The 69,555-nt window shown below is 50.5% G+C and overlaps 4 protein-coding genes and 1 long non-coding RNA gene across 5 annotated transcripts; 4 read left to right on the top strand and 1 right to left on the bottom strand.

Annotated features, from left to right (window-relative positions):
* Nucleotides 1-13,272: 13,272 nt before the first annotated feature.
* CXCL17 (C-X-C motif chemokine ligand 17) lies at nt 13,273-25,210 on the top strand. Its single transcript, XM_059381992.1, has 4 exons — nt 13,273-13,533; nt 22,648-22,728; nt 23,380-23,481; nt 24,808-25,210. Exons 1-4 carry the CDS (start codon nt 13,455-13,457, stop codon nt 24,903-24,905), a joined length of 360 nt encoding a protein of 119 aa, XP_059237975.1. The 5' UTR covers nt 13,273-13,454; the 3' UTR covers nt 24,906-25,210.
* Nucleotides 25,211-25,299: 89 nt separating this feature from the next.
* On the top strand, nt 25,300-28,124 carry LOC132005141 (hormone-sensitive lipase-like). The gene has a single exon (XM_059381973.1). It carries the CDS (start codon nt 26,899-26,901, stop codon nt 27,913-27,915), a length of 1,017 nt encoding a protein of 338 aa, XP_059237956.1. The 5' UTR covers nt 25,300-26,898; the 3' UTR covers nt 27,916-28,124.
* A 1,420-nt stretch (nt 28,125-29,544) lies between these two features.
* LIPE (lipase E, hormone sensitive type) lies at nt 29,545-45,371 on the top strand. Its single transcript, XM_059381875.1, has 10 exons — nt 29,545-29,837; nt 36,774-37,309; nt 39,384-39,474; nt 39,580-39,725; nt 39,935-40,120; nt 40,303-40,597; nt 41,324-41,551; nt 41,774-41,950; nt 44,084-44,487; nt 44,761-45,371. Exons 1-10 carry the CDS (start codon nt 29,621-29,623, stop codon nt 44,971-44,973), a joined length of 2,493 nt encoding a protein of 830 aa, XP_059237858.1. The 5' UTR covers nt 29,545-29,620; the 3' UTR covers nt 44,974-45,371.
* Nucleotides 39,212-48,863, bottom strand: LOC132005163 (uncharacterized). The gene is made up of 2 exons (XR_009400746.1): nt 48,558-48,863; nt 39,212-39,448 (listed from the first exon to the last, which is right to left on the bottom strand). It is a non-coding gene; the product is annotated as an uncharacterized LOC132005163 (long non-coding RNA).
* Nucleotides 48,864-56,187: 7,324 nt separating this feature from the next.
* Nucleotides 56,188-57,141, top strand: CNFN (cornifelin). The gene is made up of 3 exons (XM_059381996.1): nt 56,188-56,385; nt 56,741-56,877; nt 56,966-57,141. The coding sequence occupies exons 1-3, from the start codon at nt 56,277-56,279 to the stop codon at nt 57,053-57,055; spliced, it is 336 nt and encodes a 111-aa protein (XP_059237979.1). The 5' UTR covers nt 56,188-56,276; the 3' UTR covers nt 57,056-57,141.
* The last annotated feature ends 12,414 nt before the right edge of the window (nt 57,142-69,555 follow it).

Here is a 69,555-nt window from a genome sequence, read left to right as displayed (position 1 = left end):
TACCTGGACAGTCCACAAGCATCTCATCCAAACATACCCAAAACTGTGTTTAGCATCTCAGTCCCAGGCCAGCCTATCCCTCATTCTTATCTCAGGGCTAATGGCACCCCATCCACCCAAAAGCTCAAACCAGACTCAGCTCCAAGTCATCCTCAGCTTTCCCCACCCACCATCACCGCTTTGGTCACTCACCAAGCCCTGCCCGTTCTTCAAATGGCTCTCCTGCCCCTGCACTCCCAGCTCAGATCTCAGACTCCCTGGCATACTCCCCACAGCTGCAACAAACCAGCTGCCAGAGCATGTGTCCTGAAACACAATCTGACCAGGTCACTTCCCACTGAAAGCCTCTGGTAGTTCCCCACTCACAAGACTCCAAACTTTTTGGGCTGTTTGTCAAGACTTGCACAATTTGGGAGAGCCTTACCCCTCCTGCTGCCAAAAAGAGCCCCAAAATAAGGCCAGGCCAAAAATACCCACCACTCCACTGTAATCTAACAGGCCAGCCACCCAGGGAACATGTCGCCTCTCAACCAGACATCAGTCAAATTTAGTTTATCTGATGGTGGATCCTTGGGCCCTGAAGGGATGATATGGACTTCAAGGGAAGAAAAGAAAGGCATGGCCGGGCATTCAAGCCACGGGGCCTGTACTCTAGTGGCCAAAGCTCCTCATCATGCATGGCAAAACTAAGGACTAGAGAAACAAATCTACTGGTTGGAGGTCACAGCTTTAATCACCAGCACCATGGCCCAGGGCCCAGGCCCATAATTCAGCTTCTTCTGCTAAGAGCCCTAGAAGAGTCTCCCAAGCACAACCGTGTGGGATTCCCTTTTTTCTGGACATAACTCAGGACTTTCTACCACACCCACAGGCATGTAGATTCCCAGATGACCTGGGAGGAACAGAACAGGAAGCTTGAGCCTTGGCACCAGTTCAGAGTGGAACTCCTAGGGCCAAACACTAGGGCCTTTGACTCTAGGGGGAGAAAAGGCCCATTGTCTGGGTGGGTGGAACCAAACCATAAGAGCAGCAAGGAAACCAGTTTTGTGCCCAGAGATGGGGACTTGGCCCTCAGATATCAGGGTGGAGAGGGGGAAGGGAGAAAGGAACACATACCTTAAGTAAACAGAGGCAACTGCAAGAGTTCTTACTCACTCTTGGGTTTTGTTTTCTGTTGTGTGTTTGTTTTCCCTCACATAGGGCTTTGCATGGCCTCTGAGGCCCCCAGAATCTAGGAGGACCAGGAAAAGGTGTGGCTCCCTGGAGGGTGGAGGAATCAAGATGAGATTTAGGTGACTCCATTATGAGACTGTTAGTGGAGAAAGGAGTCACTCTATCATTTCCTTAATTGCTAGTGAAACAAAACAAAACAAACAAACAAACAAAAAAGCCTCAGAGCTAGCTACACATCAACAAAAGGAACAAACCCATCCTGCAAGATACTGGGCACATATACGGGACAGGGGGACGATGCCCACCCCAGTACTGCAAGAAGCAGGAAGGAAAGAGCAGAAAAACCTGAACCTTAAACAAATACTTCTATTTACCTATTTATTTGAGCAGAGGGAGAGGGACAAGCAGACTCTGTGCTGAGCACTGAGCCTAACTCGGGGCTTGATCCCACAGCCCTGATATCACTATTTGAGTCAAAATCAAGCATCAGTTGCTCAACCAACAGAGCCACCAAGATGCCCCTAAACAACAAATGTTTCATGAGCACATTCTCTCCGGGCACTGAGTCCAAAGCTATTTGATACAATTCCAAGTTGCCCAAGTGTCTTGGCTTGCCCCATAACAGGTCTCTGACCTAACTCCTTGATGCCTAGAAATTTATTCATTTGGGTTTGATCCACTGAGGTGATGGACCATTTAGATTGAAGAACAAAGTCTTATGCTAATCCTTAGGACAGAGTCTAGTGTTTCTAGGCTGAGGGGGTAAGAAGGGGGGGACCTACTGTTTCTTCCTTCCTCCCCTTGCACAAGCTGTTCCTTCGCCTCTCACACCCTTTCTTCTCTTGCCCTTGCCCTCAGCAAACTCAAATGGCACACCCTCTCAGACACCTTGAAGGGCTCCTGCAGGCAGATGAAAGCTTCCCGCTCCATGCTCCCACAGCACATGGATTTTTTAGGGTTTCAGCCAGATGGATATTCTTGTCTAGGGGGTCACATATTAACTGCCTCTAAGTCTTCTGGAAAATGGGGGCTATGGGTCAATGTGGGGAGAGGTGGGAAGGAGAGAAGGCAAGGAATGGCTTTGGAGAAAGTTAACAGAGAAGAGCAGGCAATCAGAACGCACCCTATAAACCAAGCCGCCCTCACTAATCCATTCTGTGCCCATGTGCTATGTAGAGAGGTGAGTCAAGTCCCCTGAGCACTGACAGCTTTCCTCCCTTTTCTACACTTTCCACCTGCACAGCTCAGTGCTGCGTGCTCCGGTTTGGCCTCAAGCCCGGGAGGGGATATTTATAAGATCCTGGAGTAATGATATTTAATGTTTTTATTTTGAAAATCAAGGTGAAGTGCTAAAAAGAAAATAACTAGGGGCACCTGGGTGGTTCAGTGAGTTAAGCCTCTGCCTTCGGCTCAAGTCATGATCTCAGGGTCCTGGGATCGAGCCCTGCGTTGGGCTCTCTTGCTGGGCAGGGAGCCTGCTTCCCCCTCTCTATCTTCTGATCTGCCTACTTGTGATCCCAGGCCCCCAGAATCAATAATTGTGACAGAAGCCACAGACCCTCTGGGGATCCCATCATTGAATTATGACACTTTCCAGAATGTTGTTCATGAGTTACTGTGACCCAATCCTTCTACTCTTGGAAATTAACTTCCCCTATCATTTTCATCTCCGGCCCTGCCAGGACCCTGGCTAAAAAGCGCATCCCTACCCAGGTGACAAGGATGGCGTCTTTGCCTATTGCCATAACTGTAAGAGCTCACACCCACTCAGCACTCATTCTGTGCCTGGCACCATCCTGTGGGCTGTTATGAAGCTACAGTCTTGACCAAAAAATCCCATGAATGTTATCATCCCTGTTTTAACAGATTAAAAAAACTGACAGAGAAGTAATTTACCCTACATCCCACAACTCATAATTTAACCTCATCTCCCACCCAAATAAATAATTTAATCTGGGGGGAGAATATCTTAAGATTTCAGAGGTCTCCTGAATGAAATCTACCTTCCAGAATGATTTTTGCTCCCTGAACCCATTTGCCGGATTCAATGGTCAGCATTTTGTTTCCTGTCTTCCCTTTCACGGTTGCACCTGTTCCCTCATACCACACTCACAATTGCACATCCCTTATAAAAGCTTGCTTTTATGAACCTCAATCTCTTTTGGGAAGAAACAGGGTCAGGTTCCCAGTCCCCATGAAAAGTCATTCTTACTGAACTGTCAACTATTTGCACAGCCATTCTCTAGCCACAAAAGACGTGCACTAAGGAGAGACGATGTAATAAGAAGCAGGAGGTTGGGAGAGTTTTTGAAATGGTCATAAAGGGGAGGAGATTCTAAATGTAGAAACAGTCATAAAACACACCCAGGGTTTGTGGCCTTTGTACAGTGGCAGCTCCACCTGTCTATTTCCATGCCTGTTGGCATCTGACTTCCTTCTCAGTCTGCCCCTCAGGACTTGTCTTCTCAGACTAATACTAGAGACCTGGGACTATGGCCAACCAGAGCATGCAGCACTGAGCTGTGCGGGTAGAGAGAGCAGAAAAGGGGGGAAAGTGTTCACCACACAGGGGACCTGACTCACCTCTGTACATTGTACTTGGACACAGAATGGATTAGTAAGGGCTGTTTGGCAGGACTCATGGCTTAAGAAGTTTAGTAAGGAGTTGTACTTCCTCAATGCTGTCTGACCAAGAGCAAAAGGAAGGGTGTGGGAGGCATCACAGGCTTAGAAACCCATTGTCCCTCCCTTCTCCCTCTGTTGGGTTACATTCTTCTATCCATAGGTCACTTATTCACTGAGTTTGGTTCCAGGAAAACATAATCTCAGTTGAATTCCTTAAAGCCCCAAGCACTCAATTCAGCTCAGGAGTTTCTGTCATCTCAGTGATGACTAGAGGCAAATATGTTTTTAAAGACCAGCAGAAAATTTTGACAAGAGCTTTTGCAACCACAATCCCTTTGAAGACTGCTGAGCTACAAACCAAGTGAGGAGGAAACCACCTAGGTGCTGGAAAACTTTATGTTGAGACTTCATCTAATGCTCAGAATTGCCCTTTGACGTAAATGCTATTATCCCTATTTCACAAATGAGAAACCAAAACTTCAAGAAGTCCCTTGTCTCCTCTCCAAGAACTGGTTAAAAATGGAACCAGGACTCAGACTCACATATTTCTTAATCTAAAGCTCATGTATTCACTCCACACCTTCTTACCTACTATAATTCAAAGAAGGGAAGGATGACTTCTTCCAACAGAGATATTCACAAAGGGCTTCAGTGAAGAGACAGAGTCTGAGATGGGCTTTAAGGTGAACAATAATTCAGGAGGCTGAGCAGGAAGGCAAGGGCATTATAGAAATAAGGGAAAGAATTAGAATAAACTCAGATACACAAAAGTAAACTGTTGAGGTGCCTGGGTAGCGCAGTTAGTTAAGTGTCCAGCTCTTGGTTTCAGCTCAGGTCATGATCTCAGGATCATGAGATCGAGCCCCATGGTGGGGTCTGAGCTCAGCATGGTGTCTGGGTTTCTCTTTCCCTCTGTCACTCCCCGCCATGCATGCATGCGTGCTCTCTCTCTAAAATGGATAAATAAATATTAAAAAGAAAAAGAAAAGAAAGAAAGTAAACTGCAGGCTGAGCAAGGCAGCAGATTGGGGAATGATACAGGGGCTCTGAATGGCAGCCTAAGGAATCTGAACTTATCCCACAAATAATAGGAATAACTGGGAAGCTTTAAGAAAGTCAGAAACAGGGGTGCCTGGGTGGCTCAGTAGGTTAAAGCCTCTGTACCAGCTCAGGTCATGATCTCAGGGTACTGGGATTGAGCTCCGCATTGGGCTCTCTGCTCAGCGGGGAGCCTGCTTCCTCTCCTCTCTCTGCCTGCCTCTCTGTCTACTTGTGATCTCTGTCTGCCAAATAAATAAATAAAATCGTTCAAAAAAAAAAAAGGAAAAAAAATCAGAAACATGACAAAATACCACTGTCAGGAAGCTAATTCTGACAGTATTAGGCAAGAAGACCTAAGGAAATTGTTTTCAACTCTGGAAATTCATTAATTCCCTAGAAAATGTTTTTCTTTGTTTTTTTCTTTAACTTGTCATTTTGACATACTTTCAGACCTTCAAAAATGTTCCCAAAATAGTCCAAGTTCCCATATATGCTTCATTCAACTTCCCCAAATATTAATGTTGTAGATAAGCAAGGACCAAAATCAATAAATTATCATTGATAATATGATGAACTAATCTACAGATCTTGTTCAAATTCCATCAGCCTTTCCACTAAGGTCCTTTTTCTGGACTAGGAACCAGTCTAGGATCAAACATTGTATTTGGCAGTTTTATCTCCTTAGTCTCCTTTAATTTAGGCCAGTTTCTGAGAAATTCTTTTACCTTCATTAACTTAACATTTTTTTAAGAGTATTGGCCAATTATTCTGTGAAATGACCCTCAGTTTGGGCTTATCTAATATACCCTCATGATTAAACTTAGGCTATGCACTTTCGGCAACAATAACACGGACATGATGCCGTGCCTCTTCAGTTTATCATATCAGGCTGGCTACCCTGATATCTCCCACTACTGGTGATGTTAACTTTGAACACGTGCCTAAGGTTTCTCCATAAAATTACTTGGAGGCTCTTAAAAACTACAAATGCCAGGGCCACACCATAGACCAATCAAGTCAGACTCTCTGGAGATAAGGCACTGGCTTTGGTAGGTTTTTAAATGCCCTGCAGGTGATTCTAACCAGACTCTAGGGCTGGAAACCACCAGCTTAGACAATGAACATTAGAATACTGGAAATCAATAAGGAAGCCATTCCTCAGACCTCTCTTTTTAAAATAACAGCCATTTCCAGGCACAAGATAAATATAATTGGACTTTGGCATGGACCCATGGTAGGGGAAAGGAAAGACCAAAAATCCCCTGATTGAGAAAGTGATGGGTGAGTAGATTGCTGTCCAATAAAAAAAGAGGGTAGGATGCTAAGTGAAGTGTCCAGCCCTGCTGGCCTATTTTCTCTCCAGACTTCAGGGAAACCTTTGCTGCACAGAAGGCACACACCATATAATTTTACAATCATGAGCCTAATGCAAGCTCCTCAGTACCACTGAGGGAGTGAGTTATAAATCATGTGATATAAATACACAAACACACACAAATGAGCACTTCCAGCTACAGCTGAGCAGACTGTTCACAGAATCGAAGTCGGAACTGCACGGCCTCCCTTAAACAACCGGCCTTTCCCACTTGGTCTTTGTCCTTAATCTCTTCTGAAGTAAGTGAGTAAGGATACTGATGTAAATTTCACGAAATAGGAAAGTGTACACAATCTCCTGTCACCAGGTTGTTGAAGCAATGATACTATGCTCAACTTCCTTACCGCTATTATCTTGAGGTTTCCATGAAGAGATTTCATCATCCCCTCCCTTGGAGGGGCCATCAATAACATGCAAACAGGAACACCAGTTTAACCCAAATCCCAAGGCAGGAAGGACCCCGATGAGAACTATCCCTAAAGTATCCACAAACTACCAGGATCTGGTGCCACTGGCGCAGGGGGGCTACTGCTAGGCAGGACTGTGACAAAGGAGAAGCAAGCTGTGATACAGTCAGCTGGCCCTATGGAAAGATGCAACTCAATTGTCCCTCAACTATTACAAATCCAAATATCCATCAGGCCTCTCCCTGAGGGGCTGGTACATAACTCAATGCTAATGTTTAGGTGAAATAATTTATAGAAAGTTGGGGTCAACGAGGTCAGGAATGGCCAGGAAAGGTTTCGTGAGAGAGGTGAGGCCTTTGAATGGTTGAGTCTTAGGAAACAGTGATGATAAGAAACGAGCACAGGGAAGCAGGAGTCAGGCACCACTGGAGATGCTAATTTGGAGGGGGATTTCAGGAATGAGGGGGCGTTTGCATGTTATTTTACTTATTCCTCTCAACCACCACTTGAGGTTATTTCAGTGGTTGCCAATCCTCAGAAAGGTAGCATAACTTATCAAGGTCGTTGGTGGATCTGGGATTAACAGCAGGTGTGTTGAACTCCAAAGCCCATGCCAATAGCACTGCCACTGAGAGAAGACTGGACGCGGTATGTTTAGGGAATAAGAAGGAGCAGAGAATACTATGACAGAAAAATAAGATTAAGAAACAGGGAAGTTAGGTAAGCTTGCCAAATTAGGACCATATGTTGTACAGACACAAAAACTAGACAGAGACGTTTGAATTTGATCTTGTATTTACACAAGAGCCTTTGTGAAGATTTTGAGTAAGAGAGTAACCAAAGTGATCCCTTGAGCCAAGACCAAAGGGGACAGTGGCAAAAATCAGGGTTCTGGGTTCCTCTGCCAAAAAGATGCCACTGACAACAGTAAAGGGAGCCACATAATACAGTGGAGTGAGAACTGGACTAAGAGGCAGAAGCTTGAGTTTAAATGCAAGAAGTTATGCACTGACATCATGACTTTATTTGGCCATTTACATATTCTCTCTGGACTTCAGTTTCTCCTCATCCATAGGTCAGGTGAAGTGAGACCTAATCCCTAAATGACCTCTAAAAGTTTTGCTACACAAAGTGTGGCCCACCAACCAGCAGCAACCGGCATCACCCAAAAGCTTACTTGAAATGGAGCATCTCAGGCCCCACCAGAGGAATCAGTCCTGTATTTAAACAATCTATAAAGCAATCTATAAATGATCTATAAACACATGAAAATTTGAGATACTTCTCTAAAGTATGTTCCAGGGGCACCTGGGTGGATCAGTCAGTTAAGCATCTGCCTTGGGCTCAAGTCAAGATCTCAGGGTCCTGGAATCAAGCCCTACCTGAAGACCTGTGCTCAGCAGCAACTCTGCTTCTCCCTCTCCCTATGCTCCTCTCCCCACTTATATGCGCCGATGTGCTCTCTAAAGAAGACGTGGTCCGTATACACAATGGAATATTACCCAGCCAGCAGAAAGGATGAATACCCAATTTTTGCATCAGTTTGGATGGGACTGGAGATTATGCTCAGTGAAATAAGTCAAACAGAGAAAGTCAATTATCATAAGGTTTCACTTACTTGTGGAACATAAGGAATAGCATGCAGGACATTAGGAGAAGGGAAAATGAAGGGGGAGAAATCAGAATGGGAAATGAACCATGAGAGTCTATGGACTCTGGGAAACAAAGGGAGAGCTTTAAAAGGGAGGGGAGTGGGAGGTTGGGTGAGCCCGGTGATGGGTATTAAGGAAGGCATGGATTGCATAGAGCACTGGGTGTTATACGCAAACAATGAATCATGGAACACTACATCAAAAACTAATGGTGACTAACATAACACAATTCAAAAAAAAACCCCAAACAACAAAACAAAAAAAGTATGTCCCATTTCTAAAATGCAATAGTTTCCAACTCACCTCAACTCTGTCGCTTGAGAGGGAAAATAATTACCTATTCATTTCATTTGTGTTTAATTCATTTTTCATTCATTTTTCTCTCACCCTAACACCGCAGCCTCCTCCCCCATATACTTGCCCGAGCCCTAGTAGTGCTCAGGAAACACCAGTGGGGCGGCGCTGCCATCTTGTGGCCACAACCAGCAAATGCACTTAACCACACAGTTCTTGCCAGTGAGAGGGATGGGGTTTGGCAGAAGGGGTGAAGTCCAAGTCACAGATTAGATAAGAGAATCACAACCACCCAGAGTGACGGGAAGCAGACAGACGTCAGCCTGCATCATATGGTAAAGTCACATTTCAAAGGGTAGGTTTTTTGTTTGTTTTTTAAGATTTTATTTATTTATTTGACAGAGATCACAAGTAGGCAGAGAGGCAGGCAGAGAGAGAGAGAGGAGGAAGCAGGCTCCCTGCTGAGCAGAGGGCACGATGTGGGGCTTGATCCCAGGACCTTGGGATCATGATCTGAGCGGAAAGTAGAGACTTTAACCCAATGAGCCACCCAGGCACCCTGGGTAGTTTTTATAATACATAATAAAATGTGATATTAACAGGGAAGCTGGGCTCCAAGCCAAGCCCTGCCCTAATAACCTTCAAAAACAACAACAAAAAATCACTGTGACACATTTGTAGACATCTAGCCCCTGCCTGAACTCTGTCAGTAAACTTGTAATTTTCCAAGAAAATTTCCTTTGCTGTGACAGTTCTTTCTCATCCTGAGCCGAGTGTGTCTGCTGCACTCACCAGTCCAAGTCCTACTCTCTGCCGGTCCTGAAATACATCTAATAACTTTTCACAAAACAGACCTCTCCCAAATGACAATCTTTAAGTCCCTACACTCTTCTGTCCCTTTCCAATGGGCCAGCAAAGTGTGTCCAGCACAGTGAAAGCTCAGTATTCTAGGAGTGTTCTGACCAGAGCAGCAGAACCACAGGACCACCCACTTCGCCATTCTGGGCACTAGATCTATATTAGAAAACCATATCAGCTGATGTGACAACACTGGTTTTTCCTACTTGTGCAGTGGCTTGGTCACCCCACACCTCTGTTGGCATATACATTTTATTCAATTTTTAAAAGATTTTATTTATTTATTTGACAGACAGAGATTATAAGTAGGCAGAGAAGCAGGCAGAAGTGGGTGGGGGGAAACAGGCTCCCCTGCTGAGCAGAGAGCCCAATGCGGGGCTCCATCCTAGGACCTTGGGATCATGACCTGAGCCTAAGGCAGAGGCTTTATTTTAACCCACTGAGCCACACAGGCACCCCTTTTTTATTTTTTATTTTTATTTTTTTAAAGATTTATTTATTTGACAGAGACAGCAAGGAAGAGAATAAAGGCAAGGGGAGTGGGAGAGGAAGAAGCAGGCTTCTTGCTGAGCAGGGAGCCCAATGCGGGGCTTAATCCCAGGACCCTAGGACCATGATCTGACCTGAAGGCAGACGCTTAATGACTGAGCCACCCAGGCGCCCTATTCAGTTGTTTTTTTTTTTTTTTTAAGATTTATTTTGAGAAAGAGAGAGGGAGTGTTGATGGGGAGCAGAGGGAGCGACTCTCAAATAGACTCCCTGCTGAGCACAGAGCCCTGACGCAGGGCTAGATCTCACGACCCTGAGATCATGGCCTGAGCCAAAATCAAGAGTTAGATGCTTAGCTGGCTGAGCCACCCAGGAGCCCCATATTCAGTTTTACTTTTTAAGAAATATTTATTAGAAAAAATATATATATTTATTAGAACCTATTATGCACTATGCACTGGAGACGCAAAGATGAACCAGACCTGGTCTCTGCTCTCACTGAGCTCTGGGCTATGGAGGGAACCTAATTCAAAGCCAGACAATCACAGTTCAGCAGGAAATATCTTGACAGAGATAGACACAGACTTTTGAAGGCCATCCCAGCAACCCCCTGTGAAAATCTTCCACTCTTGTTCTCTGGGCTCAGTTCTCTTCATTTCAAGTTCAAAGTGAAAAAAAAAAAAAAGTAGTAATGCAAATGTCCCAGACAGTCATAGTTGGGTCAGACATTTCCTTCTGGCTAATCCAAGGCATTTATGGGCTCATTCCGAACATCCACTCTCTCCTGTTAGACTTCACCACAGCTGCCACACGAACAGAAATTTCAACAGGTCAGGAAACTTGAGTGTGAGTCTTGTGGTTCTGAGGCTAATGGAACTATATGATGCCATAAATCATATAATTTCCCTGTGCTTTAATTTCCGTTCTGTGAAATGGGGCAGTTACACCTTCTTCTCAGTAGCCACCACCTAGCAAACACCAGGCACACATTAGGTGCTCAAATGTCTACTGAATATATGTATGAATAAATGATTATTAGGGCAGCTTGAATCATGGAATCAAACAACAGGCATTTTTTTTTCTTTTTTCTTTCTTCTCTTCTTTTATTTTTTTTTCTTTCTTCTTTTCTTTTCTTTTATTTTATTTATTTCTTCTTTTATTTTTTAAAGCTTAAACTCAAGGCTTTTTTAAAGATTTTATTTATTTATTTGACAGGCAGAGATCACAAGAAGGAGAGAGGCAGGCAGAGAGAGAGGAGGAAGCAGGCTCCCTGCTGATCCCAGGATCCTGGGATCAAGACCTGAGCTGAAGGCAGAGGCTTTAACCCACTGAGCCACCCAGGCGTCCCTCAATAGGCATTTCTGAATGTCTACTAAGTATATTGTGGAATCAGGAAACCAAATGGGGCAGAATGGTATCTTCTCCCCACTTTTCCCTTACCTCCTTCCTGAAGGCGAAGCTTTGTAAGGCAGAGAGGCTGTGTTAAAACAAATAATGTTCTCAAGATGGGCTCTAAGTAGTTGTCAATATTAAGAAGAAAAAGGTCTGTTTGTCTTGGGGGGTGTTTTATATAAATGCACTTGAGGGACCCAAAGCCACTTCCCATGGTATCCAGGACCCAACCCTCCACCCCAAGTCCTTGGAGGTGAAAAGCAGACAGAAGGAACTGACAGGGAGCCAGGACTGCGGGGAACAAGAGAGAGGGCTGAGGAACTCACTGACCCTGCAGCAGCCTAGGAGCGGACTGACAGATAACTCAGTGGGCAAAGGAAAGCACTCCCACCAGGTCCCTTGTGGCATGTGACCATTCATCAGTGAAATTTTCTTTCTGATAGTGGACTGAACTTTTTACATGCTTCCTAACAAACCAGGCCTAGTTAAAGTGTTACAAGAATATCGCTTAATTCAACAAACACTGATAGAGTGCTCCCAAAGTGCCAGGCCCTACATAAGTTCAGGAACACAAAAATGAACAGTAACAGCCCTTCCCCCAACTGCCCTCAAATATCACCATCCAATTAGCTCCACGCTTCTTCCCTGTACTGCCCTACTCTCTGGCCTCCACAACCCAAGTCCTACTCTATCAGCAAAACCCCTCCAAAGTTCCACCTAATCCAGAGTACCCTGAGTGACTCTGAGCCCACAATGAACTCCCGCCTCTTCTGGAATTTGGTTCCATTTCCATTTCTAGGTTTTATGAATATATATCATCTCCCTGGTTAGATTTGAGCTTCCTGAGAACAGAGACCATTGTTAGAATTTTCCAGAGAAACCACATCCATGATTTTTATCAGATCAAGCTCAGACCAAGCCCAAGCCTTCAACTAGAGACCAATCCCTGTTGTGCCTGCTTCACAAAGGTGCTTTATAAACTTTGTAGTAGCAAAGTCTATAATCTCCCACATTGTCAATAAGCAGCAATAATTTGAAAATTGAGAGGTTAAGAATGATCATACAGAAATCAGAAAGTGCTTGACTTGTGCCTTGCCTCTCCCCTCCTCTTAGGTCAAACAATCACGCCACCTGTTCTCACTGCTGCCTGGAGACTGCCAGGAAGGACTTCCTTGTAAAACTTCCCCTCAGTCCCCGAAAATACCACTCAGCATTCAAGCCCTTCTCTCCTCTCTTTGAGCATATTTCCCAAAATCTCTGAAATTAGTCAAGTTTAGTAAGTACCCTGTTCTGTAACCCTTAATGATTACTCTAAATAGAATTACCTTCTTCCTTTGCCTTGGGCTGTTTCCAAACAAGCTCTGGAGCCAACAACCTCAAGAGCACAGGCAAACGCCCTTTAAGGGCTGTGGTTCCTGTTTCTCAGAGCTTCTTGGATGTAAAGCCCTGGGGGTCTTCCACTAACCCAGTTCCTTCTCCTTTAGTCTGGAGCAACAAAGCCATAGCCACCTTCCTGATGAACATGCAGGCCCAGTTTGACCCACTGCTTCAGGGGCAATGTTCTGAGCAAGAGAGAAACAGCCTCTCCTCTGCAGTCCTCTCTCCTTCCCACCTTCTGTGGCCACAGAATTGGGAGGAAATTGTAAACGCGGTGAAGACAGGACTTCTCAAGCAATACTCCTGTTGCTCCAGGGGCCCCGACGACAGAGGGGAGACAGATCATACCACCCTCTCTTCTGCTGACCCTTAGTACTTGATTTCTTGCCCAATATTAAGCTAGAAAACATCACCAAAATGTACAAGGAAATTCAAAGAGCAAAAAGATTTGGGGGAGAAATCATAGCACCCTGGGAGGTAGGAAGCGGGTGAGGAGGAGGGGAGGGAACCAGTATTGCTGCCAAGTTGTCAGTCACCTTCTTGTGTTCTTAAGAATGCTTCATTTCTTTTGTTTGGTCAGTTTTTCCTCCCAGATTCCTGTAAACCTGTTACCTAACGAGGTCAGTGTCACTTAGCCGTTCTCGCCCTTTAACAGGAATACTGGCCAGGGATTAAAGCCCAGACCACCATCTCAAGGAAGACTTTGGGAGCCTCCAATTGGGAACCCTCCACACTCTCTTCAAGTGACACACAGCAGCACCAACAGTCGCAATGAAAATTCTAATCCCTTCCCTCCTTCTGTTGCTGCCACTAATGCTGATGCCTGTGGTCTCTAGCAGCCCAAATCCAGGTAATAAGATTAATTTTCTATAAAGGGGAAATGGGGCGGGGGGTGGGGTGTGGATGTGGCAGAACACAGAAGAAAATGAGGCAAAAACCCTGCAACAACCATGCATTGAAATGTAGCCCCTTCCAGCTACAGGGATTTGAGACAAGTTAGTTTCTGCCAGTGCCTGGTTCCTCATTTACAAAAAGGAGAAGACTATACTTATATCCAAAGAGTGTTTCAAGAGCAAAATGAGATAGTGAGATAGTGGGTATCAAAATGTCTGAAACTGTAGCTGCAAAATACTGATATATACTGGCTTAATAAAAATCTGCTCTCTGGAGGCGCTTGGGTGGCTCAGTTGGTTGAGCTTCTGCTTTCAGCTCAGGTCATGATCTCAGAGTCCTGGGATCAAGTCCGGCATTGGGTTCCCTGCTCAGTGGGGAGTCTGCTTCTCCTCTCTCCCTGTTCTCTCTCTGTCAAAAAAATAAAAATAAAAATCTGCTCCCTTACCTTCTGCCCTTTGTCCCTTCCCAAAAGAGCCAGTCTTGGTGAAGGCGGTATAAAAGTATTGAAGGCAACTGTACATTCAAGGAGGATGAGAAGTCCTTGCTTATATTCTTTAGGGGCACCTGGGTGGCTCAGTCATTAAGCGGCTGCCATCAGCTCAGGTCATGGTCCCGGGGTCCTGGGATCGAGCCCCACATCGGGCTCCCTGCTCAGCGGTAAGCCTGCTTCTTCCTCTCCCTCTCCTCCTGCTTGTGTTCCCTCTCTTGCTGTGTCTCTCCCTATCAAATAAATAAATAAAATATTTTAAAAAAATATTCTTTATAGTACACCGCGATGCCACCAATAATTTTTAATACTATTTTTTTTTAAGATTTTATTTATTTATTTGACAGACAGAGATCACAAGTAGGCAGAGAGGCAGGCAGAGAGTGAGAGAGAGGAAGAAGCAGGCTCCCCGCGGAGCAGAGAGCCCGATGTGGGGCTCGATCCCAGGACCCTGGGATCATGACCTAAGCCGAAGGCAGAGGCTTTAACCCACTGAGCCACCCAGGCGCCCCAATTTTTAATACTATTTAATGGTAAAGTAAAAAACTAGAAAGATCGTATCACTGGATAGTATCTATATTGGAAGCTTTAGCCATACTACTAAGCTCACATTTTTGGGAAGCAGGCCTTAGGTTAAAGACTCCAAATCAGCCCCAGCTTTCACTCCATCTCAGGTGAGCTCACCATTAGCAGAACAACCATGCAGAAGAGAGCTCATCCCATGTATGTTTCTACTCAAGAAAACCAACTCCTCAAGGGCTAGTTTGAGGTAAAATAGCTTTTTTACATATTTACCAAAAATTTGATCCTTAAAATCAGAAGCTCAACTTACTCCACCCCAATTTTACACTTCCCTTCCCTTGTAGAGAGAGATCTCTGGGAGGTGCTGGACCCCATAGTTCTAGAGCCTAGACTGCCAGTCGGGAGGGGAAGGCTTTTCCATCATGGTGACCAACACCAAGGCTAGAGTCCTTACCCTTGATTCAAAGCCCTAACCACAACCTGCCTTTCCAATCCACTCCACATCTCACTAACAAGTGCTCTGTGCTCCATCTAAACTAGACTGTTGGCTGTTCCCCGAACGGGTCTTGTGCTTCCCCACCAGCTTAACTTCTCTCATACACTCAGCTCAGAGACCACCTCCTCCTCACAGGCTTCCTGATTCCTCTCTCAACCAGATATGAGCCCTCCGTCCTGTGAACATGCTTCGGCCAAACGTGACCCTCTCTTTGCATTTGTCATATTCTGTCTCATACTGAAGGTATTTGTGTGCCTTTCCTACCTCCACCCCTGCCCTTCTAGACTGCAACCTCCTTGGTAGCACAATCTGGTATAGTGTTTCCATATCCCTCATTCTATCCAGCATAGTATTCAGTAAATATTTGCTAAGGGAAAGAATAAATGCTCAGGTTTCTAAGTTCAAAATGTTGCCCTTAAAAGACTCTACACCTGGGTTTGATAGCAGCTCTATTAACATTTGGGACTGGGCAATTCTTTGCTGTAGCTGCTATTCTGTGCATTGTAAGATGTCCAGCAGAACGTGTGTGACCTCTATCAACTATATACCAAGCCTCTCCTCCCCTGCCCCCAGTTAAGATAGACAAAGTTAACTCCAGGCGTTGCCAAATGTCCCCTGGAGGGGGTAACCACCTCCAGCTGAGAACCCTTGCTCTATAACAATAGTTCTCAAACCTGGCGACACGTTTAGACTTTCCTAGATCTGTAGACTCAGCTTTGGAACGCAGGAAACCTAGATCTAAATCCTCGTTCCACCCTTAATTTGCAGCCCTAGACAAGCTGCTTCACTTTTTGGAGCGTTTTACCATCTTAAAATGAGTAAAGTACCATTTAGAACATAATTGTTGTGAATATTAAATGATCTATAATGTGTACCTAGCAAGGATTCAATAAATGGACTAAGTAAAATATCTCAAGTAGCTCCTAAAAGACAACAGCAATGAATTGGGGAAAGCTCGTTCTGCCGCCAGATGGCGCTATTACAGACAACCAGGCTCCATCCCAGTCTCTTTTTTTTTTTTTTTTAAAGATTTTATTTATTTTATTTGATAGAAAGAGATCACAAGTAGGCAGAGAGGCAGGCAGAGAGAGAGAGGGAGAGAGAGAGGAGGAATCAGGCTCCCTGCTTAGCAGAGAGCCTAATCCCAGGAGCCTGAGACCCCGACCTGAGCCAAAGGCAGAGGCTTAACCCACCCAGCCATCCCAATCTCTTAATCCAGTTCTGCAGCACCTCTCTGGCTCGTGGAAACAACACTCTCCACCTTCCCATCCCCCCAAAATAAAATCTAATCTTACTTTATTTCTTAAAATAACCACATACATGCACAGTGTGTTTTTCACAGAGAGGAATGAGAAAAGATAAGAATATATGAAAATGTTAGGAAACAAATCATTTATAATAATAGATTAATTACTTATATAATTAACTATGAAGTTATCTACAATGATTGTTGAAATATGCTAAGTAATCCTATGTGGCAGGCGATTTTTTTTTAATTTTTTAAATTTATTTTATTTTTTCTTAAGATTTTATCTATTTATTTGATAAAGACACAGTGAGAGAGGGAATACAAGCAGGGGGAGTGGGAGAGGGAGAAGCAGGCTTCCCGCTGAGCAGGGAGCCCCATGTGGGGCTTGATCCCAGGACCCTGAGATCACGACCTGAGCAGAAGGCAGACATTTAACGACTGAGCCCCCAGGCGCCCCTAGCAAGGGAGGTTCCAAGCACTTCATATTACCTCATTATGTCCTCACAGAAATATAATGTATTTTTAAATTCACTTTTAATTTTTCAGACTCAAGAAATGTTATAAAAACAGAGTTCCCATATATCCTTTATCCAGTTTTTTAAAAATAATATCTTACATTACCATAACATGATTACCAAAACCAGGAAGTTAGCATTGACATAATACTATGAATGAATGTACTAATATTCAGGTTTGCTAATCATCCCGTTAATGTCCTTTTCCTGGTCCAGAATCCAATCCAGGATACTAACCTGAATAAAGCTGTCATGTCCTCTTGGTTTTCCCCAAGCTGGAGTAGTTTCTCAGCCTTCCTTGTCTTTCATGATTTTGAAAGTTTTGAAGACTACTGGTCAATTATTTTGTAGAAAGCCCCTCAGTTTGGATTTGTCTTATGATTCTTCTTGATTAAGATCAGATTATGTGTTTTTGGCAAGAGTACCACAGAAGTCATGTGTACCTTCTCCATGCCTCACATCAGACGGCCCATGATCATTCCCAACTACTGATGATATTCATTTTGAACACTTGCTCAAGGTAGTGTCTGCCACGTTTCTCTACTATAAAACTACTCTTTTTCCCACTGTAATTAATAAGTATCTTGTGAAGAGATACTTTAAGACTATACAAAAAGCAGGGCACCTGGGTGCTTCAGTGGGTTAAAGCCTCTACCTTTGGCTCAGGTCGTGATCCCAGAGTCCCAGAATCAAGCCCCACATCAGGGTCTCTGCTCAGCGGGGAGACTGCTTCCTCCTCTCTCTCTGCCTGCTTCTCTGCTTACTTGTGATCTCTGTCTGTCAAATAAATAAAATCTTAAAAAAAAAAAAGACTATACAAAAAGCCTATTTCTTCAAAATCCATTGACGATTCCCACCTTCAACAAAAGTTACTATGGAATTAGTCAAATGGTGATTTTCTATGTCCATCATTCCTTCTACATTTATTAATTGGGATTCTACTATAAGAAAAGCTTCTCGGGACGCTTGGGTGGCTCACTCGATTAAGCGACTGCCTTCGGCTCAGGCCATGATCCTGGAGTCCCAGGATGGAGTTCCAGAATCGAGTCCCACATCAGGCTCCCTGCTCAGTAGGGAGTCTGTTTCTCCCTCTGACTCTCCCTGCACCCTCATGCTCTCTCTCTTACTCTCTCTTAAATAAATAAAATCATAGAAAAAAGAAAGAAAAATCTTCTCCTTCTCTCCCATTTACTTACTGAATTATTTATGAGTGAAGACTCATGGATATTTATGGATTATAATCCATTACTATCATTATTTGTTATGTTGTTCATGTTGTCTCAAAATTGACTATTGAGAGCTGCCGCAAGCAGGCTTCTCTTTTTGGCTTATCATTTTTTAACAGTTCCAGATTTTCTGATATCATAAGATGTTCCAGGTTCATCTTGTACTTCCCTGGCCTGCCTTGGAATCAACCATTTATTTCTCCAAGGAGCTGTGGTTCCTTTCACTAGGCCATGGTACTCAGGAGCCCTGCACACTAAGGTCTGGCCCGTGGCTACCGGGAGCTAGTGCTTCTACGCCCTCTAGTGGACAAAGCTAGGAACATACTAATCCGCAGGCACATACTAATGAACAATTATTAGCCCTATTTTACAAATTAGGTAAATGAAAGACAGAAGTTAGGCAACTTCTCCGAAATCATAAAGCTAATATGTAGTGGAACAGCGAAGTCAAAATGATAGATCTACCACAAGTCCTAACAAGTGGGAGTTAGCTTCTTTACATATACAGGTCAGTAGAAAGCAACAAACCTAACATTCCAGAATAGACATTCTCTTTGGTACAGAGCGACAGAAGTCCACAATAATAACAATCATGTACTCTACACCTACTTGGGAACTGACCACTGGGCACCCCCAGTAGCTTATTTATTCCTAATTCTGCAAGGTGGATACTACTACTCTCGTTTTACAAACCAGAGAACCAAAAATCAAAGAAGCCAAGACTGCATCGTTAAGGGACAGAGCAAGTAGTAGATGCCACATCTGCCTGGATGTAAAGTTCATGCTTATTCCACTATATCAATATTTTCCAAAACTGATTTTCGGTAGGACATAAATTAGCTTTTACTTCAATAGTTATGTTTTTGTTAATGCATGTTAGAAAAAAATCTAAGCATGTATCAAACTCCTAATCTCACAGATAATATAGCAGAGGATGAGTCTGGTTTTATAAATTACATCTGTTTAAAGAAAAAGTAAGAAGTAAATAATAGCATCATAAAGGTGGTCCAGAAATGTCTGAGGTTTGGTAAACATCATATTGTAGGAACGTGCAGCTTCATTTTAATTTATGCCATGGAATTAAGGTTGTAAAGACTGCGGAAAGAACAGCACTTAAGAAACTTGGACCTGAGTTTTAGCTTCAGCTGGGTCACCATTACCTTTGTGAACTTGGGCATTTCATTTGCTCTCTCTCAGTTTCCTCATCTAAAAAAAAGGGGGGGGGGTAATGATTTAATTTGTACAATCCTTTTACAAGCAATTTAATAATAATATCAAGAAACATAAAACTATTCTTAACTTTTGACCCAGCAATTCCACTCTGGGAAATCTGCCCAAGACAATAATCTAACATTTGGAAAACAGTTACAAACATAAGGAATTTTATCAATACCCAAAAGTAAAACAATCTAAATATTCAGCAATGAGTGAAGAGTTAAATAACTTGGAGGTCATATGCTTATTGGGAATATTAGGTAGTCATTAAAAATGTCTGTTTGGGGGGCACCTGGCTGGCTCAGTCAGTTAAGTGTCTGCCTTGGGCTCAGGTCATGATCTTGGGGTCCTGGGATCAAGCTCCAAGTTATCAATGGGCTCCCAGCTCAACAGGGAGTCTGCCCCCCACTCATGCTCTCTCTCTAATAAAGAAATACAATCTTTTTTAAAATGGGGGGGTGGGGGAGCCTGCGCACCTCAGTAAGTTGAGTGTCTGACTCTTGATTTCAGCTCAGGTCATGATCTCAGCGTCATGGGATCCGGTCCTGAGTAGGACTCTGCCAGGGCATGGAGCCTGCTTGAGATTCTCTCTCTCCCTCTGCCTCTCTCTGCTTGCACTCTCTCTCTTTCTCAAAAAAAAAAAAAAAAAAAAAGTTCATAAAAATGTCCATCATAGAGGGCCTGGGTGGCTCAGTGGGTTAAAGCCTCTGCCTTCGGCTTAGGTCACAATCCCAGGGTTCTGGGATCGAGCCCCGCATCAGGCTCTCTGCTCAGCAGGAAGCCTGCTTCCTCTTCTCTCTCTCCTCTCCTCTTCCAGCCTGCCTCTCTGCCTACTTCTCTGTCTGTCAAATAAATAAAATCTTGGGACGTCTGGGTGGCTCAGTTGTTTAAGCTGCTGCCTTCAGCTCAGGTCATGATCCCAGGGTCCTGGGATTGAGTCCTGCATTGGGCTCCTTGTCCAGCGGGGAGCCTGCTTCTCTCTCTGCCTCTGCCTGCCACTCTGCCTGCTTGTGCTCTCTCTATGACAAATAAATAAATAAAATCTTTTTAAAAATAAATAAAATCTTTTTAAAAAGTCCATCATAAAGATGATATAGCAACATGTTTATAAAGTGAACAACAACAAAAAAAAACTTGTTCACATACTATGGTTATCACTGTAGAAAGAAAATCATATGCAGGAAACACACCAAAATACCACCAGATGGTAAGAGTGAAGATTTCTTTATTTGTACTTTCCAAATTTTCTCTAATATAGCTCTATACATTTAGAATTTTAAAAACTTCTAACTAAAGAGATTCAATTAAATAAGCTCCAAGATTCCCTCTGGCTCTAGTATTCTGTGGCCTTCCTCTGGAACTACAAGTAGAGGTCAGGCGAAAGTAAAATATTAGAAAAATTTAGATGGCAGGGGCTATGTGTGTCTGCTTGAGTTATTTTAATAGCACTCAAAACAGCACATGAGAACATTTGGAAACTAGTACTTGGGGGAAATGGTGCAATACCTTCCATCTGTGTGGCAGAAAGGGCACAAGTCTGGGAAAGAGCCCTAGATTGAATCAAAGGATCTCTAAGGGCCCTCTCCAGACAACTAGTCCATTTGCTTATTGTACAAACATCTACCAAGTGCCTGCCATGTGTCAGCTCTATACAGTTGAATGACTATTGAGCCATTGGTGGGAGCAAGATTTTTAGTTTCCTGTAGCACAGAATGAGGGGCTTAAACAACAGAAATTTATTTTCTGACAACTCTGGTATCTCTTTGCCCAAATCTTTTCTTCTTATAGGGACTCCAGTTGGACTGAATCAGGACTCACCATAACGACCTCATCTTAACTTGAACTCGTTTTAACACAGTCACATCTCTAAAGATCCTATCTTCAAATAAAGTCATTCTGGGGGTTAGGGCTTCATCGTGAATTGTGGCGGGGGGGACAATTCAATGTCCACAACAGATTTCAAACAACAAACTATATGTATAGCTGTGCATTAAGAGAACTGCTTTCAAATACAGTGGGAAACCATGTAAAGGCATAATTGATTCTTACAGGATATATCAGAAACCACTATGCCAAGGAAGCACCATCTGGGCTCACTTCTAGCTACAGTATCTCAAGTCTATTAACCATCATCCTTGACTGTCATAGAAATATTACCATTTCACAAAATCAGAATCTTAAAAGACAGCATCAGGTGGTAAGACAGACTTGACTAGAGGCCAAAAGAGGAATGGATTTGTTCCAGAGGCACAAAAGTAAATACCATCCTCTTATAGTTGAACTGGGATTATGGATGCAAATATAGGGAACGTAAAGGTCAGGTGACGAGCTTAGGTCACAATCCCAGGGTCTGTGAAATAATCTGCTCCTTGTTCTCATTTCTGAAGTCATGAGAACTTTAATGTGTGCTGGGGTAGGGTGTATTATCGGGTCCTCTTTTTCTTTTTCCTAAAGACTTATTTATTTATTTGAGAAAGAGAGCGAGAGCAGGAGAAGGGTGGGAGGGACAGAGACACAGAGAGAGAGAAACCCAAGCAGACTCCACACTGATCACAGAAGCCGACACGGAGCTCAACACAGGGCTTAATCTCACAACCCTGAGATCATGACCTTAGCCAAAACCAAGGATCAGATGCTTAGTCAACTGTGCGGCCCAGGTGCTCCTGTCAGATCTTGATTAACACCCACCTTTTATCCTTTCTTCCATCCAGAAGCCATTCTTTTTCCACCTACCTCCAGCTAAGCTCTTCTCTAAGCCATATCTTAAACCTCAATTCCTTATCCATTTAAAATATTCCTCTCATGGAGCACCTGGGTGGCTCAGTGGGTTAAAGCCTCTGCCTTCAGCTCAGGTCATGATCCCAGGGTGCTGGGATTGAACCCCGCATCAGGCTCTCTGCTCTGCAGGGAGTCTGCTTCTCCCTCTCTCTGCCTGCCTCTCTGCCTACTTGTGATCTCTATCAAAAAAATAAATAAAATCTTAAAAAATAAATAAATAAAATAAAATATTCCTCTCTTGAAGTACCCTAGATCCCTGAAAAATGAAGGAGGGGCATCTGGGATGGCTGTCAGTTAAGCATCTGCTTTTGGCCTAGGTCTTGTTCTCAGGGTCCTGGGATCCAGCCTGGCATGAGCATTGGGCTCCCTGCTCAGTGGGGAGCCTGCTTCTCTCCCCCCCACTCTCCCTCTGCCACTCCCACTACTTGTGTGCGCACTCTCTCTCTAAAATAAATAAAATCTTAAGAAAAAAAAAAAAGAGGAAGGAAAAACCAATGATGCAGGTAGCACAATACTGGGGGACCATTTCTGTTGGCCTCTTCCCTTTCCGGTGCCTGGCCATGACCTGTTTTCTTCCACCAGGGATCGCCAGAGGCCAACGGGATGATCGCCAGGCTCCTAGGACGTGGCCCCACAAAGGCAGCCAAGAATGTGATTGCAAAGGTCAGTATCAATAATAGCACTGCACCATCCCAATCCAACTCTCTCCCCTGAGCCCCACTCCCGCCCTCCAAACACCAGTGCAGATGTTTTCTGAGCTAACTTCACCCACTGCCCTCTCCACCAGCCCACCACATGTAGCACCAACACTTGTCTTCTTCCTGAATCTCTGGCAAGAGCAGGACCCCTCCAAGTTCTAGGGGGAGCTGGTTGAATCTCTGGCTGCCCTTCCCCCCTCATTCTTCTCCCCAAGAACCCAGGGCTGCTTTCCAAAAACTCCCTGAATCTTTTTGACCTTCATTAAATCATAAATAAGACTGAAATCAGAGAGGCAAAACGTTTGGCCAAGTTAAGACAGCCAGAGGAAGACACTAGATCTTTTCTTCATTTTTTGGTCTCCTTAATGATATCTTGATGCCCCCTCCAAACCTGCCACTAAATTCTTGCCAATACAGGTCAGGCAAAACAACTCAGAAATCCTGGTGCTCATATAACTGGGTATCCCCACTGTTCTGTGTTGACTCCTTTCCCCAGCTCCACTGCAGTCTGAAAAAGAAACTGGAAGGCAAGGAAGATGGCAAGTAAAGCCCTGCCCTACTCCCTATTCTCAACGATATTAACCTTCCCCTCTAAGTACCAACCCTGTTATTTCAGACTGGTTCCTGAGAGCCCCTAAAAGAAAACTTATGGCAATGCCTGAGATGCCAAAGAAGCAGTGTCCCTGTGATCAGTTCAAGGCCAGTGTGAAGAAAACCAGTAAGTTTAAAAAAGAATGACCTTCCCTCAACCAGAGTCACCCTGCGGAATAACAATTCCACATTGTTATTCCATATGATTCCATATGATGGAACAGGGGTTGAGAATAGACAAAAGAAGTGAAACAAAGATTAAGATAAGCACACCTCTCAGCCCTTTCTACTCAATGTCAACTTGAGGAAACAAGAAGAAGGGAGGTAGATACAATTTTCCTAATACTAGAAAGGTTCGACCAAATTCTTAGATTTTAGGAGTCCATTGCTTATCAAAATGGAGGGAGATGGGACTATTGGGGACTTGGTCATCAATCTCTGAAGATATCAAACATAATTTGGTTCCTTCCTTGAGAAGTTTTTAAATGTCATATAAAAAGTAAATTGGGGGCGCCTGGGTGGCTCAGTTGGGGGCGCCTGGGTGGCTCAGTTGGTTAAGCTGCTGCCTTCAGCTCAGGTCATGATCCCAGCCTCCTGGGTTCGAGTCCCACATCGGGCTCCTTGCTCGGCGGGGAGCCTGCTTCTCTCTCTGCCTCTGCCTGCCATTCTATCTGCTGTGCTCACTCTCTCTGTCAAATAAATAAATAAAATCTTTAAAAAAAAAAAAAGTAAATTGGCGGGCACCTGGGTGGCTCTGTGGATTGAGCTCAGGTCATGATCTCGGGGTCCCCCCAAGCCCCGTGCGGGGCTCTCTGCTCAGCAGGGAGCCTGCTTCCCCACTCTCTCTCTCTGCCTGCCTCTTGGCCTACTTGTGAACTCTATCTGTCAAATAAATAAATAAAATCTTAAAAAAAAATAAATTGGCAAATTAAACTGATTGAAATTATGATATTATAAAGGATGAGATAAATCAAGATCCTTATCACCACTGGCAGAAGTAAAATTCAATTTGGTAGTACCTATCGAAAATTTATTTACTTATTTTTAAATATTTTATTTTGGGGGGCATCACGGTGTCTTGGTTGGTTAAGTATCCAGTTCTAAGGAATGAAGAATGAAGAATATATTTTCTTATTTTAATTTCTAAATTTTTTTAATTTTTATTTTTTCCATTGGACAAGTCTCACCTTTTTACCATTTTGAAAGAGTTCCTAAAAATTAAAAATTTTTAAAGATTTTATTTATTTATTTGAGAGAGAGAGAGCATGAGAGGAAAGAGGTCAGAGGGAGAAGCAGACTCCCCTCCGAGCAGGTAGCCTAATGTGGGACTTGATCCTGACTCCAGGATCATGACCTGAGCTGAAGGCAGTTGCTTAACCAACTGAGCCACCCAGGCACCCTAAAAATTAAATTTTGAAAACATTTTTAACATTAATCTTTATTTTCACCCTAGGGCACCAAAGGCACCACAGGAAGCCAAACAAGCACTGGAGAGCCTGCCAGGAATTTCTCAAACAATGTCAGCTAGCAAGCTTTGCACTGCCTTTATAGGACTCCCTCTCCCAATGAAGCATTCTCAGTCAAGATAGTAGAGAACACCTAGAGGATACCCTCCTCCCACTTCCAGCTCCCCTACCCTGTCCCTACTCCAGCATTCTCACAAAGCATTTTCCCCAAGATTATTGCTCCCTCTAGTGCCCTCTTCTCTTGTCAGTCTTTTTTCCTCTGCGCCTCCTCCCTCCCTTTTCCCAGGCTTAAACTTAATTACCTGGAAACCCTGGTTTCTTAACTAGTCCCAAATGACCTTACATATAACCAGGCAAGTAGCAAACAGAAAATAAATATTTTTAAATGTAGTAAGTCAAAATCCATTTCTTTCACATGGGGTCTGGCAACTCATTTAATCTCCACTTTAGCCCGTTTACTGCAAACTCTACCCAGATTCTACACACACTTCCCACCACCAGCTTCATTCTTCCTCTCCACTGCCCAATTTTTTATTCTTTTACCGTTTTAACAAACCTTTTTGAGGTAAGAGCTAAGTGGAGAAAAGACAGCAGGTATAGGAACAAATCTGACATGATCTTACTAAAGATAATGTAAATTTATTTTTTTTTATTTTTTTAAAAGATTTTATTTATTTATTTGACAGAGAGATATCACAAGCAGATGGAGAGGCAGGCAGAGAGAGAGAGAGAGAGAGAGGGAAGCAGGCTCCCTGCTCAGCAGAGAGCCCGATATGGGACTCGATCCCAGGACCCTGAGATCATGACCCGAGCCGAAGGCAGCGGCTTAACCCACTGAGCCACCCAGGCGCCCAAGATAATGTAAATTTAAAAAACAAAACAAAACCTGGCACTCTCCCAACACATAGAATGCCTAAATACTAAATACTAAAGTATTAATGATCCTTCTTATCATCATCATCATCATCATTAATGGTCATTGTACTCTGTGGGTTTCTAATCTAGTACAGAAAACTCATATTCACAACCACAGTTCAAGGCTAGAGAGATGGTGTGGAAGATCTCAAATGCCATTGAAAAGGCCTTCATGCTGTAAAAATGGGAGGGTGTCATTTTTTTTAACATGGAAATAAAATGATCAAAACAATAATATAGGGCGCCTGGGTGGCTCAGTTGGTTAAGCGACTACCTTCAGCTCAGGTTATGATCCTGGAGTCCTGGGATCGAGTCCTGCTTCGGGCTCCTTGCTCAGCAGGGAGTCTGCTTCTCCCTCTGACCCTCTCCCCTCTCATGCTTTCTCTCAGGTAAATAAATAAAATCTTTAAAAAAAAAAACCCACAATATATAAGGACATTAAACTGGCAGCCATTTTAAAGAATGAATAAGGAAGTAAAGGCTATCACAGCAGTATAAAGACTGCCTCTTCTCCGGGTGCCTGGGTGGCTCAGTGGGTTGAAGCCTCTGCCTTCAGCTCAAGTCGTGGTCTTAGGGTCCTGGGATCAGGCCCCACGTCGGGCTCTCTGCTCGGCGGGGAGCCTGTTTCCCCTTCTCTCTCTGCCTGCCTCTCTGCCTACTTCTGATCTTTCTCTGTCAAAATAAATAAATAAAATTTAAAAAAAAAAAAAAAAAAAGACTGCCTCCTCTCTAACCCTTTCCTGAAAGGTCAGAAGGGGAAGGGGGGAAAAAAAAGAACATTCATCCAGAATCTGGCTTCTGTCATCCCAGAAGAAACAAAGGACTAAATTAGGATGCTTGCCTTAAGAGGAAAAAAAAACACTTAAACTGAGTGGTAAGTGGGGTGGGGTCCTATTTATGACACAAGAGGGCAAGCCCCTCCCTTTTGGTAGGAGAGTACTGGCCATTCAGCCTCCTCCTGTTCCTAATCCCTCCTCCCACAGCAGGAGGCACAGAAGTCCATCACTTGGTATAGGAGTGGAGGTCAGCAGTGCTACCTGCCAACTGCCTTAGAATGGAAGAACCAGGGATGCCAAGATGAAGGAGTGGAATCCAAAGGGAGGTGCCATCATGAGGAATCAATGAGAGATCTGTGACAAAGGAAGTCTTGGGGGCCCAGAAGGATGAAATCTGGGAAAGCAACACCTCCCAAGATGGAAGTAACAACAATGGAGCCACATTCTAAGTCAGTATCTAGGCATGACTTAGGACCCAAGACACCCCAGACACCTATCACCCAGCCAGAGCCTGAGCCAAAAGTGACAGCCACAACCCAGCCAGCATCTAAGACTCATCAGGGACCCAGTACTCAACAGGAACTGGCTCCCCAGCAAAGACCCCTCACTCAGCAGAATCCCCTTCCCCAACATGAAGCTGAATCCCAGCAGGAACCTAGCACCCAACAAAATTCAGCTCTGCAGCAGGAACTTCTCACCCCACAGGAGCCTGCACCACAGCAATCACCTCCCATGCACCGGGTGTCCTCCTCTCAACAGGAAGTTACCTCACAACAGGGACCTGGGCCAGGAAAAGAATCTGAAACTCAGCAGGAGCCAGAGCTGAGAGAGGCACAGGTTGGCCAGCCAGGACCCAGTCCAATGAAGCAACCTCCAGCTCATCGAGAAGCTGGATCAACACCTCCAGCTCAGTCTAGACCTAGACCCGAAAATGGATCACCTGACCAGAGTGAATCTACATCCCAAGAGAGACTGAGACAATCAGACCCTATAGCCCAGCAAAGAGCTCCAGCCCGAGGAATGAAAGTCCAGCTGAGATCTTCCACCGACTGGGGATTTCTATCAAAACTACACCAAATATCCACACAGCGACCAGCCTCAGAGTGGAGGATGTTTTACGAGTGGGTCACAGATTCTGACTCAGAACCAGATGTGGGGTCTCCATTAAAGAGCAATTCATCACCCAAGAGAGGGGGAACAGTGGCCAAGGGAAAGAAGCTGGCCTTCAAGGGGAAAAATGAAGGGGCATCAGGGCATGGGGGGACATCAACACATGGGAAGAGAACTGGCAGCCAGACTCACAGACACTACAGGGACGCAGGTGAGTTTGAGGCCAGAGGAACGGATCCTCCCAGAGACCATCAAGGGGAGCTGAGGACCACCAGTATGTCTGGTTGGCTCTAGGAATCCCTCACCATTCCTTGCAGACAAAGATCAACAGCTCCATCTGATAGATGAGAAAGCTGAGGCGGGGAGACACAGAGACCTTGCAAGAGGCAGGACAGATATTGGGACTGGCAGACCCCAGCTGTGACTTCTTCCCCACACCAGACTGCCTCCCCACGGGGACAGAAGTGGGACAGGGCTCTGACCTAGGGGCCAGGAAACAGAGTAGCTGCCACTCCACCCCATCCCCCACCAGTATTTGCCCATTGGTCCCCAAACTCACAGCCGTGGGGCACCCCCTGCCTTAGGCACCAGCCACCTGGTGCTGCACGTAGACCCTTACCCTCATGGTGCTTCCATCCCCACTAGGGGTAAAATCGGGCCTCAGGGATCCTTGAGCTTTCCAGGTCGCCCCAGGCGGGCGGGGCGGCACCTACTCCTCTGCCAGGCCACCCCAAGTCCAGCCAGGCTCAGTGGCCTGGGGGTTGTGTTCTCAGGAAGTGTGGCGTGGGAGAGGGGCTGCGGGGTCCTCCGAAGTCTCCAGCAAGGTTGAATCCGGACAAAGGGAGAGTTGCCAGGACCTGTATGCGAGGGGGCCGGGCCCGGGACTCCGCGGGCTGCCGGCGCTGCCCCCTCCTCTGACGAGCTCAGGCCCAAGAGGGTACGTGAAGTCTCATCCATGGAATGAGGGGCTGGTTGTGGACGCAGCCTGAGGGGAGGCAAGGCAGCCCCAATCCAGAAGCTGAGGGCTCCCATATGGCCGGGTAGTCCAAGGGGCCGGCAATGGTGGCCGTGGCTCATAGGCCGGTCTCTTCCTGAAGGGCTGGGCCATCTCTCTCGCACCTGCGAAGAGAGTAACGATGTCTCTCAAGGGCAGGGCTGCGCATGTGCTTCGGGAGGGAAAGAAGGGTTTGAGGTCCGCTTTTTCCGGCGCTGAGGATGAAGAGCTCTTTCTGTAGGCTCCAGAACCCAGTGTCAGGGCACGCGCTCCACACACCAACAGGGCAGCCTCCCCCCCACCACCACCACTGCACCCCGCCGGCAGTTGACTGTGTGCGCATGCGTGAGCCTCGAGACTCATCTGTCTCCCGCCTTTTCCCAGGCACGCGCCAGGCCCTATGCGGTCGCTCTCGGCGGCCGATCCGCGGCTTCGGGCTAGTGCGCAGGCGCCGAGCATTCTTCTTGCCCCCCACCCTTCCACTCTCTTGGAAAGGTAGAAGGCCGAGAAAAGAACCCCGAGAAAGAGAGTAATAGGACATCTACGGCAGGAAGAAGGCGGGGCTTCCTTCTCCAACGGCTATCAGGCAGAGCCACGCCTCTAGTGCTGTCGCCCCTCCCCGGCATTGAATTGCCGGAGGACCTGGCCCACCCCCACCCCCAAAGGCGGAGGATCAGAGGCGCCCCTCTTTCCCCTTCCACCAGGCAGTCCGGGTCGCGTTCTAGGGGATCCCTACTTGGGAAGGTGAGTGGGAAAGCGAAGTTGAGAGCCAGCACTTGAGAAGAGCGAGGCTTCCCTTCTGGGACGACCCCCGCGGGACTCCCCGCTAGTCCTGTCCGAAGGACACTTTTCGCGGCCCTGGGGCTGCATTTTCGTTGGTCACGGGCCCTTTAAAGTGTGCGAGGGGGCGGGGCCAGGCTTTAGGCCCAGGGCGGGACCCGGCAGTGGAGTGCGGCCCGGATCGCTCAGGGGGCGGGACCCAGAGAAAAGCAAGCCCAGGATTGGATGGTATGGGGGCCCGGTGGTGGTGCGCCGCGAGGATTGGCTCTCCCGGCGAGGCCCGGCGACTGGAATCAGCCCCCGCGTGGGGATCGCCGAGAATTGATGGAGTCTGACTGGGGAAGCGGGGCAGCCAGGGCCGATGGGGCCCTGGCCTCGAAGAGGGCCAAAGAGGGTTCCAAGAGTCGTAGCCGTCGGCGGTGGCGAAAAAGCAAAACCAAAGGTGAGCGCCCGGGGGTCGGCTGCAGAACGGAAGGAACCCTGGACATCCTGCAGGGAACTGGGGACTAAGTGGACGGACCCACGGCCCCGAGAAGTGGGGCAGCCCTTGGGCTGGCCCAATGCCGCCCTGCGAAGGGGTGCGGGGATGATCCATTGTGAGAATGGGTGACGTGAGAGTGGAATATTACCCTCAGCCTAGAGACTACCAGATGTCCCAGTAGCGACTCGGGAACACGATCCTGAATGCGAGTCTCCAAAACTAGGGGTCCCTGTCCTGCTCCGTACTCGCTGTGTGACCGTGGGGTGATTCCTGGCCTCGGTCTTTCCTACCAAAAAAATGGTTCGAGAGCCGGTTTTCAGGGCCCCAGCACTCATGAGAGGATAGTGGAGAGGTTTAGAAACGGTTGCTCCAAGAGGAAGTTTTAGAGGGCATTCACTGTCAGGAAAAGGTAGGAGGAAGGGGTACCCCATAGTGGGAAGTGCCCCAGGCTCAAAACAGTATGACTCAAAACAGTCCATCCTCCCACCCTTCATTCAATCCATGTCTCAGTTCCTTGTCAGCCCACCTGCTTCAGCCCAGCATCATTGGGGTCTAACTTCCTGACCTCCCCCCATTCTTTTTTTTTTTTTTAAAAGATTCTATTTACTTATTTGACAGACAGAAATCACAAGTAGGCAGAGAGGCAGGCAGAGAGAGAGGGGGAAGCAGGCTCCCCGCTGAGCAGAGAGCCCGATGCGGGGCTCGATCCCAGGACCCAGGGATCATGACCTGAGCCAAAGGCAGAGGCTTTAATACACTGAGTCACCCAGGCGCCCCAACCCCCCATTCTTTTTAAAACTAGGGGCCCTGGGTAGCTTCAGACCACCACACCCACCCTGGCGCAAAGAAGGGAGGGCTGTCCACTGGGTTCCCAAGGTGTCACATTATTTACAGATCTCAGCAGACAGGAGAAAGACTGACAAACCAGCAGAGATGCTGCAAGCCCCAGGCAGGACAACACATTAAGTTCTTGCTAGGGATGAGTATTTGTGAAGCCAAGTGAGGACCTGTAGGAAGTTCCTGTGAAGGAAAGAAACTGACATAGCCCCCAGGCCCTAGAGACCCCAAGCCCATTGTTCTGTCTGCCTTAGGCAACATCATTAGCCAGAACGAGAGTTGGCTATACACAGGAATACAGGCACACAAGCACACCCACACAGACAGGCAGACAGGCTCCGAGCTCAGGCTGGGACCTGAGGGCATTCACTGTCACACTACCAGACACAGCCTCACAGGCAGGACAGTGTGCCCAGAGGCAGTAGAGACCAAAGTTAAAAACGTGGGTGTTGCTGGTGTGGCTCCTGGGGTTATAAGCTATGGTACACTGGGCAACAGGCTGCTTCTTTCCCTGTCTGAACTTTCTGAGCTGTAAAGTGGGCACAATGATCGGACTCCCTGGCTCGTAGGGCTGTTGTGAGGTTTGAATGAGTGTAGCACATTAGACACGGGCACACAGCATGACTGCCTGAGGGGCGGAGGTTATGATGACTGTTACTTCCCAGTAGGCAGTGAGTTCCCCTAAGAAGGGGCTGTGTCTGCCTTGTTTAGCCCACATTTTCATAGCCTCACATGCCGGGCACAGAGGCACTCAGATATTTATTGGATTAGTAAGTGAAGGAATGTATAAACTGTAACACCGGGATAATAATAATTGTACTGCCCTTAAGGCTGTCATGAGGACTCAGAATCCTATCAGGTGGGGTGCTTTGCACAGGGCTGAGCCAGTCCTACCCACCAACCCAAGGGCCCACCTACTCACAAAGACTCATTCCACTAAGCTCTGAGATCCACCAGTCATTTCCTGAGTTTCTGCCCTGGTGCCACGCCTCAGTAGGGTGAATCAGACCTTGCCCCAGCCCTCTAGGCTGGCTGCAGCAGTCCTAGTCATCAGTTTGATCTTCCCAGGAACCAATGACTCTAGCGTCATTATGATCACCCCATTTCCGAGATGACGACGCTGAGGCTCTGAGGGAGCAAGGTCACCAGGGCTTCTTTACCTGGCCAGTGAGGGCAGAGAGATGGCCAACCCAGCCTCCTGAGGGCAGGAGTGTGTGAACTCAAAACTGCTCTGCGCCCCCACCTTGATTGTGGATCCAGAAGGCTCCAGTCACACAGATTTGTTCACTGAACATTAACTTGTGTCAGGCCTAGACTCTTGGTGGTGAGGACAGACTCACACTGGAGGTATAAGTGAATCACATAATCCCACAAATCAAATATAATTGTAAACTGTGGCAAATACAAGAGAGAAAGTCCTAAGAAAATGAAAGAGGGAAGCTTCCCAGGAAGGTGACATTGGACCCAAGGATGAGCAAGTGTTGATGGCTGTGCAAGGGGGGCAGGGAGCCAAAGGAGACAGTGCGGGCAGAGACCTTGAGGCCCAAGGAAGTGGCTCATTACAACACAGAGGGAGCTCAGCAAGGGAGGGGAGGAAGGGGGGGCGGGGTGGGCGGGGGGCCCAGAGAGCACCTGGTTTGGAAGGTCATGTCCAGGATTGGGGGCTTTATCCTGAGAGCAAGGGTGGGGGTGTTGCGGGGGTAGGAGTATGTGACTGGACTAAAGTTCTAGAAAAATCCTCTGGCTGCTACGTGGAAAAGAGATTGAAGGGGGCAAAATCAGAGACACATAAAAACTTAATACAATTATCTAGATGAGGGGTCACTAGAGGTGGGACAAGGGCCAGATTCCAGAGGCTTCTGCGGAGGCAGAGTGGGCAGAACTTTGTGCTGCATTAGATGGTAGTGGGAAGTGGCCACACACACACACGGATGCACACAGATATGAGTATACATGTCCATAAACACACAGACACATGCCTGTGCAATCTCACAGGCCAAGAAGAACACACAGATACACTCACAGGGGCCACGACACATACATACACACAAGCCCTAAACATACAGAAAAACATACAAATGCACAGACTGGAAAAAAATGTCACCCACCCACAAACACAGGCCAGGTGAACATGAGGCATGACATGTTCCCACATACATACATACATCATGGGTGAGCCTCCAAAACACTCATACCTGACCACCCAGAAAGCAGCCAGCTGAGACGTGATGGAGAGGAGACACACACACACACACACACACACACACACACACACACACACACAGCAGAAACACTGCAGAGACCCCCTGAGCCGCCCTCCTCAGCCCTGTGACCATGGGCGGTCCTGTCCTCCTCTGCATCTCACTTGTCTCTGCTGCCAGAAGGGGCGAGGACAGTCCCAGCCCCTGGGCTGCGGAGAGCACAAGATGAGTTACTGTGCCTGGCTCACAGGGTTGTCAGAACAGTGTTTGCCCTTTGAGGCAGACACACTCAGGGAGCAGGCTGCCCTCGCTGCCCCCCACCCAGCTTCTGCCCTGCAGGGCTCTCCCCTTCAGAAGCTCTCACCCCTCCTAGGCCTCAGAGCTGGCCCTTCCTCCTCCATCCTCGCTGAGCTGCCTTCCTTTCTCACCCTTGCTCAGTCCCCAGGGCCCAGAATCCAGCCTGGCTCCAGCTGTCCTGTGACTCTTTAGGGCAAAGGGCTGGCGCGAGGTGGCAGGACCCCTTGGTCCCACCTCTACCCCAGTTGTTACCCACGGGCCTTGGGTGCCTGCCTCTGCCCCAGTGCCCTCTGCCTGAGATTCTTGGCAAGTTTCTGGCAACCTCAATATCCCTTCCTCCCTCCTCCACCCAGCTCAGCCCCTGGGGAGCTGCCTAGAACAGGGTGGAAGGGCAGGGCCCTGGAATCATGACGGCCTGGGATTCAGCCTCTTCCTCGCCACTGCTCATCCCAGCCCATCCAGGCTCACCTGGTCACCAACCTCAGCACTGTCTCCAGAGGCGTCTATCTGTTCGTCTGGTTGTCTGCCCTGGGGAGGGGTGGTCCTCTCCCAAGCTCCCATTCACCTGCTTCTGCCCCCACTCTGACTCTTCACGCTTTCTTTCCATCTTGTCAGGTATTTGCTGAGTAACTTTTATGTTCCAGACCCCATGATGAGCCCTGAGGCCACCCCCTGCCCTAGGGGCATCATAATCCAAAAGAAAAGAAATGGGGGCACCTTGGCGGTGCGGTCTGTTAAGGGTCTGACTCATGGTTTTGGCTCAGGTCCAGATCTCAGGGTCATGAGATCAAGCCCTGCATCCCGGCTCCCCATTTAGCGGGGAATCTGATGGAGTCTGCCTCCCTCTGCCCCTCCTGCTGTGCTTGCTCTCTCTCTCTCCAGCAAATAAATAAATAAATCTTAAAAAGGAAAAAAAAAAGAGAGAAGAGAGACAGAGGATTCACCTATAGCCAAGCAGATGACCTCAGGGCCTCCCATTTGTGCAGACCCCTTCCAAAACCCTGTCCCTAAGTTTGTATTTGTGATTTTACACCTTTTTTTTTTTTTTTTTTCCTAAAAAGAGCTTTACTTCTACACATACCAGCTTCACAGCTCCACGAAGTCTGGGTCTGTCCCTGGTGGGGAGACAAACAACAAACATGTAAATGAACGGGTCTAATTGCAAGTGTGTAAAATTCTAGGAAGAAATGCAAGTATGATGGCAGAGAGTAATGATAGGGGTGTGTGTCTTAGGTGGGGAGGAATAGTTAGAGAGGGCCTGTGTGTGGAGGGGAAGCCAAGGCCTAAAGGGTAAGAAAGAGCTGGCCAGGTAAGGAGTACATGGAATCACATCAGTAAGGTGTTTATTGGAGCCTCAGTTTCCCATATGTGAGGTGGGGATGACAGTCACAGCAGGATGGCCTGTGAAGGGTAAGTGGCATGTGCCCAGTGTGGGAACACCACACCGTAGGACACGTGGCTCAGAACCCCTAGCTGAGCTTGGCACCACCCTTAATAGGCTTTTTTTTTTTCCTAAAGATTTTTATTTATTTATTTGACAGAGGGAGATCACAAGTAGGCAGAGAGGCAGAGAGAGAGGGGGAAGCAGGCTCCCCACCGAGCAGAGAGCCTGATGAAAGGCTCGATCCCAGGACCCTGGGATCATGACCTGAGCGGAAGGCAGAGGCTTAACCCACTGAGCCACCTAGGCGCTCCCCTTAATCGGCTTTTGTGCTCTGGGGAGGGACAGGCAGGGCTGACTCTCCCTCCCCGCCTACCACCACCAACAGCTGGGGCCGGCTGTGCCAGGGCCAGCATAGGGGACAGGACAGGAGCTGAGATCACTGGGCCTTTGCTCCCTGAAATCCACCCTGGGGAGAGGGAGGGCAGCTGGGCTTGGTGAAAAGAAACAGTTTGTTCAGAACAGAGGCTAAGATTCCTGGCTTCTAAGAGAGAAGAGGGTTGTTGGCAGGCTAGATACCTGTTTCTAATTGTTGAGGGGTTTGAGTGTCTGGATGCCTGGATCCAAGGGAGGAAGGGGCTGGGGCCTGAACTCCTGGGTTCTAAGGCAGAGGAGCCTGGGACAAGGACTCCCATTTGAGCCCAGGCCTGGGAACCAGCAGAGGGGGAGGGGCGCTGGGCTCCCTGCTGTGTTTACAACACATGGTTTCCCTGTCCTTTCTGGGTGGGAGGTGGAGCCGGTGGCCACACCCAGGGCAGGCTCTGCTCCTCCCCGCTGGTTTATCGCCCCAGGCTTCTGCTGGCACCCGCCACTCTCAGCCCTAGCGGAGCCTGCAGCTCAGCCTGGGGGAGCTCAGAAGAGGTCTGGGAGGGGTGAGTGCACTGTCTGCTGAGAGACAGGGGTGGTAGAGCTTTAAAACCCCAGGGACTGCAAGGGAGGGGAGACACCTTCTCGGGGATGAGGCAGCAGCCAGGCAGGGTCCTTAGTGGGCTTCAGGAGGGAAGAGTCCCCTGAGCAGAGGGCACCATCTCCACCAAGGGAGTCAACGGCAGCTTGCCCAGGGCGTGGGTGACAGTACAGGGATCCCAGAGGGAAGATCACCAGGAACCCTGAAGTGTGGGGAGTCAGGCCTAGGCCAGGGCAAGTTTTTGAGGGCCATAGTCAGAGGCCCAGCTTCCAGAACCCTGGGAGGGAGACCAGCAGAAGTAAGGGCTCTGGACCCAGAGATCAGGGTTTGAATCCCGCGCTGCCACTATCAATGCAAGCTTCAGCTCCTTACTGAACACCTCGGAGCCTCAGTTTCTCCTGTAAAATGGGGATGCTACCCATAACAGTTGAAACAAAAATGGAGGCAGTCTGGTTCTCAGGGTGAGCAAGCACTAACGGAACAAACACATGGAAAAATCTTAGCACAGGTCTGGCACAGAGGGAGCTCAAGGCTAATGGCAGAGATGAAGGCGACTGTTCTAAGCAGGGGAATGGGGCTGGCCCATGCGATCTAAGCCAAGTGGAGAGGCCCAAAGGCTGGGGGACCCAGCTGGGGAGCAGTGGGACCGACCGACCTGTGGGGATCCCACAGAGGAAAAGGGAGGCAGCTGGAGCTTGGAGGAGGTTCCACAGCCAGATTCAAGGGACCAGGAGGGGGACAGGACTGACTCCTCTGTTTTAAGTAAGGCTAGGATTATGAAATGGGTTCAGGAAGAGAATTAGGCTTGAGACCAGGGTCTGGCAACATCACCAGGTAGATGGGAATGGATGGGCTGAGAGCTGAGCTCTCCCAAATTCTGGTGGAGGGGATGGGCCTGTGGGTGGCACCTGGGGCCTGAGAGAGGGGGGACCTAGTTAGGCTCCACACCTCTCAGAGAACCTCAAGAGTCCTGGCCCCCAGGAGAGCAAGCACCTGAATTCTTGGGTCCCTGGAAGGAAACAGAGGGGTGGGTAGACTCTGGGGTTGTAGGAGAGACGTGGAGCTAGGAATCCAAGAAGAGCCCCACATAGGAGATAGCAGGGAGAACGGGGGTCTAGGGTCCGGACTCTTGGGTCTGCAAAAGTAGGGGATGGGGCATTAGACTGCACCCTTGGCCTTAGCCTGCCTAACAGAGGCTCCCCGCTGGCCCACAGCCTCGCGGCTCACACACAGCATGGACCTGCGCACGATGACCCAGTCACTGGTGACTCTGGCGGAGGACAACATGGCCTATTTCTCGAGCCAGGGCCCCGGGGAAACGGCACGGCGGCTGTCGGGAGTCTTTGCAGGGATTCGGGAGCAGGCACTGGGGCTGGAGCCGGCCCTGGGCCGCCTGCTGAGCGTGGCACACCTCTTTGACCTGGACGCCGAGACGCCGGCCAATGGGTACCGCAGCCTCGTGCACACGGCCCGCTGCTGCCTGGCGCACCTACTGCACAAGTCCCGCTACGTGGCCTCCAACCGCCGCAGCATCTTCTTCCGCACCAGCCACAACCTGGCAGAGCTCGAGGCCTACCTGGTCGCCCTCACCCAGCTCCGGGCCCTAGCCTACTATGCCCAGGGCCTGCTGGCCACTAACCAGCCAGGGGGGCTCTTCTTTGAGGGTGACGATGGGCTCATTGCTGAGTTCCTGCGCGAGTATGTCACTCTGCATAAGGGCTGCTTCTATGGCCGCTGTCTGGGCTTCCAGGTGAGCTCCCCCGGCCACAGCCCCACTCCTCTGGACTCAGAGTGAAGGTGCCCGGTGGGCCCCTACCTGGCCCCACAGCATGGTACAGTTGCCATAGTGGTCGGTTTGCCTGAACTCCCAGGATGGTAGACCTGGAAAGGGGAAGACATCTAGGGCTCAGGCAGCTGCATGGGACGGGGGGGGGGCCTCAAACTTGTGGCCCCTGGGTTGATTCCACCGAGTAGTAAGAAATCGTCAACTCGCATAGCTCTTTGTGCCAGGATCCCCATGACTTTCTATTATCCTACTCTCAGAGATCTGACCAGTCTTTATGGTGACCTGCCTGGCCCCTGAATCATCTGAGACCCCTCAGAAGGGTGCTTAGTATTGTTCTCAAAGGCCTCTTCAAAAGCACACACCCCATTTAGTGCCCCCCCCCGGGGGGGTGCATGTGCAGAAGGGAGGGGGCTAGCTCCATTTTACAGAGGCTCAAGGCCACAGGACCCCAGGTCAGCCTGGGCTGTTGACGCAGGATTTTCCAGCCATGGGGAAGGCCAAGGAGCACTTCCGAGTTGGTGACTACCAGGGGGACCTGGTGGTGGCCCCACTCCAGACACTCCCATGGGGGTACTGCTCACCTTAGCACTGAAAGGAAGGCAGCCTGGGAGCCTTTGGACTCTGAGCAAGTCATCTGGGGATTCAGAATTGGGGTGGGGGACGGGGTCCTGAGGCCTCAGAGCAGAGGTCCAGTGTACTCCTATGAGGTCAGTTCTAGGTGCCCCAGGCCCCAGGCACATCAGGGAAGCCCCCCACAGGAGCATCTGAAGCTGTGTGACTCTGCAGCCCCTCAGATTCTCTCTGGGTCCCCCTAATCCCCCAGCCCAGATGGGCTTGGCAGTCTCTCAGCGTTCTTTCCCGCTTCCCCACGGAGCAGCCTGTCCTCACCAATCCAGCCTGGATGTTCCTGGGAACTTCCCTTCACCTAAACTGACCCCCAGCAAATATCGATCAGTCCAGCTGGGCCAGCTGGCTCCTCCCTGTGTCCCGGCCACGACCTTGGAGTCACGGGAGAGTGATCCTGGGGCCACCCAAGCCAGCACTCCAGGCAAAATGGCCAGGCACCGCTGTGCTCTCTGGCCCACTGGGCCCCTGGCCAGGGGCAAGGTCATGCCTGACAGCTCTTCTCTGAGGGCCCAGCAGCTATGCTACAGAACTGGCTTTGTCCTGTAAAATGTCAGCCCCCACAGGGCAGAAGCCTCTGTGCACCGCTAGCTAGCACCTCCTCCTGCCCATCCCCCACCCCCCACCCAAAGCCTAGTGCCTAGCTTGAAGTAGGATGTAGGCCTGCATTTGTTGAATGAACAAAAGAACCCTGCTGGCCCCATGCCCAGCTTCCAATGGCTTTTTTCCTCTGATCTTGTCTCCCCATTGTCTTTTCTTAGCTGCCTGCCTCCTCCCTCAGATGCGTCTCCCCATTTGGCTTTCTGCTGCAAGATCTCTGGCCCTGTCTCTGACCATCTCCTGTCTGTCTTCCTGCCACCCAGGAACTGGTCCCCGTCCGTGCACCTGGCCTCATCTCTGTCCTCGATGACTTTCAGGAAATCTCTGCATCACCTTACTCCCAGCCCTCTATGGCTCCACCCACATCTGGAATACATCCACATTCCTCCATGAGCCCCCTCTTCTCTTACCTTGGCCACTGCCCCTCTCTCCTTATTCACTCTGCTCCAGCCACACAGTTTACCCCCACCAAGCACAGGCTGCCTCAGAGCCTTTGCACTTGCCATGTCCTCTGCAGGGCCCAGCCTTCCTTTGCTGCATCTGGATCCCTCCTCCAGCACCCTCTGGATACCCATCTAAGTAGCCTGACCCCCTAGTCATCAGTCTGTGTCCCCTCCACCTACTGGTTTTTCAAAGCATTCCTTGACATTGAACATGCACCTTTATTTGCTTCCTGTTGCCTAGAGCAATGTGAGTAGGAGCTCACTAAATGTTTGCTGAATGACCACGTCTCCCCCCAAACCACATCTCTGCCGCTCACTCCTGCCTCCAGTCCCTCCTGGGCAGCAGGTGACCCAGCAGCGTCTCTCCACAGTTCACGCCTGCCATCCGGCCATTTCTGCAGACCATCTCCATCGGGCTGGTGTCCTTCGGGGAGCACTATAAGCGCAATGAAACAGGCCTTGGTGAGTTCCTGCCAGACCCTGCCTACAGCCCCACCTCCCTTCCTGTCCCTCCTCCTCCTTCCATCTCCCCCCACTGGAGTCCCTGATACCCCTCCTGACCCCCAGGTGTGACTGCCAGCTCCCTCTTCACCAGCGGCCGCTTTGCCATCGACCCAGAACTGCGTGGGGCTGAGTTTGAGCGGATCATACAGAACCTAGATGTGCACTTCTGGAAATCCTTCTGGAATATCACTGAGATTGAGGTGCTATCGGTGAGCAGGGGGCCTGATGAAGACCCCACGGGTGTTACAAGATGGGCACACTGGGGCCCACAGACCCATCCCAGACCACGTCAGGCCTCAGTGAGGCTCCAGGCTCAGGGACAGTGCGTGACGGAAAAGGTGAGGGTGGGGATCCGAGAGGAGACATGAGAGGCTGCAAGCAGCTCTTCGCCAGCACCCCTCCTGTCTCCTCCCACCAGTCTCTAGCGAACATGACATCAGCTACCGTGAGGGTAAGCCGCCTCCTCAGTCTGCCACCAGAGGCCTTTGAAATGCCGCTGACTGCTGACCCCAAGTTCACGGTCACTATCTCGCCCCCCCTGGCCCACTCGGGCCCCGGGCCGGTCCTCGTCAGGCTCATCTCTTATGACCTGCGTGAAGGACAGGTAGGAGATAACAGCCAAGGAGCACTGACAGCCCCTTTACCTAGACGCCCTCCCACCTCCCACTTCTTACACCTGCTCCCTATGCCCATCCTGTGTCTCTGAGCACATCCCTTTGGTGGGGTGAGGCCCGGGCAGGCTGCCCCAGCCTCACCCACATCATCCTTCCTCATCCCCCCGCCCAGGACAGTGAGGAGCTCAGCAACCTGGTGAAGTCTGAGGGGCCCCGGAGCCTGGAGCTGCGGCCCCGCCCCCAGCAGGCACCCCGCGCACAGTCCCTGGTTGTGCACATCCACGGCGGTGGCTTCGTGGCCCAGACCTCCAAATCCCATGAGCCCTACCTCAAGAGCTGGGCCCAGGAGCTGGGTGTTCCCATCCTCTCCATCGACTACTCCCTGGCCCCCGAGGCTCCCTTCCCCCGGGCGCTGGAGGAGTGCTTCTACGCTTACTGCTGGGCTGTCAAACACTGTGCCCTCCTCGGTGAGCCCCCGCCCCTCGCTGTCACCCACTCCCTGGTCCTGCCACCACCCTCTACTGCGCAGGGAGAGAGCCATTTACCTGCTCAGGCCTCAGTCTTGCACCTGCTGCCTCCCCTCCCATCTCCTCCCACCCAGCTCTCTGCCACCTGTTCACCCCCTCCTGCCCCACTGCCCCCCGCTCTCCCCATCTAGCCCTGATACCCCACATGCCCTCGGACCTTTTCTTTCCTCCTCCTGTCTCTCCACCCGCCTGTCCTGCATGTCCAGCTCCCTGGCCCTCGCTCCAGCCCATTCTTCCAGCTCCTCTGACCTCCTTCTTCTGACATCTCCAGAGGCCCAGGACAAGGCAGGGGTGTGCCCCAGAGCACACGGATGTGGCTCTTTTGTATGGTCAGTTGAACCCTGCCCTTCCATCTCCAGGCCTCCGCTGCCCCTCCTTCCCGAAATGGGCCCTGTCTCTCCTTTCTCACCACCTGTCCCCCTTGCTTCTGACCTCCAACCTCAAGCTCCTCAGAGCATGATCTCTACATCATCAAGTCTCCCTGATCCCCCGACTGCTGTCCCCCAAACCCCTCCCTCAGTTTACCAATCTCTAAAATTGCAGTTGGCTAGACCTTGGGGTTGGAGCCCCCATATCCTACCTCTGAGAGTCCATTGCTCCTGGCTCAGAGCTTGAATTCCTCCCTGCCAAGCTAACCAAGCCCTCTCCAACACCCCTCCAACCCAGGCTCAACAGGGGAACGGATATGCCTCGCAGGGGACAGCGCAGGTGGGAACCTCTGCTTCACTGTGTCCCTCCGGGCAGCAGCCTATGGGGTACGGGTGCCAGATGGCATCATGGCAGCTTACCCAGCCACAATGCTACAATCAACCGCCTCTCCCTCCCGCCTTCTGAGCATCATGGACCCCCTGCTGCCCCTCAGTGTGCTCACCAAGTGTGTCAGCGCCTACGCTGGTAAGACCACCACACACACAGCTGGGGGCCTGGGGAGGGCTTGGACGCCGGAGTCCTACAGGGACGGGGGCCAGCGCCCAGTCTCCCAGGGCTCGGGAAAGGAAATCAGAGACTCCTGGTCCCCACTGAAGCCATCAGACATTCTTGGGTCCCTGAGGGCACAGAGGCTTGACGTTGGCGAGTGCTGAGACTGGGCCTCAGCCCTCTGCACACACTCCACAGGTGGAGAGACAGAGGACCCCTCCAACTCGGACCAGAAGGCCCTGGGCATGATGGGGCTGGTGCGACGAGACACAGCCCTGCTCTTCCGGGACCTTCGCGTGGGCGCCTCCTCATGGCTCCACTCTTTCCTGGACTTGAGTGGGAACAAGTCCCACAGGAACTCAGTACCCACAGCAGGTGAGTGAAGCCCTCCCCTCACGCACCCATTCGAGGTAGAGAGCCCAGTCCACCAGAAGTCCTGGGGGGAGGTGAGAGGCTGTGTCCTGGAGTGCTCAGGGAATCGGAGATAACCTTCTGGCTCTAACCTTGTATTTATCCCTGGGGACTACCGCACAGCCTTGATTTTCCACAACGATCCACATCCTGGAATTTCCAGGACTTCCAGTCCACCAGGTCATCTCAGAACTTCCAGGAACTATAAGATTTAGCCTTCCAAAGGTTGTTACGTGTGCTGATTTTCGATCCTGATAATGCCACTCAAATCTCTTGGGCCCTCAGAGGGGAGTCCAGCCCTCCTAGATTCTTCCCAGACTTTTAACAGAGACACATGGGGGTAATACCCCACTCCAGGGGCTGGCCTAGAAGCCTAAGGGCAAGGAGATCAGCAGACTGCACAGACCTCAGTCAGTGGAAGAGATTCCTAGCCTCAGGGCAGGTGGCAGGATCCTCATGCATCCAAAAATCACTAACATCCAGGGATCTATTTTTTTCCCACCATTTTTTTTTAACATTTTAATGATCTTAAAGTACAGCCAACTCATTTTCTATCTCCAGCACCCCGAAGTACTTTTTGAATAATAGCACGTGGTCAAAAGTAGATACCATTCCTATTCAGAAAATTATTCCAACCGAATGTGTCCTACTTTAAGATTTTTTTTTTAAGATTTATTTATTTATTTTAGAGAGAGAGAGAACAAGCTGGGGGAGTGGGAGAGGGAGAAGCAGGTTTCCTGACGAGCAGGGAGCCCAATGCGAGGCTTGATCCCAGAACCCTGGGATCATGACCTGAGCCAAGGCAGGCACTTAATGACTGAGCCATCCAGGCGCCACTACTTTAACTTTTTAAATCTTAGGATATTCAAATGAATGCAAATACACACAAAAACAATTAAAAGGGATTTGAACCGTGGATCATTGAGCACTGGGGCTTTCCCTAAAGGTCAGAGGTGGCAAGTACAGCCCCTAGAGGCACACAGGCCAGTATAGCAACCTCAGGGGATGGGGGTCAGGGACCCAATCTGGGAGTCTTGCTTTGCTCCTCCATGAAATAAGTACAGTCAGGGGACCTGCCTCATGAGTTTGTTGTTAGGACTTCATGCAACTGTTTGTGCCGAGCACCCAGCACAAACCCAACACCCAGTAGGTGTTCCTAGCAGAAGCTGGCAGCCTGACAGGCTGCACCCCATGACTCCCATCACTGCTTCCGTGCCTGTGACCCTCTGGGTCATGAAGCACTTAGGCCGTTATTCTCCTATCGTCTTGCATCTTGCCTTCGAGGATTTATGTAGACAAAAAAGAAAAAGATCTGCAGAAGGCAGTGTCCTGGTGCGCTAGTGGTAAGCAGCACAGATCTGATTAAATCAGCCAAGGTGGGCATTCAACACCAGCCGAAGCCATCTCCGGCATCAGCAGGGCACTTCCCGGCTCACTCAAAGGGAAGGGATAAAACCAAAGCACACGAAGGAAATGTTGGGAACAGATCTTTGGGGCTGCAGGGTTGGGGCCCCTGAGAACCAGTTTCCCAAGACTCTTTAGCTCCCTGTGAACACGGCTTCCTTTCACACCGTGTGGGCCTGCTTGCTACTCCACTGTGGATACCCTGTGTCGAGCGGCCCTCACAGGCTAGCTGGGCCTCGTGCTGGGGTCGGGGAGGCCTACTACTACTACTAAGACATGAGGATAGTGTATGACCTCCCAATGGCGAGCCATGGCTCATCCCACTGAGTCCTCACCACCTCCTGTGAGATAAGGACTATTTTTATGCCCTCTTTGTGCAAAGGAGGAAACTGAGCACTCAGAGGTGAAGTGACTTGCATTTCACCATCCTGGTCACCACACACACAGCCCTCCACCTTGACTCCTTCCACCTCTCCCTTGGAGTTGCAGTCGGGGGGCACGTGGGGCTCCCCACCCATCTCCAAGGACACAGTCTGGGGGAACATGCAGCCTCCAGAGCCCTAGCACTCAGCTCCTCCTCCACAGGCCGCTGTCCTCCCCCTGACCCTTCCTTTCAGCCACTCACTCACCCAGCACACAAAGCCAGGCTGATGGGTGGCCCGGACTGGCCGCCTTACCCTGCCCCTTTTGCAGAACCCATGCGGCGCAGCGTGTCTGAGGCAGCCCTGGTCCAGCCCGAGGGCCCGCTGGGCACGGACTCCCTCAAGAGCCTGACACTACACGACCTGAGCCTAAAGGGCAGCTCGGACACATCAGACACCCCAGAGCTGTCACTATCCGCGGAGACACTTGGCCCCCCCACGCCCTCGGACATCAACTTCTTCGTGGGCCCCGACGACGCGCCGGATGAGCTGAGCACCAAGGACAGAGGCTGTAGCGCAAGCGCCGCCTTCCCAGAGGGTTTCCATCCCAGGCGCTCCAGCCATAGCACCACCCGGATGCCCCTCTGCTCTTTGCCCATCGTCAAGAACCCCTTCATGTCGCCGCTGCTGGCTTCTGACAGCATGCTACAGAGCCTGCCACCCGTGCACATTGTGGTGAGCACCAGACTGGGATGATGCAGGGACAGGTGGACGCAGGTGCACCTGGGGAAGAGAGCCCCCAAGCGGGAGCCACAGAGGGGGAGGGGGTGGGGGGAAGGGGGGAAGCCTGTCCAGGAACTAGGGCTGCCATTTCCTCTAGGGACAGTCGGGGAAGGGGAAAGAGGCAGTGGGTCTGGGGGGTGGGGGATGCCGGGCCGAGGCTCATTCTCCCACTCATCGGCCCCTCCCCTCGTTCCTCTGCCCCGTGCCCACCCCGCCGTCCCACAGGCGTGCGCGCTGGACCCCATGCTGGACGACTCGGTCATGTTCGCGCGGAGGCTGCGCGGCCTGGGCAAGCCCGTGACGCTGCGCGTGGTGGAGGACCTGCCGCACGGCTTCCTGAGTCTGGCGGCGCTGTGCCAAGAAACGCGGCAGGCGGCCGAGCAGTGCGTGGAGTGCATCCGCCTCATCCTCGCCCCGCCCGCCGCGCCGCGGGTCTGAGCCCTGGCCCCAGCCAGGAGGCGCAGGGAGATGGGGCTGCGGGGGGCGACACTAAAGGCCTCTTGTTCCCATTTCAGCCGGCCTCCGTGGTGAATGCGCCCCGGGTTGGGTGGCGGGGCCCCCCTGAGGGGCTCCCGGCTCCCTCGGACTGAGCGGGAGGGGCAGGCTGTGCCTTAAGGTGGGAGGACGGCCAGGGGTAGGGGTGGGGGCGGGGGTCCCAAGCCAAGACCCTGGCCTAAGGGGTGGGGGGCGCACACCAACTAGTCTCCGTGGACAGCTGGAGCCGCACTCCATCATTGCCTTCTACTGCTGCTGTGACCACCGCAGGGTGGGGGCCTGGCCCTACCTGGCAAGTCGGTTTGGTTTTATTCCTTTGTAAATAAAAGTATTTAATTAGTTTGGCCTCTTGCAAATAGTGTCGGGTGTCGCCCACCAGGGGGCAGCATCAGGCTCTTGCTGGGATCTGAGAAGCCTGGCGGTAGAAAGCTGGGAGTCCAGCTTGTGGATCCTGAGGAAGGAGGGGACTGCAGGCCCGGATTCTTGGGTGCGGAGGGACTCGACACCCCTACTAACACACACCACCTTCAGACTTAATCCAGGTGGTGTGCCGAAGGGCTCTGGGTTCTCAGCTACTCCCCTTTGCAGACCCAGCCCCCGCACCCACCCAGAAAAGAAAACCCATACTTCCTAGAGAACTACAGCAAACTTAACAGGGAACCAGAAACAAAACTGGTCACCCCAAATACTGGAAGCCCAAGCTCTGCCCAGCTGTGACAGTCACTCAGTCCCTCAACCAAGACTCAGAGGTCTTGCCCTTTCGTACGCCCTGGGTTTAGAGCAGAGATAATTTCTTTTTTTTTTTTTTTTAAGGTTTTATTTATTTATTTGAGAGAGAGACAGTGAGAGAGAGCATGAGTGAGGAGAAGGTCAGAGGGAGAAGCAGACTTCCCATGGAGCTGGGAGCCCGATGTGGGACTCGATCCCGGGACTCCGGGATCATGACCTGAGCCGAAGGCAGTTGTCCAACCAACTGAGCCACCCAGGCATCCCGAGCAGAGATAATTTCTATCCAGGGCAGGGGGGCGGGGAGAGTTGACAAAGAGACCCAGACACAGGCTGTCACAGTCCCCTCAGATTCCATTAGTGGTAGTCAAGGAGGGCTTCACAGAGGAGGTGATATGAGCTTGACCTTAAAGGAGAAGTGTTAAGTTTGCTAGGCAGAAGAAACATGCAAAGTTGTGAGAGCTACTGGGCAGTTATCAAAGTCTATCCCTGGCCAGAAGGTCAGGTGCAAAATGGGGAGTGGCCTAAGGGGCCTGGAGTGGTCAGCAAAAGCAGATCCTAAAGGGCTTGGAGTACAATCTGGGCTGTAACTGGAGGGCAATGGGAGCCACAGAAGGACTCTGAGCAGGGGAGGGACAGGATCAGACCCTGGGACATTGGGGGATGGACTGAAAGGGGCAAGTCCTGGAGGCAGAGAAAGCTGAGGACAGGGATGAGGGTAGGGAGTAGGAGTAGGAGCCGTAACTGAGGTTGAAGAGGACTTACTGAGGGTAGAGCAGATGGGGATGAAAATGGCACCCAGGCTAGCCACAGGAGCACATGGACAGTAAGACTGTGTCTTTACTCGAAAGAGGCTCTGGTGTGTACAAGGTAGGTGACAGTATGTTTTGCACATGGAGAGATCAAAAGGTCTTTGTGAGACCACCCAGGGGGACATCAAGGAAGCAGCAGGAGGCAGGAGAGCAGACTAGATGCTCACATCTGGCTGGAGCTAGATTCTTTCCAGGAAGAGTGGACAGATGGGATGAGCAGAGGGTCAGGACAGAGAGAGTCCTGAGGGCTCCCCAGGAAAGGGGTGGGCAGTAAAAAGGGAGTCAGTCCTGGAGGGTTCTAAGGTGGAGCTGGAGAGGGAAGAAGCTAAGCAGGAAACAAGAGAAGAGGACTTAAAGCTAAGGGGATTTCAGGTGAGAGGGAGTGGTCTGGGTGAAATGAGGATGGAAATATCCCCAACTTCAGCAGGGAGTGGGTGGGTCCTTGGTGACTTGTCCAGAGCCATTGCAGGGCCAGGGATGTGGGCAGCCAGACATGGAGGGCTGAGGAGGGAGAGATTTGAGGAGGTAAGAGATTTGCCCAGTGAGTACCTCAAGTCTTCAGCTATGAACGGGGTAAGAAATAATTCAAGGGAGCTGGATGTAGTGTGTGTGTGTGTGTGTGTGTGTGTGTGTGTGTGTGTGTGTGTTTAGAGATGACAGAACATGTTTTAATGCTGCTGGGGAAGGAAGGGAGAGAGAGAGACTGAAGATGCAGAAGTACAAGAAAAGTTTCCTGAGCAGATGGGGCAGGGGGACCCTCACCACAGAGGCCCTCATTCAACCAATAAGTGACTTCTGAGCAAGGGCTGTGTGGGGGAGGGAACCATGGCCCAGAACTCTCCCTAAAGGTCCTATTCCCTCGTTGAGCTCATAGAACCCCTTGTTCATCTCCCCCAAAACAGTCAACCAGCCACCAACCTGCTCCTATTTCCTGTCCCCATCTCAGGGACAGCTCCTGTACGCCTGTAGCCTAGGCCAGAACTCTGGGTCTTGTCCTGGACAGCCCCACAGCCCATCAAGCCCCATATGCTATTGTTTCTACCTCCTGAACCCCTCTCTGCCTTATCCTCTTGGTCTCTGACCTAATCCACGCTTCATCTCCTGCCTGGGTATCTGCCCAAGCCACCTTCTGGGCTACTGGCATCCAGTCTCCTTCCTCCAATTCTGGCTGCAGCTCTGACCTGGTCTTTCCCTGCTCTAAACCCTTCCATGGCTCCCCACTACCACCCCGCTCCAGGACAAAGTCCGAGCTGCCAAACTGGCCTTGCCCACTTCTTCTTCCTCTTCCAGCCTTACAGGTACCCCACTGCAAGGACCTGACTGGCCTCCTTGGGCACCTACACACAGTAATATTCCCGCATGCTTTGCTTTCCCCGCTTATGAGGAAACATCCTCCAACACGCTCTTCTCCTTTGCTTGGTACTTGTACCCCTCCAGGATCCAGAGCCAATGTCCCCTCCTTCGGAAACCCTTTCCTGACCCAGTAAAGCTAAAAAGGATTCTCCTGTACTCCCCCACCTCGGCACACCCCTGCCCATCAACGTGTCCGTCCTCCCATCTGACCCGGGATCCTCGAGGGCAAGGCCTACGCCTGACTCGTCTTGGTCACCACTGTAGTCAGCCAGCACAAGGCCTAGCACACTGGAAGCCTCAGGAAACGTTTAAGTAATAGTGGCCGAGTGTGCGATGAGCCAGCAAGCGAGTAGCAACAGAAGGAAATGGGAAAGCCAGTGAGTGGGAGAGAGAATGAAGGCAGGAGAGACGGAACCGATGGGTACGCACACCAGGTAGGAGCAGCCGAGGATCAGGTTTAGGGTCAGAGGAATGGAATGGAGAGATGAATATCTGGGACTCAGTTTCTCCAACAAAGCTAAATGCTCGGTCCTCCGGGCTAAGCGGACCCTCCGCCTTCAAGCCCACCAAGCCTCGCCGTTTCCCCTCCAAACTATGTCCAGAATACCTGTACTGGGCGTGCAGGAAGGGGCTTACCGACTGCACCAGCAGAACCTGTTTCCCTCACCAGCAGCTCCAGCCTCCGCGGTGCGTCGAAGGAGTCCCACCCCACAGGTGCGCGGCCTATTGGTTGACTGGCAAAGACTAGTGGAGACTGGCGTCCTCCAGAGCCTATCGCCGCCCGACTTAGGCCTTATCACAGCCAGCCTCCGGAGGCCTGCCTCTGGCAGCGGAGGGCGTAGTGGGCTGCAGAAGCGCCCCGAAAGTGGGGTTTGGCTGCTCGCACTGCTCGCTGGCCACATCCTCGCGTCCCAAGGGAAAATGGGGACTTGAGAAGTCCGGACTCCTTGGTCCTGAGGGAGGAGGGATGGAGGAACCTAGACTTCAGGGTCTGAGGAACATCTGAATGAATGGTTGGCTCTTGAGGGAGGAGGGAGTTGGGAACCTGAAAGACTCATTGGTCTGCCCAGGGATGACGGATTTGAGGTTTAAGATTTTATGTGGCTATGTATGGGATTGGAGCCAGGCCTTGCCCCAGGCAAGAGTTCTGGGTCCCATGAGGTGAGGCTTGGAATAGAGATGAAGAGGAGGCGGCTTAGGGGAAGCTCTGGCTTCTTTGTGCTTTTCCACCACCGCCTCCACCCCCCAAGGAACCTTGTCTGCCAGGGGCACCCAGAGCGTGAGGAGACTTGAAACTCACATGGAGACAAAGAGAAAAACATTGATACCAAGAGAGATTAAAATGTTAAAAACAATAATTATAAGAGAGCTCTCTCTTGCATGGCATGGACAGTGGCCCCGCTTCTATGCGAAGCATTTCGGTTAATTATCGCATGTCTTCCTCATTACAGTTCTAAGAGATCAGATTATTATAATCCCCATTTTACAAGTGAGAAAATTGATGCCCAGTGAGGAAGAATCAAGATGCAGATGTAAAGAAACAGGAAAGACACAAGACACAGATGGAGATAAACAGACAAAGCGATAAAGACAGGCCCAGAGAGGTTAGAAAAGGTAGACAGCAAACAAAGGAAGAGGGGCTGCAAGTGGGGACTCCTGGGGTGGGGGGTTGGGGTCTAGAACTCCTGGGTCCTGGGGTTGCAAGGACCCAAGACCAGGACTTTCAATGATCTCCTCTTCTGATTTCAAAATACCAGACTTGTCCAACCCTTCTCACTGTGGGTGTTGGACCCAGTTGGGGTCAAAAATAGTGATTAGGAGGGGGTAGGTGTGTCATTATCCTATTAGGAAGTGATAAGAAAATGATTCATGGGGGTGCCCCCAGCCTGGGCAGGGCCTTACCCCCATGGCTTCTGTTCTTTCATCTGGACAGTTTGGGCCTCAGGAAGGACTAGGGAGGGGCAGGGTCCTTTCTATCCCTCTCCACCACTGTGTCTCCATCACTCAGAACTGTCACTAAGCCCCACCATGGAGACAAATGGGCCACCTTGGGACATCTCTCTGGGTCTCTCTGCTTTCCCCACATCTTGAACCAATGCCCACCAGAGGTCCTGGCAAATTGTAGGAGCTCAGCAACTGTGTATCAAATGAATGGACAACCCTCTCAGTGCAGTCCTTCCTCCATCCCCATCCTAACCATCCCTCTGTGCCCCATCATGTTTCTCAGCCTCTCCCTGGCCTCACCCATCTCCTCCCAACTTCCCTTTCACACAAGGGTTTCTTCTGAGGCCACAGGGCCCCTTGTCCCCAATAAGAAGAAACTGAGACTTTGGGGTACCTGGGTGGCTCAGTTGGTTGAGCATCTGACTCTTGATTTTTTTTTTGTTTTAAGATTTTATTTATTTGACAGAGGGAGATCACAAGCAGGCAGAGAGGCAGGCAGAGAGAGAGGAGGAAGCAGGCTCCCTGCTGAGCAGAGAGCCAGATGTGGGGCTCGATCCCAGGACTCTGATATCATGACCTGAGCCGAAGGAAGCGGCTTAACCCACTGAGCCACCCAGGCACCCCTGACTCTTGATTTTTAACTCCAGTCATGATCTTGGGATCCTGGGATCAAGACTTGTGATGGGCTCCACACTCAGCTGGGAGTTGGCTTGAGATTCTCTCCCTCTCCCTCTGCCCCTTCCCCCCACCAAATAAATAAATAAATGTTAGAAGGAGGAGGAGGAGGGGAGGAGGGGGGGAAGAAGAAGGAGGAGAAGAAAAAGAAGAGGAAGGAGGAGGAGGAAAAGAATGAGGCTCATTTTGGGAGGAGGACGAGGAGAAACTGAGGCTCGTTTTGGGAGGAGTCGCCCTCCCAGGGTCACCTGGGGGACATATAAAGGAGGAGCTGAGAGTGGGGTTCTCACTCTCAGCTCACAATATACAGACACATTCCTGGCATCTCAGAGTCAGAAATGCAAGATCAGGACATCTGGGTGGCTCAGTCGGTTAAGCATCTGCCTTTGGCTCAGGCCATGATCCCAGAGTCCTAGGATGGAGCCCCACATCACATCGGGCTCCCTACTCAGTGGGGACCTGCTTCTCTCCTCTGCCCCTAGCCCTGCTCTCATGCTGTCTCTCGCTCTCCCTCTCTAAAAAAAAAAAAAAAAAAGCAAGATCACAGCGAACACGTGCCCTTAATACCTGCTTAGTGGGATCTTCATTTGCACCCACACAACCAGAGAATCATGGGCACCAAGCATGATCACCTACAAACACAAACACAAACATCAGCACACAATCACACAATCACCCTTACTGACAACACACACAGAAATACCTTATTCCACATGCAAATCAGACACCCCAGGTATGCAATTACACGCCCAGCCATGGGCAGGGCATGCACTCAGTCCTGGCCAAGACCATGAGCAGACTTTGTCTGTTCTCGACTATATCTCCAGCAATTAGAACAGCACCTCGCTGTCATCACAAAACGTTCCCAAGGGCCAGGCTCAGTTCAAAGCCCTTCATGAACTAACCCGTGGAATCCTCTCAACCACCCTATTTGCCAGCACTCACTTTGCAGATGGACACAGGGAGGTCCAGGCAAGCATAGTAATTGGCCAAAGTTTGCCCAGCCACGAAGAGGCTGCGACAATTTGAACCCAGGTACACAAGACTACTACTCAATAAATCATTCTTTCCTTAATCCAGTTGGAGTTAAGGAACCATGACAACTGACCACACCTGAACCAGATGCACAGTAGGGAAGGGGAAAAAAATGCACCTCGGATAAAAAACCCCCTCACTTGGGAGCCTGGGTAGCTCAGTTGGTTAAGGGACTACCTTTGGCTCAGATCATGATCCTGGAGTCTTGGGATCAAGTCCCGCATAGGGCTCCCTGCTCAGCGGAGACTCTGCTTTTCCTTCTGACCTCTCCCCTTTCATGCTCTCTCTTTCTCTCAAATAAATAAAATCTTAAAAAAGAAAGAAAAGACCCCCTCACATGTCACACCCCAGAACACATAGGGACACATAGAGACACACAGCACCCAGAGAGAGACGCACACACCACACGCACAGACGCAACACACCCAAACCCAGTCCCACCCAGAACTCCACTGAGCTCTTGCTCTGCTCCCAGCATCATTGGGCTGGCCCTCGAGGAAGCAGCAGGCTCAGGATGGGAAGAGGGGGCAACCTCACTTGTCCGCTCTGCCTGACCGGTTCCACGAGGGCCAGGGGTGGCACCACCCGCCTTATGAAACCCACATTGGGCAACTGGACCCAGACCTGTCCTGGACGCTTGGATTCTGGAGATAAAGGGGCTGGGAGACTGAACTCCTGGGTTCTGAGGGAATAGGAACTGGTACCCCCATCATGGATTTTAGGGGACAGGAGGATGGGGATCAGGACCTGAACTCACAGGTTCTGAGGAGGAAGAGCTGGAGGTCTGTGATCCTGGGTTCTGGAAAAAGATGGGCCAGGGACTTGGATTCCTCTCTTCTGTCTTTAAAGGCAGGGTTCTAGAGACGCCTGGGTGGCTCGGTTGGTTAAGCAGCTGCCTTCGGCTCGGGGCAGCGTCCTGGGATCGAGTCCCACATCGGGCTCCTTGCTCGGCAGGGAGCCTGCTTCTCCCTCTGCCTCTGCCTGCCATTCTGTCTGCCTATGTTTGTGCGCGCTCTCTCTCTGACTTATAAATTTAAAAAATCTTTAAAAAAAAAATAAAAATAATAAAAAAAATAAAGGCAGGGTTCTAGAATTAGCAGATAAAAACACAGGACACCCAGTTAAAGGTGAATTTCAGATAAACAACATATAACCTTTTTAGTATAAGTATATCCCAAATATTGCATGGAACATACTTAAGCTAAAAAAAAAAAAAAATTGTTAGGATACCTGGGTGGGTCAGTCAGTTAGGTGTCTGCCTTCATCTCAGGTCATAATCCCAGGGTCCTGGGATCGAGTCCCGCATCCTGCTCCCTGCTCAGTGGGGAATCTGATTGTCCCTCTCCCTGCCTCTCCCCCTCCTTGTGCTGTCTCTCTCTCTCTCTCCCTCTCTCTGACAAAGAAAGAAATAAAAATCTCAAAAACAAACTGTTTACCTGAAATTCACATTTAACTGGGCATCCTATATTTTATCTGGCAACCCCACTGAGGGGATGGATGCCAGTCCTGGAGACCACCATGGCCACTGGTCAGCCCCCAGGCACGAGTTCTTCCTGCTCCTGCCCTCTTCCTCACCCCTAAGCAAGCCACCTCACAGCTTCCCCACCCGATTTCCTCATCTACATGAGTTTCTGTCTAATTGCAGCCCCAGGCTGTGTCGGAGTGGGGAGAGGAAATCTGAGGACAAGTCGGGGTGTCATCCTGGGAGCCTTAGGGTCCTCAGAGATGACTGACTCTGAGTCACCTGCAGCCCATGGTCCATCCAGCTGAGGGGTGGGGCCTTAAGGCTGCCTCCACAGGGAGGCCTGGAGATGGCGATGTGGGGATAGGAGGCAGAGACCCCCCAGACGAGGGCAGGAGACCCACAGCTTGGGGGAACGGAGAATCAGAGATGGGGGGGTGAGAGAACCCAAGCAACTTGGAAACAGATTGGCAGAGATCAGGAAAGAGATTCAGAGCTGGCGAGGTGATGATGCAGAGATGGGGGCACAGGGACCCTAGACCAAAAGTGGAAAGAAGACATTCCCCAGACGTTCAGGCTCCTGGACCAAGGGACAGACATGCACCAGCAAAATGCCAAGTGCCACTCATCAGTCTGGGGACAAGGATAGCGAGCCATGTAGGTGGTGCTGGGAGACCAAGGCTTGGGTCCTGCTGTGTGATAGGTTAGGAGGTAAGGGAAAAGCTGGGATCCCAGGCCGACAGGGTGAACCACCTGCCATCACCCCATACCCATTCCCAGTGGGGTGACACCATCTTCTCTGCAAGTGACACCCCAATTTTCCAGTGCCTCCTACATTTTTGGGGTGACACCCGTGCTGGAAACCCCACCCGGCTCTAATGTTGCTTCCCTCACTGAGTCATTTCCAACCCTGCCAGGCCTGTTGGGGGCAGACTTTGGTGACTCAGGCTTCCAGGCCCCTAGCTCTTTTCACCCCTCGGAAGCCCAGCAAAGATCCCAGGAACCCCCTGACTGCACACTCAGGGGAGCAGCCCAGCCTAACCCAGGAGTCTACACCACCAGCCAGAATCTGAGCCCCTCCCCCTCCTCTGTTAGGGGCCCAGATAAAGCGCCAGCCTCTCATCCCTCCAACTCAGGAGTCCAGGCCCCCCCCTCCCCCTCATCTGCTCTGTTATCACCCCCAACCCCACCTCAGTCCTGAGCCACATCCACCTCCTTCCAGAGCCACAGCTTCTCAGTTCCCACCCTCCTCCCTTCCCAGTTTGAAGGTGGAGTGAACTGTGTATATTTACTTTGGTTTCAGCACGAGTCACCCCCAAAACACACTGCCCATGTGCCTGGTGGCCCCGAATGGGAGAACAGTGCCCCCTCTTCTAGGGAAGTGGGAACCTCACTGAAGGGGACAGGGGAGGCAGGGGGGGGGACCCCACTGCACTCTCCTGCACCCCCATTCCTTCCTCCACCTCCCTGCCCCTCCGCTTTCCACCTCTGTGTCTCTTTTCTGAATCTGGCTCCTCTTCACTGTTTCTCCCCAGATCTTTGGCCCTCTCTGTCTCAGCATCTCTCTCTTCACCTCTCTATGTCTTCGTCTCTCTCCATCTCTCTGATCCCCTCTCTCTCCCACCTGGACCTCTCCCCTTTTGTCTCTGTGTCCCCATTTCCTCCCCATCTCTCTGCCTTTCCTCTCTTGCTGTCTCTGAACTGTGGCCCAGCTGCACCCCTCACGCCTCCCTTCTACCTTCTCTCCTCCAGCCTTCTGTCTCTCTGCCTGCTCCCCTTTTCGTCTTCCCTCCCAGCTCTGCATCCCTGCCCCCCTCCCTGATTTCCTTGGTCCCACAAGAACTGGAGGGGAAGAGGGGGGAGGGGAGATGGACAGCAAGGGAGGGGAAGTTCTTGTAGGGGGAAGAGGGTTAGCCAGACCGGCTGGGCTCCCTGGGCACCTCCGTCAGAGCCCCGCCCAGGACTGAGTGGCCCGCCCCAATATAAGCAGCTCTTGGCCAGAGGCAGAACTCAGTGCACAGCTCACCCACACCTGTCCGCATCATCACCATCGCTGTCCTGCAGGTAGGATCATTTGCCCACAGCCCTCGGCTCTGTGGTCCCCCCCACCCGGCTCCACTGACTTCTCTGTCTCCTTGCATTTCTCTGTCTCAGTGGACATTTCTGTCTTTCTCAATGCCCTCTGTGTCCACCTTCTCAACCTCAGTGGTGCTGGTTGAACTTGGAAGTTCTGGGGCCCAGCACCACCTCTACTAACCCCCTTGGCCTGGGCCATCGGATGTGGGGCATTTCTCCTCACCTCTCTGAGCCTCAGTGTTCCATCTGTGACATGGGCTTGCAGAGAAGATAAGGCACTGGACAGCTGTGAGTGGTACTGGTGGCATCTCATTGGGCACTGGCTCTGATCTCTGTCTCTCCTTGTCTCTGACTCTGCCTTCTCTTTCACCTGCTCTCTGTCTCCAGCTCTACCTCTGCTATGAGGAAGGTCCTCTGGGGTCTGTCGGGCAGTGGTACAGACACGGGCGAGTTTCTCGCCCTCACCCCATACATCCCTACTCCATGTTTCTGCCAGCTGGAAGGCTGACTTGGCCTCTTTCTCCCCAGGGCCCTTCCCCCTGAGAACCCAGCCCCCGTGCCCCTGCTTCTTGCCCATCCCCCCACCCCAGTATCCCGCAGCCCTTGGACTCAGCCACTGTCTCCACCACCACCTTTGCCGTCCCCAACGCTGCCACCTCCTCAGGGCCAGCAAGATGCAGTTTGAGATGCACGACAACGTGAAAGGCAAAGGTGGGATCACTGGAGGAACCAGCAACCCTTCCAGTCCCTGGAACCTGGCGGCTTCCCTCCCCTGGGGACCCCTGGCTTCGAAGACAGATGGCGCCTGATTGCACCCCAAAGACCCCTGGAAATGAGGGAACCCAGCACCCCAGGCCCAGACGTGGAGGAGGCGGCGGCACCTCTCAGCCCCTCCTGGAAATGGCACCCACCCTTCCCCAAACTTGCAGGAGCTCCCCACCCACAACTCAACCAGATGCGCAGGAGGCAGTGGCGATGGGGACAGACTGGGGTGTCAGTGCCTAAACGTGGCTGAAAGGAAGGGGGGGTGCAGTGGTGTCCCCTCCGTGGGCGGCCTGGTGGCCCCGCCCAGTCTGCCCGGCAGAGGAAGGGGCGGTAGGGACGTGGGATCCGGGAGGGGCTGTCGGGCTGCCCACTGACCCTGGCCCACCACCCTCGCAGCCATGTCCTATCCAGTGACCAGTCAGCCCCAGTGCGCCAGCAGCTGCTACCAGACCCAGCTCAGTGACTGGCACACAGGACTCACGGACTGCTGCAACGACATGCCCGTCTGTGAGTACAGGTGGCTCCTTCTGGGAGGGGGCGCGGCCCCACCAACGCTACGCCCCCTCCCTGCCTCAGACCCTGAATTCCCACACTCTGCCTTCACCCCTTCCTCCACCTCCAATACTCCCTAGGATCCTGACCTCACCTCTTCCAAGCTCCCCCGCGACCCTCAACCTCCCCCCTTGTACTCTCAACTTTCCCCGTTGTGGCCCGAGCTCCCCCTCCAAACACTGCCTCGCAGCTCCTAAACCACCCCCGCTGGGACCCTTTATTCCCTCCGGGACCCTCGCCCCTCCCCACGGCGGAGCCGGCCCGGGGCACCCGGTGGAACCAGCTCTGACTACCCCGCGCCTGCCCCCAGGTCTGTGCGGCACTTTCGCCCCACTGTGTCTCGCCTGCCGCATCTCGGACGACTTTGGGGAGTGCTGCTGCGCGCCCTACCTGCCCGGAGGCCTGCACTCCCTGCGCACCGGCATGCGGGAGCGCTATCATATCCAGGTGCGTGCGAGTCTCGGGCCGGGGTGGGGACGGACCTCCTGGGACCCTAGGTGGGGCTCCTAACCTCTCTCTCTCTCCTACCCTCTAGGGCTCTGTTGGGCACGACTGGGCGGCCCTCACCTTTTGTTTGCCCTGCGCCCTCTGTCAGATGGCGCGGGAATTGAAGATCCGAGAATAAAGAAGCTCCCCGCGCCCCCTTTTCCACCTGTCCCGCCCGGGCCCCTCTGTCCTCTCTGCCCTCTCATGGGAGGGCCTGCCCCTCCGCCCTATCCCGCTACCAGAAATACACCCACAATAAAAACCTGAAAACCAACTCTGCCCACATTCTTTTTGTCCCAGGGAAGGAATCTGGGTGGAGAAGGAGGTTTGGTGAGGGGTGTGGGGACACAGGGAAGATGCCTAGGTGTGGAAGGATGCAGGAGTCAGATCCTTGATCCCAGCCTGCTGTGTACGACAGTGGCAAGCCTCCTGCCTCACTAAACTAAGCCCTTAAGCTGCCCAAATGAAGTTCTGCAGGGATCCTGAAAATCAGCAAAACCAGAAAATGCTTTAAAAAAAAAAAAAAAAAAAAGTAGAAGAGCCCCTCTCCTACCCCTACTAAGTCAATACCTAAGGACTCTTGGCCTACACACAATCCTAACAAGTTTTTTTGGAGGGGTGGGGCAGGGCAGGGGGTGGAGGAGGGGGCGGGGAGGGAGGGTCCTTTGTCTCCAAAGCAGAGAACTGCCAGGTTTAAGGCTCCCTGGAGCTAAAAATAATCCTTAAATTCACCCAGCTCACTTTATTGCAAAAGCAACTAGCAGGGGCACCTGGGTGGCTCAGTGGGTTAAGCTGCTGCCTTCTGCTCTGGTCATGATCTCGGGGTCTTGGGATCGAGTCCCGCATCGGGCTCTCTGCTCAGCGGGGAGCCTGCTTCTTCCTCTCTCTCTCTCTGCCTGCCTCTCTGCCTACTTGTGATCTCTCTCTGTCAAATAAATAAATGAAATCTTTAAAAAAAAAAAAAAAGCAACTAGCAGATAAGAAAATCTGGTATCAAAATGGGGCAGACCTAGGGGTGCCTAGGTGGCTCAGTGGGTTAAAGCCTCTGCCTTTGGCTCAGGTCATGATCCCAGGATCCTGGGATCAAGCCCCACATTGGGCTCTCTGCTCAGCAGGGAGCTTGCTCCCCCATCTCTCTCTGCCTGCCTCTCTGCCTACTTGTGATCTCTGTCAAATAAATAATAAATAAAATCTTAAAAAAAAAAATGGGCAGACCTAGGATCTGATCTTGACTCTTGCCACTTACTAGGCGCTTTATCTTTTTTTTTTTTTAACATTTTATTTATTTATTTGACAGAGATCACAAATAGGCAGAGAGGCAGGAGGCGGGGCGGGGTGGGGGTGGGAAGCAAGCTCCCCACTAAACAGAGAGCACGATGCGGGGCTCAATCTCAGGACCCTGGGATCATGACCTGAGCAGAAGGCAGAGGCTTAACCCGCTGAGCCACCCAGGCACTTCTGTGTGTTATCTTAGTGAATCAAGAAGCTTCTGAGCCAGTTTCCTCTCTGAGGATAATCCCTAATATGTCATATGGCTACTGTGTTAGCAAGAGGCAAAACAGATGGAGAGACCAAAGAGTGAGCCTAATAAGCTTGTTAATATTATTATGTATAATAATATTATAACACTCTAATATGTTATTTGTATTATTTGCTGTTATTCTCTCTCTCTCTCCATCTGTGGATCCAACAGTGACATCTTCACTTGGAATATCTAATAGGCATCTCAAATATAAAAACCTAACTCCAGGGACACCTGGGGGCTCATTGATTAAGCATCTGACTCTTGATTTTGATTCAGGTCATGATCTCAGGATTGTGAGATCAAGCCCTGTGTCGGGCCCATGCTGGGCATGAAGCCTGCTTAAGATTCTTTCTTTCCCTCTACCGCCCCAACCCACAAGTACTCTCACTCTCTCTCAAAATAAAATAAAACCTAACTCCAGATTCCCTACCCAAAACCTGCTCCTCCCAGGCTCCCCTTCTCAGGAAATGGCAAACCCCATCTTCCCAGCTGCTCAGTCACTTTGTTATCCAACGCCCCAATCTGTCAACAAATTCTGTTGGTCCTACTTTCAGAATATACCCAGAACCTCTCTTCTCCCTACTCTGCTACCCCCACCTTATTCTAGCCACCCTCCTCTTCAGCCTAGACTAATGCAGTGGCTCCTCACTGGGCTCCCTGCCCTATCTCCACATCCTTAGTTTCCTCCCACAGAAAACCCCTTTGAACACCTGAATTAGGTCATATCCCTCCTGTGCTCTGAAACTTCTCGTGGCTCTTCCTGCAGAGTGCAAGCCGGAGTCCTCGCTGTGGCCCAAGGACCTGCACCATCTGCTTCCTGCTTTCCCTGTGACCTTATCTCCTTATTCCCTCTGACTCCAACCACAGGAGTCTCTTAGTTGTTTCTCAAATGCTAGTTGTGCTCCCACCTCAGGGCCTTTGCACTAGCTGTTCCCTCAACTTGGAATTCTCTTCCCTCTGATGTCCCTATGGCTCATTCTTTCTCTTCTGCCCACATGCCATCTTAAGAGAAAGGCCTTCCCTTCCACCTTGTATTCCATAGAGAGTACTGAGCCCCCTTCCCCTCCTTCATCGCCCTTTTTGGCCATATATATACATACCACATCATTTACTTATTTACTATCTGGCTCCCCGCTGGCCTCTCAGCTCCATGAGGGCAGCGACCTCATTTACTACTGAATCCCCAGCACCTCAAACAGTGTTGAGCCCACTGCTGGTGGGGATGAGTGATCATAAGTGGGAGACATGGACACAGAGAAGGGATGTGATTTTAGACATAATCGGTGGAGGTGGCAATGGACTGTCAGGCAGGCTTGCATCAGAATCTGGGCTCACCTGTTTATCTGCCCTGAGTCCTTGAGCAAGGGACTTAGTTTCCAGATCTGTAAAATGGGGGCACAAACCTGTACCTCCCAGCATTGATGTTGAAAGGAGTAAAAGACACACCAAACATCCAACACTCCCTACCCAGAGTGCTGTAGTCCCCCCCCCCTTCCCTGAAGCCCTTAGGTAGGCACTGATAGCCATAGATAGACCCCCAAATCCAGGCCTTCATGCTCCCCTGTTCAGGCTTTCTCTCACACTCCCTGAGTCTCTTGCATTTGAGTACATGGGCAGCAGGGGGAGGTGCCAGCTAACTGGGGTGGGGAGGACAGTTACTATAGGGTATCCATACAGGGGCAGCTGCACAGTATGGACAAGAGCTGGAGAGGGCAGCTCTGCATCCCAGGGAAAGGACCCAGTCACAGCCACAGCGCAAATGCTCTGCCCCAGAAGGCACAGTCCCAGGCAGGAGGCATGAAAGGGTCCTTACCAAAGGTCTGATGGTAACGCAGGCAAGTCTTGAAGAACCTCCTTAGCTCCTTTCTGGAGGTGCAGGATGACTGTGCCACTGGCCTGGGCTCCACAAGGCAGCACGCCCTGCTTCTGGTGAGCTGCCTGGTGGGGAGATGGTGCCTCATCTCCCAAAGAAACTGGTCACTTCAAACACCTTCCCTAGTGCCCGCTCTGTGCTGGGACAGCTCTCAGCTAGGTGGGCAAAGTAAGAACCTGCACAACATCCCTTTTGCTTTTTCTGTGACCTTGTCTCCTCCTCAGTTCCTTTATTCCCTGGGGCTTCCCTCCTCAGGGAGTGAGGGGGCCCGGTGGTCAGGCATTCGGATTTGAGTCACCCAGCAGCTGTCATTCAACAGCTAAATGATGTCTATGAACTTTCCTGTCCTCTCATCTGCAAAACGGGACCACCGGTTACCTCCCTCATCCAGTTGTTGGGCCGGAATGTGGCCAAGTGAACCGCCTAGCATGGGTTCTCAGCAGACACCAATTCAAAGTCAAGTCATGGAGGCGAGGCACTACCAACAGCTCATCAGGGCAGAACTTCTGTGTGGACAGAGTCATCCCCGAAAATCCCTTCCATTGCCCATAAATCTGAAAATACGATGATTTTCGTGGACCACACTGGAGACCCAAACACCCCCTAAGTGCTCCTCTCTGCTGTGTCTTCGACTAACCATCAGAGGAAGCCACCAGCCTATGCCCCGGGGGCTGGCTGAACGGGAAGGCATGGTGCTTACCTCTTAGTGCTTACCTCCTAGCCCCACGAGGCCGACGGAGGGCCCATTTCCACCACTGGCACCACACTCTGGCTTGCCCTAGGGGCCTGGCAAAGAGATGAAGGTGGCTGCAACGTTCCCTGTTTGGGCCGGGAGAGCCTTCTTGGATTCGAGGAATCCAGAGTTGTGGGATCTTCGTCTGTCTGCCTCCACTCTTCTGTCAGAGGCCAGAATAAAACCCAAACCCCAGACCTAGAGAATCTGTTTTCCCTCCTAAGGAAAGGAGGGTCTCCCTGCCACAGGGATTTGAGGAAAGGCCAGAGGTCACCTCCCCCAGGACCGCCCTTTCTAGGGACTAGCAGAATAGTTTCCCACCCCAGTTAGGAGACACAGAGTGGAGCCAGGCCAAGCCACGGGGCTCCGAGGGGCCAAGGTAAGCACACCGACTGGATTTATCCACACTTGGGTGCTGTTCAGAGAACAAGACACCCCCCCACCCCCACCCCCGCTACATGCAGACAGCGCTCAGACACCAGCCTTCTCCACATTCTTTATTTGCAGCTTCAACTGCTCCTCCCTCTTTCAGCCTCATAGAAGGGGACCCCCAGCAGAGAAGAGGCACAGGGCCTAGCTCCACAAGGTCCAAACACGCAGCTGGCAGATGGAGTCTTGCAAAAAGGAGTCCCAAGTTCAAGAAGGCTAGGATGGGGGTGGCCCTCAAGAGGGCCCACCAGAAGCTCCAAAGTCCAAGGTGGTGGCTGTGCTGTCAGGGAGCAGCCCCTAGGAAGAACCCCCACATCTTCAAGGCAGCAACGACTGGAAAGAAAGCGCACGTGCGTGCATACACACACACACACACACACACACACACACACTCACACACACCACCCTGGGCGGCATCCCCAGCTTTGCCTCCTGGGACTCCTGCTGAGCTGGGTGACTCTGGTCCTAGGGTCAGTGACACCATCTGAGCTTTGTCCCTCCAGCCTCAAGGTGACAGCTGGTCCCTGGTGCTGCCTCACAGTCCCACCTCTGATCAGCAGACCAGAACAGCCAATCCCCTGCACTGGGTTCCTTCCGCTGAAATATGCAGAGCAGTCTGTCTCCCTGGCTGGGCCTGACTGAATGATGCTCACAGAGCATCTCAGAGCCTAAGGCTGGACTTCTGACCCCACGAGCCCCAGGCTGTCCCATGGTAATGGATGGCCCCCACCTTCCTCACAGAGCTCGGGCCACAAGGTCGAGGTCGTCCTGGATTCCCCTCCCCCTACAACATCCACATACATCCTGCACCTGTCCCTGACCCACCCCCTCCCCACTGCCGTCCTAGTCCAGCCCACTGTCGTGTCTCGTCCCCTCTGACCCATTTTGAGCAGGCACATCGGATCCTGTCATCCTCCCTCACCCACCTGTCCCTTGGCTTCCCAGTGCCCTGGGAATAAAACTCAAAACCCTATCTGGGGCCTTACCCAGCACTGGTGGCACCACCTGCCTGTCCCCAACCTCACCTCCTCTTTGCACTCGGTCTGGGTCACACTGGCCACCTCTCCAATCCCTCCAATAAAGCACACTGGTTCCCACCTCTGGGCCTTGTCTTTGCAGCTCTGTTCTGAAACCCAACTGGGAGGGGCCCTGCAACATAACCACAGTCCTGAGAAATCTGTGGGAGTCTCCTCTTTCAAGGGAGCATATGGCTCATTGACACGGACATGGAATGATTCTAGGGTCCCTCTAGTTAGAGAAAAAGATAGGAGCACCTGGTGGGCTCTGTGCATTAAGTATCTGATTCTTGGTTGCAGCTGGGTCATGGTTTCATGAGTGGTGGGATGGAACGTCCTCGTCCTGCTGCATGCTCTGTGGGGAGTCTCCACGGAGATTCTCTCACTCTGCCCCTACCCCAAGTCATGCGCACCCCACAACCCTGCCTTTGCAACGAAACAACCATGTTCAGAATGGAAGCACTAGCCCAGTCTCCCAATGAGTTGACTTTCTCAGGACTAAGACACAAGTTTGGATTCAGGCAACGGGAAATCTCCACTGGCTACACCAGAGAGCTGGTCAGCCAGAGGCTTCCATTCATCCTTTAGAAAGAAGAGGAACCATGTCTGGCCTTAGATATTTCTCCACCCTTCAAGCCAGTGACTAGTGATAGCAGTCATTCAGGGGAAGCAGTGGTGGATTACTCTCTGTGGAAGCTCCTGTGTTTGCAACTGGGCCTTTGGTCAATATTCCCTGAATATGCTCAGAAAAAGGCCTCACCAGGAGTGGCAGAATACTCTGCCTGCCCTCACCATCTGCTCTTCCAAATGGAAGCATCAGAGGGAGTCAAAGAATAGAGCCAGCTGACCACCCATTCCAGTCCTTCCTCCATGCAGCCAAGCAGCATGCAGTCACAAGCAGGAGCCCAAGATTCCTTGGCAGTATCTGACCCTGACTGCTCTCTCTGAGCACAGGACCACAAGGGAAACTTGCCACAGACCAATGAGGGCTGGCTGTGTGAATGCCAGCTCCATATCCCAGGAGTGGAAGCCAAGGGAAGGTTCGAAATTCAGCAAGCTTGGGAGAAGCTACAGGAGGGCCAATGTGGTCCATTCCAATGGGAATGAAATCAATCTGACAATTGTATTAACTCTGTTTCCCTCTGCTACGGAAATCTGACCATCTGTCTCTGAGAACCTCCAGCCCAGTCTCTACTGCCATATGACAATCCGCTATCCCTTCCCATGTCCACGTCTTTCTGAGACTGGATTGTAGCGGATCCTGGGGCCCAACTTAATGTACAGGCCCAAGGTCTCAGCCGGACTCCCAGGTTGACTGAGACACAGGATTCGAATGGCCTCAGGCCTAAAGCTAGTATGCAATGAGAAACATACCAAGGGCCAGATTTCTTCAGTACAGAGGAGCATGTGATGATGTCGAAAAGGAAGGGACTAGCAAGCACACTTTCCTAGCAAGCTCCCCATATCAGGGATAAGAATCAGCTGTGGGCTTGGGCAAAGGGAACTCCAGTGGCTACACCTGGGAGCCCTGTCAACAAGCGGCCTGGGTCCTTTCTGCCAAAAGACAATGAATGCTTCTGGGCCTTGGCTCCTTTTCCTGTCCTTCCCATACTGACTACCATTACTGGCTAAGGGAGAGCTGGGGTGCTTTGGGGGGCGACTTCAAGTGTTTGGAACTGGGACTCAGTGCACTCTACCAGGCAAGGGCTCTTTCGGAGCACACCCTGCCATGCAGCATTCTGGGCAGGTGTGAACAACCTCTTCTTTCTCATGAAGGCATGTCAGTCAGCCTGGGGAAGGAGACAGCCTGGCTATGCATAAGCAGGCTGACACCAGCCACCCAAGAAGGAAGCAGAACTCTGTGTTTGTGTGTGTGTGTGTGTGTGTGTGTGTGTGTGAGAGAGAGAGAGAGAGATTCTTTGTGTGGTCAGTGTTGTTTCAGCGTGGTTTGTATCTGACAGGTGTTCTGACTGTTGAGGTGGTTGTGTGTTTTCCATAGTTGTGTTTCATTAGTGATTGTATATCTATGTTAGAGGTGTGTTGAGTGCATGCAGTTCACGAGTCTGATGGATATGGTGTGTGTCTTGTGTGTTTTACGTGGCGTTGGTGTGTGATTGAGATGTGTTTCGTATAGTGGATATTTGATGTTTCTCCAGTGCCTATGGGTGGGGGGTAGGTGGTGTGTATTCATGATATCCATGCACTGTGTTAGTGGGGTATGTGTTGTGTGTGGGTTGTGTTCTTTTCTTCTGGTGTGTGTGCAGTGTAGATTACGGTGAACTAGGTGTGCTGATTTGGGGTATCTATGGTATGTGCATGGTGTGTGTGTGGGGGGTGCCCATTAATGTGGTCTCTGTGTGGTATACTTGTGGGAAATGCCTGGTGTGCGTGGTGAATTGCGGTGTGTGTATGGTGTTTGTGTAGTATAGGCATGGCTTGCTTCTGGGTGGGCTAAGTTGTGAGCTTCTGGTATAGAAGTGGTGTGTGTTGTGATGTGACCGCTGCATATGAAGTGTATGCACGTAATTTATGCTGTCTGTGCAGTGTGCATTGATCCATGTAACAGATGGCCTTGTGTGTTGGTTTTGACATGGGTTCACTATGTGTGTTTGGCATATGTCTGGGATGTGTGTGATGAATATAAGGAATTCCTGTGGTCCATGTGTAGTGATGTGAGGTGTGGATGAGGGGTAGAGTTGTGGTATGTAGGCAGTGGATGTGTGGATCGTGGGTGCTGCAAGTGCCGTGATTCCTTGGTTGCCTGTGGAAGTGGGTGAGGGGAGTAGGTAACTTGACTGCCCATAGTGGAATGGAGTGTCTTGGTGGTGTGGTGGTGCGTTTGTGTTTTGTATGGGTGGTGTGTGCAGGAGATATGTGTTCTGGGTGGAATAGGTGTAGTGATTGTGGAGCATAGGGTCGTGTGTGTGATCTCACCCATGTGGGTAGGTGTGTGTGTGTGTTCTCTATGTTGTGTGTGTCATGTATATCTGGTTTGTGATGGACATGCACAAGACAGGACAAGGACAAGTGGTATGAATCGGTTGGATGTGTGTTAAACAAGTGATATCAGTGTGGGGTGTGTGCGGGTGTTTTTGCTGGGCATAGTTTGGATGGCATGAGGTGTGTGTTGGCACTGTAGGGATGGTGTGTGCTGGAGGTGTCATGTGCCAGTAAGGGAGGTGTCTGCTTTCCTTCCAGTGTGTATGTGAGTGTGTGTGTCCTCTAAGTGTTGTGTGTAGTGTTCATGAGTTTTTACGGTCTATGTGTGGGTGTGGTATATGGTTGGATCCTGTGCCTGGGGGCCTTACCTGTGTTGGTGTTGTAGGTATGGCGTGTATGTAGGTATGTGTGTTCCATTTCTGGAATTTTTTGGTGCATGATTGGTGTCGTGGGATGTATTGTGTGTCCTGTGTGTGTCCTGCCTCTGTAGTGGTGTGTTGCATGGGTGATGTCTGCCTGTGTGCGTGTGGCATATTTCGTTTTTGTGGAGTGCATGCCTGTAGGCTTTGGGTAGGTGTTTGGCCATGTGTCCATGTGACAAACGTGCTGTGTGTGTGAGGTGTACCTGTGATGTGTTTGTGAGGTCCAGGCAAGGAGAGTGTCTCGTCCATGAGGTAGGAGTGTGGTGTCTGTCGTGCATGTGAGTTTTGGTAGGATATGGACTGTGTGTGCCTTCAATGAGTTTGCGTATAACATCGCTGTTCCATGCAGGTGATCTATATGTGTAGATAGTAAGGGGCATTTTTGGGGTGACTCTGTTGCATTGGAGGTTGATGAAATGGGTGTGAATGTCTGCAGTGCATGGTTTTGGATGGGCGTGTGGCATGTATTGTGTGTTTTGCACGTATTGTGTGCACGCGCTATGTGTGTGTGTGTATTTGTTAGTGTTGTGAACTTGGGGATTGTTTGCTATGTTTCCCTGCTAAGCTTGTGCTCCGTTTGTCCTGTGAGAGTCTTGGGTGTGGCCCTTGTGCACTGTGGGTTGCATCGGGGCACTGCGTGTGGTGATGGGATGGTTATACGGATTTGTGTGTGTGTGGTGTAGGTTTGCTGTGTGTGGTGTATATGTCTTCTGTGTGACGAGTGAGGGCTGTGTCTATGTGTGAGTTCTCTGTGGGGGTTGTGTGTGTAGGGTGTATGCCTGTATGGGTGGGCTCTCTTTGTAGCCTATGGGTGTAGGTTGTATGTGTGCTGTATGTGTGATCTCTTGGTGTGGTGTCGGCAGACGATGGGTTGTGGATGGTGTGTGTGTGTAGTTGGTGCTGTGGCATGTGATGGAGTGTGTCAGTGTACAGGGACTTCACAGGGCTTGCAGTGTGTGCCTTGCTATGTGTTCTATACAGTGTAGTCACTGAGAGTGGGCATGTGTGGGTGATTGTATGGCTAATCATTGGTGCACTAAGCACTGGACCTTAAGCAGAGCCAGCACTGGGTTGGAGGACCATCGTTTGGTGGGGTGATATCAGACACCAATTTTGGTGGCTGATCTCAGAACAAAAGCGAGGATTCATCAAAATCTGGGAAGATTCTGTGAGAGTAAGAGCTCCATGACCCCTGAATGTGAGCCAAGACACAGTTTGAAATATGGAAGGTTACGGGTGTGCCTTTTATGGGGATCTTCACAGATAGTGAACCAAACAGAAAATTCAACCAGGGAAGGAGACATCTAAGTTTGATTCCCCTTGCCCCAGGAATGAGGCCACCTCTCATCAAAACTGCTCTTTTGTCCTAAACACCAATGTTTCCTGCTGAGCCTCTTCAGACACCGGAAGTTTCTGGATGTGCCAGGTGTTCTGAAACCCAATTGGGAGGGGACTGCGCTGCAACATAACTACAGTCCTGAGAAGTCTGTGGGAGTCTCCTATATCAAGGCAGCATATGGCTCATTGACACAGCCATGGAATGATTCGTAGGTCCCCTCTAGTTAGAGAAAAAGAAAAAAAGATAGGAGCACTTGGTGGGCTCTGTGCGTTAAAGTATCTGACTCTTGGTTGGACCCGAGGTCATGATTTCATGGGTGGTCAGAGGGAACGTCCTTGTCCTGCTGCTTGCTCTGTAGGGTATCTCCCCGATGATTCTCTGACTCTGCTCCTCCCTCATGTCGTGCTCTCTCATGAACACTCTTTTTCTAAGGAATGAATGATGTTCAGAATGCAAGCACTTGCCTAGTCTCCTGAAGAGTTGGCTTTCTCAGGACTAAGACACAAGTCTGGATTAAGGCAACGGGAAATCTCCACTGGCTACAACAGAGAGATGGTCAGCCAGAGCCTCCTTGTTCTATCTTCTTTCCCAACTGGGAAGACACTGCCATGAATGAGTGTCTGACTGAAGAAGTTTCACTGAACCCAGACATTTATATGGTCACCAGTATGGACGTCCAACACTAGGGCCCTGTACAGGACGCTTCATGTTTTCAACAGTCAGTTCCATCAGCATTCACCTTTCCACAGGCTCAACTCTGTCTCTAGTCCGTCCTAAAGCTCACTTCCCTCACGACGTTTGAAGCATTTTCAACAGAGTTAGAATGTGTAGATGACCACAGGTAGTGCTCTGCCAACATGGGTTTCAGACACCTAAGAGCCTTGCCTGCACTTTACTCACAGTATCCAAAAGGCCCAGAGTCCGTCCTTGTTCTATCTTCTTTCCCCAACTGGTAAGACACTGCCACAATGGTTGTATGCCTCAAGGAGTTTAACTGAACACAGACCTTCCTACCATCACCAGTATGGACTTATGAAACTAGGGCCTTGTACGCGACACTTCAATGTTTTCAACACAGTCAGTTTGAACAGCTTCCAGCTTTAGACAGCCTCAACCTTGTTGTGAGCCCATCCTAAGGAATAATTCCCACGTCTTCGACAGAGGTAGACAGTGTGGATGACACAGGTCTTGCTCAGCCAAATAGCTTTTGAAGCCTAAGAGTTGTAGCATGCACTTCACTCACAGTATCCAACCCTCCCTGGGTCCGTCCTTGTTCTATCTTCTTTCCTCAACTGGGAAGACACTGCACAAATGGGTGTCTGACTGATGGAGTTTCCCCTGAACATAGAGCTTCCTATGGTCTCCAGTATGGATGTCCGAGACTAGGGCCCAGTACACAACACTGCATGTTTTTACCACTGTCACTTCCAATAGCTAACATCTTTTGACAGCCTCTATCCTGTCATGAGTCCGTCCTAAAGCACACATCCCTCACGACATTTGAAGCATTTTCGACAGAGGTAGACAGTGTGGATGACCACAGGTCGTGCTCTGCCAATATAAGTTTTGGACACCTAAGAGTCATAGCCTGCACTTCACTCACATTTTCCAACCTGCCCAAAGTCCGACCTTGTTCTATCTTCTTTCCTCAACTTGGAATACATTGTCAATAATGGGTGTCTGCCTGAAGGAGTTTCCCTATACACATACCTTCTTATGGTACCGGAATGGACGTCTAAGACTAGGGCCCTGTACACATCTCTTCATGTATTCAACACATTAAGTTCCATCAGTTTCTACCTTTCGACAGCCTCAACCCTATCACGAGCCTGTCCTAAAGCACACTTCCCTCATGATGTTTGAAGTGTTTTCGACAGAGGTAGACAGTGTGGATAATCACAGGTCTTGCTCTGCCAATATACGTTTCGGACACCTAAGAGCCATAGCCTGCACTTCACTGACAGTTTCCACCCTGCCCAGAGTCCATACTTGTTCTACCTTCTTTCCTCAACTGGGAAGTGACTGCCACAAATGGGTGTCCACCTGAAGGAGTTTCCCTGAACACAGACCTTCCTATGGTCACCAGCATGGATATCCGAGACGAGGCATGCACATGACTATTCATGTTTTCAACACACTCAGTTCCAACAGCTTCCACCTTTCGACAACCTCAACCCTGTCACGAGTCTGTCCTAAAGCACACTTCCTTCATGACGTTTGAAGTGTTTTCAAAAGAGGTAGACAGTGTGTATGACCACAGGTTGTGCTTCGCCAATATATGTTTTGGACGCCTGAGAGCCATAGCCTGCACTTCACTCACAGTATCGAACCTGCCCAGTGTCCATTCTTGTTCTATCTTTTT

Source organism: Mustela nigripes, chromosome 17 (assembly GCF_022355385.1).
Source record: "Mustela nigripes isolate SB6536 chromosome 17, MUSNIG.SB6536, whole genome shotgun sequence".
NCBI classification, from domain to species: Eukaryota; Metazoa; Chordata; class Mammalia; order Carnivora; family Mustelidae; genus Mustela; species Mustela nigripes.
Note: the sequence above shows the minus strand (reverse complement) of the source record. Positions and strands in the feature narration are given on the sequence as shown.

Coding starts and splice junctions, on each gene's coding strand:
- CXCL17 (XM_059381992.1), top strand. CDS start 13,455: ATGAAAATTCTAATCCCTTCCCTCCTTCTGTTGCTGCCACTAATGCTG. Junction 22,729..23,379: donor CCAAGAATGTGATTGCAAAG/GTCAGTATCAAT, acceptor CTGTTATTTCAG/ACTGGTTCCTGAGAGCCCCT. Junction 23,482..24,807: donor GGCCAGTGTGAAGAAAACCA/GTAAGTTTAAAA, acceptor TTTTCACCCTAG/GGCACCAAAGGCACCACAGG.
- LOC132005141 (XM_059381973.1), top strand. CDS start 26,899: ATGAAATCTGGGAAAGCAACACCTCCCAAGATGGAAGTAACAACAATG.
- LIPE (XM_059381875.1), top strand. CDS start 29,621: ATGGTATGGGGGCCCGGTGGTGGTGCGCCGCGAGGATTGGCTCTCCCG. Junction 29,838..36,773: donor GCGAAAAAGCAAAACCAAAG/GTGAGCGCCCGG, acceptor GCTGGCCCACAG/CCTCGCGGCTCACACACAGC. Junction 37,310..39,383: donor GCCGCTGTCTGGGCTTCCAG/GTGAGCTCCCCC, acceptor GTCTCTCCACAG/TTCACGCCTGCCATCCGGCC.
- CNFN (XM_059381996.1), top strand. CDS start 56,277: ATGTCCTATCCAGTGACCAGTCAGCCCCAGTGCGCCAGCAGCTGCTAC. Junction 56,386..56,740: donor CTGCAACGACATGCCCGTCT/GTGAGTACAGGT, acceptor GCCTGCCCCCAG/GTCTGTGCGGCACTTTCGCC. Junction 56,878..56,965: donor GGGAGCGCTATCATATCCAG/GTGCGTGCGAGT, acceptor CCTACCCTCTAG/GGCTCTGTTGGGCACGACTG.